This window comes from Rhinolophus hipposideros, assembly GCF_964194185.1.
Source record: "Rhinolophus hipposideros genome assembly, chromosome: 15".
Lineage (NCBI taxonomy): Eukaryota > Metazoa > Chordata > Mammalia > Chiroptera > Rhinolophidae > Rhinolophus > Rhinolophus hipposideros.
Window position 1 is genome coordinate 9,711,932 of NC_138061.1, and position 71,197 is coordinate 9,783,128.

General features: G+C 44.4%; 2 protein-coding genes across 12 annotated transcripts in view; one reads left to right on the top strand and one right to left on the bottom strand.

Moving 5' to 3' along the window:
• Positions 1–1,482: 1,482 nt before the first annotated feature.
• BAG3 (BAG cochaperone 3) lies at positions 1,483–23,821 on the bottom strand. Of its 2 annotated transcripts, none has more exons than XM_081073886.1 (4): positions 23,307–23,645; positions 7,924–8,250; positions 5,624–6,022; positions 1,483–2,867 (listed from the first exon to the last, which is right to left on the bottom strand). In XM_081073886.1, the coding sequence occupies exons 1-4, from the start codon at positions 23,490–23,492 to the stop codon at positions 2,034–2,036; spliced, it is 1,746 nt and encodes a 581-aa protein (XP_080930012.1). In that variant the 5' UTR covers positions 23,493–23,645; the 3' UTR covers positions 1,483–2,033. The 2 variants fall into 2 exon arrangements, with proteins under 2 accessions (XP_080930012.1, XP_080930011.1); XM_081073885.1 differs by having other exon boundaries at positions 1,485–2,870; positions 23,307–23,821.
• Positions 23,822–55,208: 31,387 nt separating this feature from the next.
• TIAL1 (TIA1 cytotoxic granule associated RNA binding protein like 1) overlaps positions 55,209–71,197 on the top strand; it is an 18,378-nt gene continuing 2,389 nt past the window's right edge. Inside the window, exons 1-9 of one of the 10 annotated variants that reach the window (XM_081075157.1) lie at positions 55,686–55,862; positions 58,010–58,075; positions 58,580–58,641; positions 62,279–62,375; positions 67,009–67,107; positions 67,348–67,402; positions 67,558–67,645; positions 69,550–69,625; positions 70,820–70,928. In XM_081075157.1, coding sequence (XP_080931283.1) covers positions 62,364–62,375; positions 67,009–67,107; positions 67,348–67,402; positions 67,558–67,645; positions 69,550–69,625; positions 70,820–70,928 — 439 coding nt within the window. In that variant the 5' untranslated portion in view covers positions 55,686–55,862; positions 58,010–58,075; positions 58,580–58,641; positions 62,279–62,363. Of the gene's footprint in view, positions 55,863–57,016; positions 57,153–58,009; positions 58,076–58,579; positions 58,642–62,278; positions 62,376–65,878; positions 66,008–66,957; positions 67,108–67,347; positions 67,403–67,557; positions 67,646–68,710; positions 69,087–69,549; positions 69,626–70,819; positions 70,929–71,197 lie in introns of those variants that run through there. The other 9 variants (XM_081075156.1, XM_081075159.1, XM_081075155.1 and 6 more) reach the window with 9 other exon arrangements.

The following is a 71,197-nucleotide window of genomic DNA, read 5'->3' on the forward strand; positions in this document are numbered from 1 at the left end:
AATTCTTTTTATCATTTCTCCCCAATGTTACAACTAAGAAAACCAGGAAAAGACTATGTTAACTTGTCCATTGTCCCACAGCTGTTACAGGAAGCTGTGACTTCAACGTGGGAGTTGTGATTCAGGCCTGTGTTCTCAACTAGGACGGTCTTGTAAAGGGCATTGGGTTAAGATGAAACCCCCCGAGGCCAGGCAGATACTCCATGGCTATCAGTCCCAACTCCAACAGGGGGCAGAACAGTTATGTCAATAAGAGCCTTGCAGCCAGCTCTACACTCAGCCTGTTGCCCCCACGCAAGACCCAGGGACCAACACAGGTGAGCTAACTCCTGCCCCAATACCCATGTACCATCTCATCTGGATGACTGAAACTACTGCATTAAAGGGCTACCTACTGATGACGTATAGTGATAAAAATAACATCAACCTAATTCAGTAACCACTCAAGAAGCCTTAATGTTGTGGTCCATTGAGAATGATGCCCAAGTCACAAAAAGAATGGTCACATTCTTTGTCTTTGGTTCATTTTAGAAATAGCCCCGTACGGTTTTTTTTCTTCCTATTTACATGTTTCAGTTTCTACAATCAGCGGCATCTTTAGCAGCCGGCTTCTACGACCCAAATGAGTTCACCCAGGAATGATGTTGGCAGGTTCCCACCGGAATAACTTCAGCGTTCCTCAGCAAGCTAAGAGAGGCAAGTACACCAGCGTGTATTTTTGTGTGGCGTCGTCAGGCACCGATATTAAATTCAATAGTCATGAGGAATTCAGCTCAGGGCTCTAAGTCAGCGTGCTCCCTGGAGGTTCTCAGGCCCATCTTCCTTCTCATTTTCAGGTTTACTTGGCAAGCAGCTAAGAAAAAAATCTAGCACATCTCCACATTCTGGGGCTGTGGTCCTTCCCAAGCTCTTAAGAGACATTGGCACAGAAAGGAGCTTCTTCTCCACCCAGTGGCTTCAAAGTGCATCTGATCCCTAAGCCCCGTGGCTTCTAGGAACCCAATCTGGGAAGATCAACCTGGTTCCGCACTGGTTTGGTGACTCAAAGAAGTGTCAGATAAAGATGACTCTCAGAGAACACTGTCCCCAACCCTCAGTGACCTCGACTCCAAGGAACACTTTGGCCAGCCTCGGCCACACTGTGGTTTCCCTGTGCACCTTTGAGCCATCTCAGCACCGTGGCGAGGACTGCAGCTGGTCAGAGGCCAGGTGCGCAGGGACTGCTGCCCAAGCGGCACCTTGGCTGCAGGTGAGGCAGGTATATTCCCATGACCTGAGTTCGCAGCCCTGAGTCTGCCGAGGGGGCAGTGCCATCTGAGCCTGAAAAATGACCAAGACTCATCTTCTCACGAGCTAGGCCAGTAGAGAGGGTACAGATCCCAGATCAGGCTCGTACATGCCACTGCCGTTGATTTTACTGAAGCCAGCCAGCGAGAGGCAGTCTTGATGCTGCCACTCTTCAAAGTTTCACAAACCACAAAAATACACTGAGTCACATCACTTCTTTATTTTCATCTTTAAAATGAAGCATTAAAGTCATCCAACATACAGATATTCCTATAGCGCCTTACACATTTTATTCTGTCTCAAGTTAGGTATTTTAGCTATGAGACGAAAATAATCCCATTAAAATGGCAACTTTTCTGAAAAAGGGGTTTCATATTTATGTGATGGGAAATCGATTCTCCACCTACCCCTCAAAAAACTTTTTCAGTCCAGAACCACAGGAAGACAGCTCACAACCATGGCTAACATGGTGCCCATGCAGAGAGGGCCCCGAAACAACAAGCAATGGGGTTAAACTTTTGAAACAAGCAACTTTTTTATTTGTACAGAATAAGAATACTGAAGAAAAGCATCATTTTCCTTTCAGCCCTTTTACTGTTTTGCCTCCACCCAGGTTACTGCGTACCAAGCGGCTACGAATAGTAAAAACCAACTGACTGAAAGTCCCTGAAATGCATGCAACTTAGAATTCCCTACAGCACACAATCAGTTCCCAGTCTCCAGGTCTGCTTTTTATTTCACGGAGACTATGGCGCTCCTGGATCGCCAGCTGTGTCTGTCGTGCTGCTGGGGTTTGGGGTGGCTGCTGCTTTGGCTTCTGGCTGCTGGCTTTCAGTTTGGGGGTCTTCCCCATTTCCGGCACTTTTCTTACTCTTGTCTGTTGCCGTGGCTCCCATCTGTATGATTTCCTGCAGTGGCTGACCACTTTCAAGGGAGCTGGGCTGCAGTTCATAGACCTGGACCTGACCGGGGACATCGACTGCTTTCTGTTCAAGTTTTTCCAAGATGGTCTGAACCTTCCTGACGCCATCTCTCCTGGCCTGGCGGACATCAGCTCGTCCCTCAGGGTCGACCGAATCCAAGGCCAGGAGCTCTTTGGTCAAATACTCTTCTATCATCAGGTACTTTTTGTCCGTCTTCTTGCCCTCAAAGTTGTCCACAGCCTGCTCCAGCCCTTGCACCTTCTCCAGGATAGCTTCCACTTTCAGCACACCTGGATGTTTTGGGGGTGCCTCAGCTTCTCCTGGCTTTGGGGGTGTGGCTTCTGCAAGGGTAGGGCTGGGGGCTGCCCTTTCTTCCGCAGCCACATTCTTGGGGGGTGAGGGGACAGTGGGGGGTGAGGGGACAGCAGAAGGGGCAGGGCTTGGAGAGGGACAAGGACCGGGAGCAGAGGGAACCTTGACCTCCACCTTCTCAGAGGGAGGTGGAGGCTTCTGGGAAACAGGTTGAGAATCTACCTCCTTGCGGACCACTTGAATGGGGATGTGTCCAGGAAGGAGATCTGGTCCAACTGCGCTTGGTTTGCTTTCTGGTTTGTTTTCAGGTTGGGGAACAGGTGAAGATTCTCGATGGGTCATGGGCTGCTGAGAAGAGGAAAGGACACAAAGATATTTTTAATAACTGGTTGAGAGTCATAGGACGTTGTTTGTAGCTAGTACAATATTAATTAGAAAGAAAACTGGGAAATGCTTTTTTTCTTTTTAACAGTATAAAAGAGATTTTAAAAGTCAACCAACAGTTGTTACAAAATGAAAATATATGAATCACGTTATGTGACCAAACCATTTGTCATGCTTCCACTCATCATCTTGGTCTACTGGTTTGTTACTTCACTGGATTTTTCTGTAGAAGGCATTCTTAATGCAATAAAAACTAATATAATTTTCAAAAATGAAAATATCAAAAACTCTTGCTGACTGCTGAGCTAGTTTAGCTCAAAGCAAAGTCTTGGGTGACTCGGACTCTCAGGTGGTACAGCTATGGAGGAATAATTGCCACTTGTCCCCATCCTAACGCTGTGTGGACAGTCTCTATTCAGGGTATGATCTTCCCAGCTCCTGTTTCAGAAAAGTTGTAATCTTTTTTTTAAAAAAAAACAAACAACAACAAAAAAAACAAACCTATGACAGCCTAGTGGTTTCTGCCCAGACTGATGTATTTTTTGAGAATAAGCAAGAAGCCCCAGTTAACCCTGTAAGAATTCTGCTGGGCACACCTGTGCCAGAGCTGACACTCAGTTGTGTGTCTCTGCACTGACTTCTGGGTGCACAGGATGGGTTGCTGAATAAATGGGATTAGAAGATAGAGCCGTATTTTTTTAAATGAGCTATGCTTAAAACCAAAATGTCACAGCTCTTCTACATTTAGATGAATGTCTAAAACCCCTTAAAAATCTCATACACTCTAATTTCATCAACTGGGAAATAAGAATTGGACTACATTATTTTTATGTATTCCCAATACAAAATACTAAATTTCACTAAATGTTCAGTTAGGTCACATTCTTGCCAAGGGATCTTTGAACAAGCTGTAAAAGGGAGAGCATCACAAACAAACACGGTTAAGGGAAACAGAAACAGGATTAAATATTGTTTCACAGATTATGGGCAACATTTGGGAAAAATATGAGAGAAAACATCTCTAGCTCTGCTAATGGGCACCACGTTCCCAGGATAACTGAGCCCGGGAAGGACCTGGTAGACACTTAGCTGTAACCTCTTTTACCACCGAATCTCTTTTGCCAACCCAAACAGCCTCAACTTTGACCCTTGCCACTCATGAACCCAGCCACAACAATGGCAGGTAAAAAGGGACTTCAGAAATACTTAAGAGCCGGTGCTCTGTGGCTGTATTTTTTTTAAATGTCAAGGTCATGAAAGCAAAAAGAGGCTGCCAAAGGACTATTCCAGATTATAGGAGACTGAAGAGAAACAACATCTAAATGATTAGATCCTGGAATGGGGAAATTGCTGTAAAGGAGATGTGAAAATGGACTGTGTATTAAATAATGTTGTAAGAATAGTAAATTTCCTGAATCTGATTGTTCTATTGTGGTTATGAAGGAGAAGGTCTTTCTCTTAGGAAAATATGTACTGAAGTAGTTAGGGTATGGTAAAGGGGCATGATAGCTACAACTAAATGTCAAACAAAACAGGTAACATGTAGAGAGAAGAAATGCCAAAGCAAATGTAGCAAAATGTTAACAGTGAATACCGGTGAAGGGTATACTGGACTTCATTGTGTGATTCTTTTTACTCTCCTGTAAGGTTGTAATTAATTTACAAACAAAAAAGTTTAAAAAATAACAATAAAAGGAGGGTGCTCTGTTACAGGGCTCTGGACTGTGTCACCATCCATAGTGAAAAGATACCCTGCATTTGTTCACAGGGGGACTTCCTTCTAAAAGCTGTGGCAGAGAATTAATTTGGATGCTCAAGTTGCAGACAGAGGGGGCCCGGGGCTGCTGAATGCTCCGCTGCTGCGCTACCAGCTGCTGAAGCCAGACGCTCTCCTCCTCCAGGAACCAGAGCCCCACAGTCTACACGGAAGGACGAGCAGACCCTGCCTGGAACTCGCACCAGGCTGGAAGGCTTCCACCCACCCAGCTGGCCAGCTCACCAGCCAGGCACTATGGTCCTCCACAGAGGAGGAAAGTGAAAGGCACGGCACCTATCGTTGAGCTCAGAGCCGAGCTGAAGATGTAAGATGAACACTTTGAAATGCACAGAATGATCACAAGCTGAACCCTAAGGGACTCACTTTCTAAGGTGCCTGAGAAAGATGGGTGGGCTTCACACAAGAGGCAAGACTGCCTTGTTGGAGGATGGGGAGAATTTAGGTTGTGAAGGCATTTCAGGTTCAGGTTCAGCACGAGCAAAGGCATGGGGTGGGCAGGGGGGGGTGACAGAATGGGCTTGCGAGTGGAGAAGGAGTATCGGGAGCAGGGAGATAAGCTGCCTGGAAGACTGGAGACAAGGCTGTGCAGGGGCTTTGAAGGGCCCTGAAAGGTGGGCACTGAGACACCTAGGCCTTCGGCGTGTGAATAATGCTCCATTCTGCGCAGCTGTCTGCCTTCGTGGTGGCTGGAGGCTGCCCCTCCGGCGGCTGCCTCTACAGCAGCTGAAAAATGAGCCCGAGCTACAGAGAGGGCTGAGGGTTTACAGCCAGCCCTGGTCCTGCACTTCTGCCACTGACCAGGCATGTCCAAAAGTTCCCTTTCCCCCAGTTACACGTGTGTATTCTAGGGAGGGCTGAGGAACCCACAGCACTTGCACAGAGCTCCTCGGGCCCCGAAGAGGTGGTGTTATAACCAGTCTGCCGACACCAACCCTCCTACCTGAGGCCTGTCGACCACGGTGTGCACACGCAGAGGCGAGGGGGAGTGCACCGGTGTGCTGCTTCTGGCTGGAGAGCCCTCCCGGCTGGACGCACCCAGGACAGGCGAACGGAACGGTGATGCTGCCCGCTGGGGCTCCCGGGCATCCCCTTGGATCTTGTGGTACACAGGCTGGTGGGTCTGGTATTCACCCTGCTGAGCTGGGTAGTGGGTCTTCTGGGCTTGATGGAAGGAGGGCTGGGCTGCTGGCCGGGTGACATTCTGCTCATGTATCACAGGGATGGGGATGTAGCCCCGGGGGAGCTGGTGACTGCCCAGGCTGCTCCTGCCGGAGGAGGAAGGTAGGCTGGCCGAGGATGATGAGGACGAGCAGTCCGAGGCAGCTGGAGACTGGGCTCGCTGCAAGACACAAAGGGTAGAGGCGGGGCCCATGAGCGACCCTCGGCCTGGCCCCCGCCCTGGCCTGTGACGTGCCTGCTCAGGATAACAGGTTTAATAGGACCTCCCATCTGTAAGCCTTTCTGTTTTCAAACTGCACTGTTAGGACTGGGAGCTGTGGAGTCCAGAGGCCTGGGTTCAAATTCTCAACAGCTTTCGGAGGCTCATCAAAACATGGAAAAGAGTACCTTCCCCCTCACGGGGCTCAATTGAAGATTAAGTAAAATAATCGTGTACCTGCTTTAGCACAGTGCCACAAACAGCAAGTGCTCAATACACTGCATTTGTTGTCATTATATGTCACTTCATTTCCTTTTTCCTTAACTCTTTCCCTGCTAATATACAGAGAATTCAAGTCAGCTTGGCACTAGGAGCTGCGTCCCCGTGTGGCCCAAGGCAGGCCAGGCCCTTCCCTTCTGCACGACCTTCTATTCACCTAGAAAATCAGGACTGGTGTGAGCTGGATTTGAGTGAGCTGGCCCTGCTCACTCAAATTTGGTAAAATTTCTCCAATATGTTACATCTGATTTTTACAACAAAAAAATATTCCAAGCATAGGTCCTGCTTCTCCAAGAAGGGCCAAGACCCTCCTGGTGTCCACATTAACTAGGACTTTTTTGCCCCTGAGCAAACAGCGAAGCCAAACATCCACCACAGAGCCAGGGGAGACAATCCTAAGCCTGGCTGCACAGGGAGTGACAATGTGTGCTCACGAACTGGCCAGTGGATACCACAGGATAGTGTGCAGACAGGAAATCCAAGGGGGCTCACTGCTCAGGAATCCTACTGGCCCTCGAATGTCAGCTAAGGACCAGATTAAGGACTATTCTTTAGACACTGGCACATTGAAGTCTTGGTTTCAGGCTCAAAACGCTCAAAACCCGTCATAAAGCAGCTGCCTCCTTGACTCCCTGTTTTGGATTTCCGTGTAGACTGTGGGACACTGTGAGGGCAGGTATGCTGCCTTCTTTTCACATCAATATAGCTCCAAGCAGTTAATACTTATCCATAAACATTGAACTTACGGAAATAACATACAGTGCCTCTGTTTCTGAAATAGAAAGCTTGGGGCCGGCCTGGTGGCTCAGGTGGTTGGAGTGCCATGCTTCTGACTCCAAGGTCGCTGGTTCAATTCCCACATGGGCCGGTGAGCTGCGCCCTCTACAGCTAAGACTGTGAACAACAGCTCTCCCTGGAGCTCGGCTGCCGGGAGCAGCCAGAGGTTGGCGTGAGCTGCCGTGGGCTGCTGTGTGCTGCCGTGGGCTACCATGTGTTGTCACAATCGGCTGGTGGCCAGTGTGTGAGTGGCCGACAACCATCATGGGCTGCTGTGCGCTGCTGTGAGCGGCCAGCAGCCAGCGTGAATGGCCGGCAAACAACGTGAGCTGTCGTGGGCTGCTGTGTGCTGCCGTGAGCAGCTGGGAGGAGCACAAGGCTCATAATACCAGCATGGGCCAGGGAGCTGTGTCCTCCACAACTAGACTGAGAAACAACAGTTTGAACCAGAGTGGGGAGGAGGCAGAAAAAAGGGGTAAAAAGAAGAAAGCTTGGTGGGAGTAAGAAGCATCAGAGTAGGAGCCAGAGGCCGGGCTGCTCATCCCAGGGATGACACCCCCCTTTATGCATTTGGACCTCTGAGCCACGATCTATGCCCACCTGTGAAATGCTGGGGGACCATGTGGGGCTGTCACGTTGTCTTTGCTGGGTGACCCCTGGTGCTGCGGGCCAGGCCCAGATGCCTTGCATTTTATCGGGTGCCTGGCCCAGGGCACCAGCCTCAGGGTCTCGGGCCAGCCTGAGAGGCACAACAGCTTGCGCTCTCAGGTCGCACCCACTGACCCAAGAGCCAGGCCTCTCCTTACCTCAGGTCTGTGGGAGGCCAGGGGCTGGGCTGCCGCAGCTGCTACCGCCTGTCCACACTGTTTATCTGGCTGGCTGGCTTCTGCCACACCACGAAGAGGTGACTGGGACCGCTGAGGAGCTGTGGCAGCTGCCTCGGTTCGGAATCGCTGCGTCCCAGGCTGGGGGGTGGCAAAGACAGGGTGCGGCGGCCGGCTTTCGGTGCCTTCATGGAGAACAGGGATGGGAATGTAGCCTGGTCGGAGCTGGGGGTACACAGCATGGCCTTCCCTAGGGGGCAGTGGCCTGGAGCCCTCCCGGGAAGGGCCATTTGCAGAGGATGGAGTTTCCTAAAACAAAAGAGAAACACAGACCGGTTAGACTGGAAGGTAACACCTCTGAAGAAGAAAAGCACGGTGCTGAGTGAGCACTCCCCTTTTCCAGAGGGATTCTGGGCCTAGCGTCAGCAAGCACGGCTGGGCAGGAGCTCTGCTGCTACCCTGCTTCTGCCAGACACCCCCTCCCCGCACCCAGGCTGCTGTGTGGCCAGCAGTTTAAGAATGAAGGGCACCAAGAGAAAGCAGGTGAGCCAAGGTATCTGTGGAGCACAAGAGAGGTCTCACTCTCCCACACTGGTAAGACAGGTTTTTTCCTGGGTGACAGGCGGGCAGCAGTATTTGTAGGAGAGCCACAACTGTCTCCCAAATCCTCAAAGACCCAGATCAGGAGGTGCAAGGAGGATGCAATTCCAACTCGCTAAATTACAGCCAGCTTCTCTGCTTCCTCAAAGGTCCACCTGCTTCCTAACAATCCAGAGTTTTACTGGCCCCAAACTCAGGCCACAGCTAGAAAATCTTTGCAGTGAAGGGGCGCCGGGAACATTTTCAGAACAAGCTGCAAGAAAGGGAGACACACAGGGAGCACAGAATGAGAACAAAACCTGGGGATTAATTGTGCTGGCTTTCTTTTGCCCACAAAGCCTGCCTGGTGAGGGGCGTCTGGGGTCCCTCCGTGTCCTCTCACAAAGTTCTCCCTTCAGTGGCCTGGCTATTTTGGGATCCTTGAGAAGGCCAAGTTCCAGATGTACCACAGAGAGAGATCTTGTTTCAGACGACAAGGCTGGCCAGTCACTCACCGGGCAATGTCATTGCTCACCAAGCAGAGGCTGGGCAACCGAAGCCAGTCCCCCACCCCTAATCCCTGCCCAGGCTTTCAGTCCTGACCATCTCCTGAGGGTCCTTTTACAGAGGAGGGGGCTGTGGATTTATGCCCCTAAAAAACCTCAGAGTCAACTATTAGGAGAGCGATAAAGGTCAACTACTAAGGAGAGCGATCCCTCCATATGGAGGCATCTGTCGGAACTGTGAACAAATGCCAAGTCTAAGGAGCTTGCAGGGGGTAATTCCCACTGCAGCAAACTCAGCTGCCAGTAAGGGACGCCGAGGGCTGACTTGCACGGTGAGTGATGGACCACTGTAATTTTGCCTTGCTTCTAGATGCCTGTGCACCAGGTGGCTGACCCCGCCATTTAGCCCTTTCAGACCCATCAGCTGCTGCCTTCCTGCTGAGCCCCTGCAGAGCCCCTGGTCAGAGGGCCTTCAGCACACAGGAGGCAAGGGTGTTGCCGTGTCCTTGGGGACACCAACAAACAGGCCCTCTCAGATTAGAATACCCACGTGCTCAGGGTGGCTGCATTATTTTAGCCTGCTCAACCCTCAGGTCACCCAAGAGCAGGGAGTGGATCCAAGCCTCACATTCAGAACGAATTCCTGCCGTGTGACAGGCACCAAAAGGGAGGCAGCAAGAAGCCCTGCGAAGCCCTGTGCTACTCGGTGCTGGCTCCTAAACACAGCACCAGGGACTTTTATCCACTTACTGGCACCCTCCTTCAGGCTCAAGCAGGGACTGGGCTTGTGCTGGGGCCTCGTCTCTGCTGGCTGCCCAGGGGCGCTGCTTCCTCCCAGCCACACAAAAGCCTCACGCCAGCTGCACACTCCACAGAGCTGGGCAGTTAGCAAGGCCTCACCTACTGACTAGCTGCTGGGGAACATCTGCTACTGAGGTGCTGGGTAGTACGGGGTGACCAAACCCGCAAGCATGTTCCCTGCCAACTAGGGGCTCATACAAGACAGGTTGAGGCTGCACGAAACAAACAGGAAGCAGAACTGCCGAGAAAGCATGGGGGCCCTGCAGATGGGGGAAATGCATGGGTTTTTCCAGCGAGGACGGGGCTACCCTAGGTAGGATCAAGTTCATTCTGACCTCCATCAGTAACAGTTTTGGAACAATTCTCTTAACCTCTGTGAGCCTTACTCCCCTTATCCAGGAAATGGAGCAGCCTCACAAGACTGCTGTGAGCTTTTATGAGAACACATCAAGAAAGATGCCCAGAAGGCCAAACCACCTGTGCGCTGCCTCCCTAAATAAGCACGTGATTATACTACTCAGACCCCAAAGTGTCAAAGGAATCGAAACTGAAGGAACAAAGTTAACCCGTGGTGACTGGAGTCGGAATGGTGGCTACCCCCGAAGGAAATGGAAGGGTCTTGAAAGAACCTTCTGAGGGGATGGAAATATTCTCCATCTTTTTCTGGGTAGTGGTAACTGAATGTACAGCTATGTAGAAACCCATCAAAGTCTGAACTTCTCTGGAACCCCCACACTGCCCACTCCCTGCCACAGTCCACCCATACTATCTGCTTTTCACAAGTGAGGGTTGCCAACCCCGCCAGCCCCGCACAGCCGGCTGTGAGCTGTGCCTCCAACTCAGACCCTTCCAGGGCCTGGCAACCTTAGATAGGCCTGGCTGCGGCTTGGCTCTCCTTGGGGAAGCCCCTGGGTCCAGAAGGCACTGCAGCTGGCCTGCCAAGAGTTGTGCATTTTATGAATCTCACTAAATATATTTGGTACCTCAATTGAAAGAGGGAAGGAAGAGGAAGGAGGGAGGAAGGAAGATTAAGTATGCCTGCCCGAGGGACTTGTGACAGCAGAGGCTGCTTCCTGGAGCCAATATTCAGCCTGGGTCTTGGAAGAAGTGCCATGGTGGGTCAGTGGAGGAAAGCATGTGGTCACTACAGGTCATTTTACCTGAGATGCCTGTCATTAAAAACTTTTTAAAAAAAGTTTAAAAAAGGGCAGGGGTATGTTGTCAGAATAGCAGTGGGGGAGGGGGGAAGGTTGAAGGTTAAGTGCTGAGCTGAAGAAGATAAGTAAGTCTGGACGCCCAGAGGGCAGAGCTGCAGTTGAGGCTCCACGTCCACTGTCCTGGGCTTGCTGACAAGACACCTCACCAGGACTGGAAGAATCGAAAGGAGAAAGGACGTGTCAGGAAATAAGAGAAGTCAGGGAGGAGAGCGCAGACATGAGGGCAAAGCAGGAGACAGGGCAGGGAAAGGAAGGATGACCCCGGGCGAGGAGGAACGGACAGGCCGCTGTGGCTGACAGGACAGGAGGCCAAGACTCAAGTTCTGAGTTTGGCGTTGACTGAAAAATGGAGCTGTCAGCTGGCACAAAGTGGAAGGCAGGGAGGGAGAAAGGCGGCCTGGAGGCGCCTTTCCCTACGGCCCTGAGAGCTGCACTCCTGCTTCCGTGTGCGTTAATGCCCCATTTATACCATTTAACACAAAACCACACATCTCGTCATGAGCCTCACATCTAAAAGGCAGCAGGCTCCCCTTCCACTCTGGTGGGGTTTTGTTTAGAAAAACACTGCTGTAGATAAAAGACCCCATCAGTTTTACAAAAAAGACAACACTTCTACAAGAACGAATAATTTAAACCAAAACTGAAACTCGCACCCATAATAAAGTCTGTACCAGGAATTCTGACACCACCTTCTAACGTTTCTGCTCTGCTATGTCGTCAGAGACCTGTCAATAGAAAATGCTTCAGCTTTGACTAACTAAAAAGCACAACCCAAAAGAGTTCAATTAAATTGCCCTTTCTATCTTCTATGGTGTTTTCATCACACACCGTAGTAAAAAAAAGATGTAATTTTTTTTAAATGCAAAGTTTAAAAATCTGTAATATTTATGATCCTCCTAGAATATAACCGAAACGTGTCTGTCTCTTCAGTCCCGTAAGAATTGTTCTCAAGTTCAAGCACAAGTCCAGAAAAAGCCTATCGGTTACACCAGCATGTTGCATAGAAGACTCACGATCCGCTGCCCCGACTCTGACTTCAATGGGGACCCCACCTTCGGGAGGCTATTCCATGTGATTCTGAGACAGGGACCGGTCACGATCAGAGACCAAGGAGACAACTTGAGTCCTTGCCTCCTCATCATGTCCTGCCCGTCGCTTCGTAAGGAACACTTCTCCAGTGCACCTCAGCTCACTATCCTTACCTTGGGCAAAAGACATCAGAAATACATACATACAAAATCTAAGTGGGAAATAGCCAGCATCCTGACTTCAATGCTTATCTTACCCCATAAATGTATAAAGTGAATTAGTTAATTCTTCTCCCTTGTCTGTGCACTGCATTAAAATCCCGAGACATGTCTCAGAGGGCATTAAACAACTCCATGAGATAGCCAGGATAAGAAGCGGGGAAATTACCCCAGATGAGCCAAAATGTGCCCTCTGGGGTACATACGAGTACAAGGTATTATTATTAGACAAGCCTGGGGTCACGTTCTGAGCTTGGGTGAGCCCTTGGGTTGACACAAGTCCTGTTTGCTTAAGAGTACATCTAAACTTCACTACTGGTTTTTAACAATAATGTGGGTGCTAAGCAGATAGCTAGGAGACATGGAAAGAGATTGCACTTGGTTCTAATCCTGACTCTGCCCTAAACAGAGGTCCTCTCTGGACCTTAGTTTCCTCAGCTGTACAATGACGAGGAGGCCCAGACGTTCTGTTAAGCAGTGGTTCACAAACTCTAGGGGCCATCAGGAGCACCCAGGAAATGAAAAAGTCTGATTCAATAGGTGTATGGGAAGGCCAGCCAGGACCGCACTGAGAAACACTGATCTCAGTGAAGTTCCTTTCAGCTCTGCCAGTCTCCATGGCCTCAGATTTCCAAGGTCCCGTCTGGTTCTACATGAACCTCAAAAACAAGGAAAAGTTGATGTAGAAATCTAAAACGAGAGTTGGCTTAGTGGCACAGGTGGTGGGAGCGCCGTAACGCTGAGGTCGCCAATTCGATTCCCACATGGGCCAGTGAGTTGCGCCCTTACACATAAGATTGTGAACAACAGCTCTCCCTGGAGCTGGGCTGCCGTGAGCAGCCGGAGGTTGGCGTGAGCTGCCGTGGGCTGCTGTGTGCTGCCAGGAGCGGCCGGTGGCCAGCGTGAGTGGCCGGCAGCTGGCAAGAGCTGCCGTGAGCCGCTGTGAGTGGCCGACCGACAACTGGCGACCGACTGCCTCAGCGGGGGGAGCGCAAGGCTCATCATACCAGCCTGGGCCAGGTATTATGAGCTGTGTCCTACACAACTAGACTGAGAAACAACGGCTTGAACCGGATTGCGGGGAGCACGGAAGAAGGAGGGGAAAAGAAATTAAAAATCTGAAAAGGACCACTCTCAACTGCACTCAGTGAAACCGAATCAGAAGTCTCTGCAACTCGAGGTGCCCCGAATGTTCACGTACCAACTGACGAGGAGGAAGTGCTGACCCCCAGCCTTCACCGTGGACTCCTGTGCCTTAGGACACAGGGTGGGAACAACACTTCCTGGGCACCTGCAAGGTGTGCTGGAGTGTTGCACATGCATGGCCTCAGCTGCTTTGGGGACAGCCAGGGAGCAGGGTGTGCTCGAGCCATCCACAAGCAATTCCCTCCCTCTACAGAGTGGCCTCTGAACCTTAAAAACAACCCCGCTGCAGGCTCTAATCTCAGCTCCATGGTACAGTGCTCTTAAAAAAAAAAGCGGGCTCCACACACCACAGATCCCACCTGAATGAAGGATGGCAGCGTCAAAGGGAGCTCTGAGGGCTGCCCCAGAGTCACCTCGACAGCCCTGGAGTCTGAAGTAGGACACAGGTTCTAGAAACTGGGTTTTTAGGCCGGAAGAGCCTTCACACCAGTCAGGTGTTGACTTTTACTAATGATACTTCAAAACTTCTAAAACAAAGGAAAAAAGATGGAGGGAAACAGGAATCCTGGAGCTCCCCATGTACCCAGGATCTGGATCAGGATTAAGCGGTGTGGCTCACTGCTACCCAGCAGGAAGCAGCACAGACGACAAGCTGAGTTCTAACGCACCAGTAGAGCAATGAGCTTCAACATCCTACCAACATTTTCCGTATGTATTAGAGGCCAAAGATATGAATTAAGTGTCACTGCCAATTTGACATATAAAAGCTATTTGCAAATTCTGAATCAGCAAAAGCCATATCCACCGAAGTCTGTTTACAGCACTCCCGGTAAGACAGAGTCTGTGCTGACTACAAGTTCTAAAAGCAATCCGGTCACAGGTGACTCCAGGCTTTACCTGATATGTCTGTTATTAAAATATACTACGTATTTTATCCCGGGATTAATGAGATGGGTGTCCCTATGTGTTACTACTGGGGAAAAAGGTTTTTTAGAACCTGAAACCCATCAGTGCTCCTCTTTACAGCTACATCCAACAAGCAGGACAAACCAGCACGAGCCCTGGTCTTCAACGTGTCACCCTGGGCCCCAATTCTACCCTGCTGCTCACCAGCCGTGTGTCCTCAGACAAGACTCCTTGCTACTGAGACTCACTTTTTCCAGCTGTAAAAATACCCACACCTCCCAGGAATTTGTGCAAAATTTAAGTGAAATAAGACACAAGGAAGTCTCTGTAAACTTTAAACTCATGACCTACACAATCACGTTTCTTCATTCTACATATAGTTACCGATAGACCTATTGTTTACAAAACTAATTCCTCGGTGGTCTCACCAAATTGGTAACGAGTCTGTTAAGAGTTAGAAGCCCCTTTATCTGAGAGTCTTAAGAGCACTGATGGGCAAGGATGCCATTTTTTCACCTGAGAACTGTATCTAAAGTTTCACAACCTGGAAGCAAACAGCCAGAAACAACTCTAGGGGCCAGAGCCCCATAACTCCCCTCTCCCTCCAACAGGCCCCAGCCAGCCCCTCTGAAGGGGCCTGTATTTGGACAAACTCACCGCTGAGAAGCCAAACCCAACTTGCGATGACTGTAGCTCTTCCCACACATGGCCCTGAGACCTAGTGAGAAAAGCCAAGCCAGGCTGGGGCAGGAGAACCTGCCTAGGTGCAAGGCATCTGCTGGCCCCCCACCACCCTCAGTGTACCCCACGCCGGGGCATGTAAGGGACCTCCTGGCTAGCACCACCCACAGCTGGGTTTTCCCTGGAGGGAGTGCTCAAGTCAGCACCCGGCCTCCCCAGTCTCCCACCAGGTCCCGGGGCCCTCAAAGATTCCATGTAGAAAATGTAGCCCAAGGTCACACAGGAAGTTACTGCAGAACCAGGCTGAAAACCCCAGTCACCAGACTCCCAGCTCCTGAACTCATGGCTATAGGAATATTAAAAACTACCTACTTCCTCTTCAGGGGAAAAGAAAAAAAAAAAGGAACATCTGCTTTAATCAATCTAAAGCCACAAATCACAGATGGAAAAGTACCTGAAGTTTCTGTATCAGGAAGCAAACTGTTTTAAGTTAAAGAGACCTCCTCGTGGCACTTTCCCATGAGTTTGTCAAGGATTTGTCTCCCACTACAGCGGAACACTGGTCAATCACTCAGCTCTTCCATCTGGGAGAAGCCAACCATGTAAGGTTTGTTGGTATCAGGGTACAGAGCTTCACTAGACATTCATTGTGTACAAAACACAATTTCTCCAAAGAAAAACATCTCCAACTAATCAACTGAGGCTCAGTCGACGGGAGAACCGCTCTGACTGATGGTGGCAGCCCTGGCGGAATTCCAGGGGGGACTCTCCTCCCCACCCCAAGCGTCTGCTCAAAGCACTCCTCCCCCGAGAGGGTGGTGGCAACTAGAAAATTCCCCCCTCTCCTTCTACCTGCAGTGACATGTCTGCCCCTTAGAGCTGGGTCCAGAATAGCTGTGCAGATGGCCGGCCCCTGGGTAACGTGGCTCAGGTTAGCTGCAGCTCTCACTGGGCACCCACCTGACTCCTGCCTGGCACTGGCCTCGGACCTGCACAGAGACACGGAAGGAGAGCCTCCTCTCAAGGAGCTGGAGTCGAGGGTAAACACAGCACTCCAAGCAGCAGATTGCAGGAACACCCCCCCCACCCTGGCCTGTGTTGGGTGGGGGATCAGGGATGAACCCACAGACTGATGGGCTGTGAATGCAGGCTTGGATGAGGCTCCAGAAGGCCCAACAACCTTTATATAACCCCTTATTGCGTCCCTGAGTTACAGCTACATCCTACCCTCACGAGGGGCACAGGAACCCCCCAGGAAGGGCTCTCAGGGCACCCCAACACTGGTAGGAGTCAACTAAAGTTGTCCAAGGAGGTTAAGAGGAGGCCTTGCTTCTAAGAAACAAGACTCCAGGCCTAGCTGGGAGCCGAAAGACCCATGTCCAGACAGAACTGACTACCATGTGCGGAAGCCTAATGCCTACCTGTGAATCCCCTCCTACTTCTCAGTGGAAGCTGTGTGTCTCCATGGACTGCACACACGTGGCAGGTCAGGCCCGGACTCACTGCCTTCTGGCACCATCCCCCATGACCCTCACAGCCTGCGGGAGGGGTACTATTCTGTGCCCATTTTACAGAAGAGGAGACTGAGGCTCCAAGAAGGTGAGTGCTTTATCTGAGGGCACTAGAACCTGACACCAGGCAAGGACGTGTTCACTTCACTGTTGCTGACACATCACCTGTCCTCACTGTTTGTGGCAAATGTCCTCAAATCCTTCATCTTCCTGGGGTAAAACGCAGCAGGGAAAAAGCATTTCACTTCGCCGGCCGAGCTGGGCTGAGGCACAAGCCTGGAACATTCAGTTCGAGTGCGCTCTGGGTCAGGGCGCCAGTGCTGGTGCTGAGTCACTGCCTGGCTGAGAGTGAGGGCACTCGGCTCAGTTCTGAATCACCAGGGCCCTGACTCCACACGCACCCGGCATGGGCCCCCTGGAGAGAGAAAACCCAGGGCTACCGGAGCAGGAGAGCTGGTCCTGCTCCGATGCTCAGGGTCCATAGGGCGAATCTGGAAGATTCCAAACCAGAAGTGGCTGCCTTCTCTCGTGCACACGCACCTGCATCCCTGTCCTCTGCTGTTTCTGAACCATCCATGCATTCATTCGGTGTCCAAGAAGGACTTAAAACAACTGGAAAAAATGACCTTCCTACTACAATGAACACCAAGGAAGTTACTTCGAAATAGGAAGTGTCTGCTCTTTAACAGGATGCTGGGAATTTTCAGCAGCAAGTCTCACCTTGCTCACTACGGCCACAGCTCTGTGCTGGGAGCTCGCAGGCAACGTGCTGTTCACAGGCTCTGATGTAGTGCAGTGGGGACTCTGGGCTTTTCTAAATTGACAGTCAGTAAGAAGCTTCCCTCTGTGGGCGGCGGATCTTACTGTCATCGGTGGGGGTGGGGCACAACTCCTTTCACAGCATGGGGTGGCTCTGTGCAGCTGTGGATTAGCTCCAAGATGTTGTGTCACGCGTGGGGACAAAAAGAGCTTCTCGAGACCCAAAAGGATGAACTTAGGGCATCAATACTAAAGTCCCCTGTGGAAAAAGGCCATTCAGAAATGCGATGAAAGGAGTCCGCTCCTGGGGGACATTTGGGAGCCCAGGACAACACTACAGCGCTTGGGAACCAACAGAAGGGCCTCTTTTCGTTAGAGCCTGTCCACCCGGGAGCCCAGGCACGTGTTTTACTCTTCTCCACACAGAATCATTCGATTTTCTACTGAGCCTGTAGACCCTGCCAGGCACTGAGAAGCCGAAAGATGAAACAGACGCAACTCGGCCTCTGGAACTCTCAGTCCATAGGGATGTGACCCCAAGGCGAGCAAAAAGTGCCGCCTTTTGGAGCGAAGATTCAAATTAATGCGGAGTCCAGATCAGGGATAGCCTGTTTCCAACCCGGATAGCCTGCTTCTAACCTGAGAAATATAGGAAATGCTTTGTGGAGATCGGCATGAAGGAGGCAGAACTGTCCTCTATGTGGCATTTAACATCGTAACATCAGTAAATCTCGGATGGGCTGAATGCGGGAGTGAACACTTGGGCCCATCTCCTACGGTCAGACCCAGGCTCAGGAAATGAGCCAACTTTCTGATCAGCTGTACTCAGGCTGTTTATTACCGGGACCATGTCTGGCGAGCTCTGAGTATGAAGGACGTTTGAGAAGGCCCAATAGGGGCAAGTCTGTCTGCCACCCCTTCAGGCTCCCAGGTGGGGGTAAACCTCTGTCTACACAGTCTTTCTCTTTTGTCACAGCTGACAGGCCTTGGGCCAGGCACATCTCTCCCCAAGTCTATTTTCTCACGGAGAAGATGCACCGGAATGTCTGTACCTAAGAGAGCTGCTTTGAGAATTTAAAAAGATAAGGTTTGTAAAAGCACCTATCAGTGTCTGGCAGGTATGTATAAATATGTTGACAGACAAAAAAAATATTAGGTTCATTCCTTCCTAAAGAAACCCTCTGATTAAGCTTTTGTAAGCTGCCTGGCTTCCTGAAAAGCTGCCAAGCCCTTGGCCCCCCTCCCCAGGAATCTTCATAGAAATATGTGAAGACTTAATAACACCTGATATCTCACACAGTTTCACAATGAGCTTCAGAAGTCCAGCCCAGCTGTGAGTCTGAGAGCTGAGGCAGAGGAGGGCCCTAGGGTGCAGCCTTGATTCACCAGCAGTGAGGAGCTGGGAGGGGTTTGAAATCCCAGGCAGGTAGGACAGAGGTTTCATTGGTGTTTATTAGCACTAGGCGGTCCTCAGAGGTCCCTAACAAGCAAGGCTTAGCCTTCTGCTCCCAGTTTTTCTACATAGATGTCTTCAAATTTAAGAGCAACAGTAAACCAACAAAAATGTGAAGGAGAAAGCATAGTAGGTTTAGATTATGCATGGTTTCCTATTTTTATGATAAACATCAGATTACTTCAAAACATCAATAGGAAATAATAAACATAGAGTGGTTTATATAAGGTGATCGTGTCATTCCAGAAGTGAGGACAGCGCTAATCAGGCCTCATGGGTGGCATGAAACTTTGTGACTCACCACCAGCCCAACAGCATCACGCAGCTAAGCCTTCCCGGCCCTGGCTAACGTCAACTGCCGCGACAGTTCCTGTGTGTGTACTCTACCCTCAGAAGGGGCAAATCTACTCTACGAAACGGGCCAAATTATGTTCAGTTCTTGCATTAGCCAAACACAGACTGTCCTTTCGGGGGGAAAAGGAAGGCCTTGGATGAGCTGTACTCCTAAGGCATCTGGCCATGCTCTTTACCCACCCCCCAACAAATCACTGTTCATCAGTCACAAAGGAATTTGCTCCACAGTAACTGCAACTTGCTGGAAATAAAAGGAGAGAGTGGACATTCATTTCCTGACTACTCTGATTCTGCTAAGAGGCGGGAGCTCTTTGCAACTGATCTGCAAAGAGCATAATGACCTCATCTTCAAGAAAAATCAGGAGGCTCTGCTGAACCTGAAGCAGAATAAATGGGTTTCTCTACTTCAATCACAACTCAGAACATTTCCAGTTTCCTCTGAAAGGATGTTTCTACCTCTCCTTCACAAGGCCTGAGGATAATATGTCAAATGATTATGATGAGCTTCTGCTGGGAGGGCAAGACAGGCGGGAACGTGCTTGCTCAATTCTTCCAGGGGTGCAGGAGGGCCTCGGGACCTCCCCGAGTCTGGCCCTCCCCCACACCTGGTACCACCACCACCCTGCACGGCTCTATCCCTCCCCATGCCACCCCCATATTCACACTCCCAGAAGCCAGGCACCAGGGAGTTTCACCAAGAAGGAAAAAGGAGGCTCAGATAGTCTCTGGCAGGTAGATATTAAGCAGGTGCCCTGTGAGGGATTCCGAGGCCTACATGCAGGTTTACTGTATTGTAAGTCCCAGTCTGCCACCCCTCTTCCCCCGAAAATGGGATCCCCATTACTCAGTGGCTCCCAAATGCCAGTCTGGTAGATTCAAGAATCATCGGGGAAGCTCTTTTGATGTAAAGATTTCTGCGCCCTACCCTGAGTGATTTGGATTCAACATGGGGGGGGAGGGGGCGCAGCTGGCAATCTGTGTTCTTAAAAGGCTTCCCTGGAGACTGCCAAGCTTGGGAATCTAGGCTGGTGATCTCCAAGATCTGGAGACCTAGAATAGCCCTGGTTCCTAGAAGGAGGAGGGTCTCCCTCAGGTCCCAGAGGGCTTTGCGAGGGAGCAGCACAGGGACACACTCCCAAGTAGCTGGTCTCTGTGTATTCTGTGAGGAGAGCCCAGAGGGGTGGCTGCACGGGAACTGTGTGCATTTACTGACTCCAAAGCGAATGCCAACCTTTCTGACAGGGAAGGGGCCTGGACTGGCATGAACTTGCCAGAAGGTTAATGGGAAGCCCACGTGTGCAGAAAATCGATACCCAGGAAGACTGCAGGTGGGGAGGTTCACTTGGAGAGGAGCTGGAGAAAGCCCAATGTCTTTGCTTCCAGCAGTCCCTGCACCTCTGCACTGAAGGGCAAGACACTTGCTTTCACTTTCCCCCTCTGTGAAAATGTGGGGAGTCACTCTAACCACTTCAGGGGAATGTGAGAGGATCAACTGTGAGAGGACAGAGTATAAGACTAAACAAAACACAAAGTTCTGGTCTTTTCTTCTTCTTTCCATGAAAGCCATTCCTTTACCAACAAGGTTGTACTGTAAATACCAGGAAGCTATCTTCCCCAAAAGAGGGCTTTCTTTTATTATTCACGCTCAATGAATAGTTCTTTACTGATTGACAGCATCTCCTCTTGAAGGTAAGGATGCTTGGAGGGTCTTCTTAGCTCCTCCAAACAGCCCTTTGTTTTGTGCCAGGGCCCTTTTTTCATTACGCATTACGAAACCAATTTCTAATATAAAGTAATACTGAAGGATTTTCTATTGTATTTAGTCTGGAGTAAGGTGTAATTCATATAAGAGAAACTGAATTAGTCACCGAGATGTTCTGTGTATATCAAAGCATAGGTTTGAAAGCAATGAACCCTTTAGCTCTTGTAATACCGAAGAGCTAATGAAGTGAATGTTCGTTTTCTCCTTATGTGTTGGTACCAGGCTGACAAATCTCAAGTAATTAATGTGGTACAGAGAACTTTTTTTCTTGAGTTGATCACATCCAGCCATCACCATCCAAGCAATCATAGCACAGAAATCAGCCATCTAATATTTGGGGGTATTGGGAGGACACACACAAAAAAAATCAAAGTATTCAGCCTGTACGCTTCACGGTTTCATAAAAATTCAAGACATTTCTACCTTCTTCTGAATAGATACCCTGCCTCTTCTTAGGACTTACTGCTGTGGTTATGTCTTTGCTATTAGTCTTAGTTGAGTGATCTTTGGAAACACACTTGAACTCTCTGGGTTTCTTTCTCAGTAAAATAAAAGAGGCTGAGCTAAAAGATCTTTAAGGACCTTTCAACTTTAAAATTCTGACTTGAATTTTCAAATCCACTTTCCCAACACCAGAATTCTGATTTCAGTAGCTCTTCTTTTCTATTTGTTGAGAATAGTAACTCAACCTGGTTTTTTTCTACCCTTAAAAAGCTTCATGAAACCATAGCCTAATCCATCCACCAGACGGGTACACAAAGGACTCAACTTGCTGGGTCAGTTTCCTGATGAAAACAAAGTGCTGGCAATCTGGATCTCACACTGCACTCCCAGTGGATACGTTCAAACTTGACCTTCACTCACAACAAAGGGTGCCAGAAGATTCTGACGGTCCTGTCTTTATAGGAAGGAAGCCTCAAAATAATTGGGTTTTTTTAGCCACACGAAAGATCATATTCACACAGACTGGGGCAACAGGGCTGGTTTGAAACGAGCATTAGTTTCACCCACTAATGGGCTGAACAAACACACAAAAAGTATATATAATTATGCCTCTTGTACTAATTACAGCCTCTTGTACTAATTTTCAGAAATAAATATACCATTAATTTCTTATAAATGTTAAGTTGCTGAATGTACAATGTCTGGTTGGGAACCAGAGTTTTATCAATATTTTAAAGAAAAAGATGCATAAAAATGAAGGTGGATCACATGAACCTTTCGTCAAAAATAATGACTTATAAAGCATTCTTGATTTTATGAATTTTTACATCTTCAAAATACCTTACCAGCTCTTTACAGCTTTTATTTTCATTTTGCCCGGACAGCATTAACAGTTACCCTTTACCTATTTCTTTTTCCACGCTTTTTATTTTGGAAAAGATCAAACTTATAGATAATTGCAAGAATAGCAAAATTACATTTTTACATATTAACAGACTCATTTCAAATTTTTATTTTCAAATTTTCATGTTCCTAAGCGTTAAATATAATCCTTACATAAGTGCAAACGAAGCATACTTCTGCTATACTCACAAAAGTATTATCGCCCGGTTATTTGTTTATTAAAAACAAGTCCTAGACGTTTTAATACCATAACAAGAAAGGGAATGTATGCCATTTAAAAAAATTTCTCTTTCTCGCCAGTGTGAGGCAATGTCCCAAGGCGATGGCCAACTATGAGACAGTCTAACATCTTTAGTTTAGAAACTGCCTGGGAGAAGAGCATCTTGTTTTTAACAAGTCATACTAGAATAGATTCTCATAAAAAACTGTTTCAAACAATACAATTTAAATTCCAAATATAAAATGGGGGGAAAAAATAGGAATGTATTTACATCAGTCTCCTGAGTCATCCTGTGCCTGAGGCAGGCGAGTCAAGTCAAGATAAAGATACCCCTCCACCACGTTGAGGACCTAGAGGTAGAATTCCTAAGAGACCAGCCACCACCCAAGCTGCGAGTGGCCCCTGGCGACCGCCCAAGTGACAGCAGCTGAGAGAAGCCAGGATCTCTGCCCCGGAAGCCCCGCGGCGTCGGGGCCTGGCCCGGCCTGCGGAGCTGACCAGAACGGCCGCCCCTCGTGGATCCCGGGCCAGCTCCTGCCACCGGGCCCTCGGCCCCTGGGTCCCTCGGACTGAGCCGGTGAACGGGACCTGGTGCCCCCGCTCGGGTCGCACTTCCCGGGCCGACCCCCGCAACCCCATGCGGCCGAAGGAGCACGGTCCCCTCCGAGACCTTCCCCCACGCCCACGCCGGTCAAGGGCGGGACCGAAGACGCGGCTCGTGGGCGCGGCAGGCCGACCCCGGGGAGCCGGCGCGGCCCAGAGGTCCGCGTGCCCCAGGCGGCCTTCCCCGGCCGGAGCGGCGGCGCTGGGGGCTGCGGCCGGCGGGCACTCGCGTCCTGCAGCCCGGCCCAGCTCGGCCGCCGGGGTCTGGCTCACCTTGGGGCCCTCGGGGGGCACGCGCGGGTCGTTCCACGTCGTGGTGCGGCTGTTGTGGTCCACGAAGAAAGGCCAGCCCGTCTGCGGGTCGACCTTGATTTCCCAGCCGGGGGGCAGGGGATCTCGGTCGCCGGCGCCGTTGCCGGACGCCATCTGCACGATGGGCGAGTGGGTGGCAGCGCTCATGCTGGGTCGGGGTGGGCCCGGAGGGGAGGCGGCCGGGGTGCCGGGTCGCGGGGTGCCGGGTCGCGGGGTGCGGGGCCTCCAGGCGCCGAGTCGCTCGCGGGCCGCGGCCGGAGCTCCAACTGTGCGCGCCGCCGACGTGTCCGGGAAGCCGGCGCCGGGCACCTTTATGAATTAAAGGAGGGGGTGACGTGGCCCGAGAGGGGTGGAAGTGTCTGGAAATAGCCTCCTCGCTGCCAAAGGGGAAGGAGGAGATAAAGGGAGGCAGCAACTGGCCGGCTAGAAACTTCTGGTCCCATCCAGAGAAGTTGGCGGCGGCGCGGGGTGCCAGCGGAGCTCCGCCCTGAGTCATCCGCTATAATCGTGGCGGGAGGGGCGGGGCGGGGCGGGGCGGGGGCGGGGCCTCGGCCCGGCCGCCCCTCCTCCACCCCTTCCAGCTCCTCCCTCGCCCAGCTGCCCTGAGATGGGCAGTGGTTCCCCCGCGGGATCAGCCTGCGGCCGGTTTCGGTTTTCAGACTCGCTCCCTCTTCTTGGAGCTGCGTGGGTATTTCCGGGACTGGTAGTCCGGGCGCGGAGTGCCTGCTGCGGCTCCTTGGTAGAAAAACAAAGTCGTCCTTAGCCTTTGAAGCCGCTGGTTCTAAACTAGTTTCGCCCACCCGCTACCTCCTATATACTGATACTCGGGACACTGGCGTCACTCAGTTACGTTTTAATCACCTTTCTTCATGGCCTTAAGAGCTCTGGAATGTTGATCTGAGACTATCACCCAGCCATGGAGAAAATGGACGTGCGAATGGAAATTCACCTGCCTGCATTTTGAAACCTAAAGAAGAATGAAAGGTTGCATCAGCCCATGGTTTTATGCTGCTGAACCTCTTCTATTAAATATAGAAACTATCATTGCAGTAAACAACTGTAAAGAAAAATTACATTCTTTTGGGTTTTGGTCTTTCTTATGGTAGAGGTTGGTTCTTGCTATATTAAATCTTGACCTTTATTTGGAAAGTAAGGACCAAATCAAAATCATGAAAAATTCAATGGATTCAATGGTGGCTGCACTTGTAACCTCAACCAAGCACCCCAGTTCCTCTAAAGGAGAATGTGCCCCCAAAGGAAGAATGTTTGGGAGGTTCCATATTAGATTGTTAGGTATGCAGACGCCTCATCCCCAAACACATTTTGAGAAGTTGCCTTGTACTATTGGGCCCAACTTTTTAACTCAAATTCTGAGAATACCCTGGAACCCTCAGAGACAACTGTACCTCTTGTCTCTTTCTACCCTCACATTACTCCTTTTGGAGCAAATGCTAGAGATGCCTTCAGATCATTTCCAATTGAATGATTCCCACTTATGTAGGTCTACTCATCAGCTCTGAAGTCCAAAAGCTCAGTTTTGGGAAAACATAGAGGAGATTAAAACCCAGAGACTGACTCAGGGTCACCAAACACACACAAGGCTGCTATATAAACCCAAACACCAGTGCATTAATTTATCATAAGAAATATGACTATGGAAGGAGGTAGACCCTCAAGTTCAAGTTGGTCAATGTATCTTATTCTTCCTTATATCTCAGGCCCTGAGCACAAGGCTGGGCCCAGAGTCCATATTCAGTAAACACTGGGGGTGCCAAAAGATTGTATACAAGTGGACACTTTGGTCAATGTTGCTCAAGCAAGCGTAGTTCGCCATAATCAGAAGTGTCTGGATACTGATGGTAACCACTTTGAGCACCTCTTGTAATTGCAGAAGTCAAACGTGACTTGTATTCATCTTTTGTTATTGGTATATATTGAGTATTACAATTTTAATAGTTTTCTCCTTTCTTAAAATGTGTATACATTATTTTGGCACCCTCTGTCTTGATGTTTATTGAAGATTGAATCCAAAGTGAATTTTTATTTATATCTTCTTCCTTTGCTTAATTTGCTTTCCACTTTCCACTACAACTACAGTGTAAACACTGAGAGCATTCTTTGCTGGATTTTTCCTCCCCTAGATAAAAGCAGGGAGGAAGCAGGTTCCTCTGAGATTAGCATAGCTCCTTCTGAGAGTCATGCTCCCTCAAGGCTCCACATGTTTGTCTAAAATATAGCCATAAGCCATGGAGAGCTGCCTGGAAGAAGCTCCTTTGAACCATGCTGAATAATGAGGAGTACGTCTGTCCTTGGTGGGTTTTTTTCTCTCTAGGTCTTAGGACACTTGTTTCCCAGGTGGTATAGAATGAATGTTTGTGCCCTTCCCCACAAAAATTCATGTGTTGAAACCTGTTCCCCAAAGTGATGCTATTTGGAGCTGGGGCCTTTGGGAGGTAATTAGGTCTTGAGGGAAGAGCCCTCAAGAATGGGAGTAGTGCTCTTATTTTAAAAAGACCCCAGAGAGCTCGCTAGCCCATTCCACCATGTGAGGACACAGCGAGAAAACAGCCATCTGTGAACTGGGATACGGGGCCTCCAGCAGACACCAAATTCGCTGATTCCTTGGTCTTGGACTTTCCAGCCCCCAGAACCGTGAAAAATACATATCTGTTGTTTATAAGCCACCCAGTCTATGGCATTCTATTACAGCAACCCAATTGGACTAAGACACCAGGCCTTTGGGAGTTCATTTTCCCACATCAGAAGCTTAAACATGACCTTGGATTCCCCTTTCTCTCTTATCATCCAGTCATCCCCAAGCCTGGAAATTCTGTATCTTCAATATTCCTCGACTCTGTGCACTCTTCTCTTCAGTGCCACCAGCCTGGTCCAAATCACCCTAATCTCTCATCTGGACCCTGGCAACAGCTCCTAATCTTGTCCATGGCCAATCCATTGCCGACATGGCAGCTGGGTGACGTTTTTAAGCACAAGTGGGCTACGTCCTTTCTCTGGTTAGAATGCTTTAATGGCTCCCCACTGCCGTCTCTATTTCCAAATCCACACTCCTCAGCCTGGTATACACGAGGCCCTTCCTCCCCTCTCCCTGGTGCACACTCCACACTGGCCCTGCTGAACTATATTATGCTCACACTGTGCTTTCTCTTGTCTTCACACACTGCTTCCTCCACCATCACCCCCACCCCCAATGCTTCCCATTGCCTGGCTGACTCCTCTTCATCTCCAAGATCACTTTTTGCATCACTCTCCTTCACCTTCCTAGCCTAGGTCATGTATCCCTTCTAGATGCTCCCATGCCAACCCTGGGCCACCCTATCAAGGGCACGGCATTGCAATGGCTTGTTTGGTGGTCTCATTTGCTTATATATTGAGTTTCTTGAGAACAGGAGAAGAATCTTGATGCCTCTGTGTCCCTAGTCTCTGTCACAGTGCCTGGTAACTAACAGTTATAAAAACAACAACAATCATAATGGTTACCACTTATTAAGCATTTACTGCATGCTAGGTACTGCCTTGTGGGCTTTATTTGGATCATCTCATTTAATCTTTGTGGTGGTGGCTGTGATCCCCTTTCAGGATTGAAGGATTTATCCTCCCAGATGCTGGCAACACTGCAGGAAGACCAATCTCAGCTGTCCTTTGGGGATTGGCTTAGCTGAAAAAAAACTGTTTTGACCAAGGTCACACCTCCTAGTTCTAGGGAAACCTGCATCCAGTGACTGACCAACCAAGGGGCATAACGGCCCAGTGCTTTTGGTCCAACTCAGGACAGGAGTCCCTTGCTCTTCCAGCTCTAGAGCGCCCTCTGGGGTTGGCTGCTGCTTTCTTTGGGACTGCATGGCAGCTCAACTCTCCCACCACACAAACACACACACCCATTGCTGCTTCCTGCTCTCCCTTTTACTGGTGTTGCTGTTAAGAGCCCTGCTTGCTGACTTCTGTCTCACAATCTTCTTCCCGAGGACCCAAATCTGGAACAATCCCCTGAGCAAGCAGCCTTATGGGTAGATATTATTATGATTCTCCATTTACAGATGAAGCAATAAAGGTTTAGAGACACTAAGTAACTTGCTCAGTGTCACAAAACTCATGATTTGTAGAGGTGGGATTTGAATTTAGGCAACTGGTTCTAGAGCCCATGCTATTAACCAGGCACTCAATATATATATTAAGTGAATTGATGGGCTATGTCCCACTAATCACCAAGTAAAACATTTAAAAAGCTACAGTTCAGAAACAAAGTTTCGTGCACATAATTTTCCTCAGTGCCAAGGAAATAAGGGTGTCGGCAGGTGCGGTGAATGGATGGGTCTGGCTGATTCCAGCACAGGTCATAGACAGGACACTCAAGCCCTGCTACGATGAGGAGTTCTCAATGAAAATGTCACCCAAAAGATTTCAGTCCCTGCGTGATTTTATCTATTTCTAATGGAACATATGAGCTGGTATAGGAGAACAGACAGTTCTCCCCGATCTGTGCAAAATGCTGATCAGCCCAAGTCATTTTGGTTTGTCTCAGAGATTAACACACACAGCTATGCAGTTTCACCAGCAAACCCCTCCCAAGGGGACCCTTCCACTATGGGCAGCCTAGACAAGGGGAGGTCAGAGCCACTTGGATGAATGCTGTGGCCTCTTTCTAACGTCCTGATGGTCAAGTGCGTCGGGAGATAGAGGTGAGTGTTAGAACAGAGAGGGGAATAGGCAATGTCTGTTCAGATTATGCCATGAAGACCTCGATGATAAACTCTAGAAACACACCCTGGTGGAGGGGGAGGGAAAAAATCAATATGGCTTAGCTGCAGAGTTTCAAATTTCAGCATTATCTTTGCGTCTGTTTATTATTAAAAGTTAAACTCCACCCACCCCGTGCTCTGACCTCTTGTGACAGGTACATCCTGTACCAGGCCTCTGGGCCTTTAATCATAAACTATCCTGTTTTGCTGTTTAACTGTCCACATTCTTCCCTGAAAGGACAGCAGGAGCCATGAAAATCGGGACTCTAGCTTTAAAGACTAATTTTTAAAAAATATCAGGCCCTGTGCTAAGCATGTCAGGACCTGATCTTAGTTTTATTTCACCCAGCAACCACAGGAGACATTAAGCCCATTGCACAGATGTGAAAACTGGCTTTGAGATGTTGAGCAACTTGTACAAGTTCACAGGGCTGACCAGCAGGTAGAACCAGGATTGGAAACCAAGTCTGTCTGATTCCACTGCCTGTGCTTAATTGTCAAGTTTAACACTCCTTTGCCTTTTGCTGCTTCCTTCTCTGTCCTCAGTGAGTCTTAGCTCAGCAGCTGTACTGGGTTGAATACTATTCCCCTCAAATTTGTGTCTACCTGGAACTGCAGAAGGTGACCTTACTTTGCAGATGTAATCAAGTTAAGATGATATTGGATTAGGGCGGACCCTAATCCCATGACTGGTGTCTTTATATGAAAAGGAAAATTTGGACACAGAGTCCCACACACGGAGAACGTCATGTGATGGTGGAGGCAGAGCTTGGAGGGATGTGTCTGTAAGACAAGAATTGCCAGCAAACACCAGAAGATGGAAGAAGCAAGGGAGAATTCTCACCTTGAGTCTCCCAGGGGGCATGGCCCTGCTGACACCTTGATTTCCAATTCCTGGCCTCCAGAGCTGTGAGACAATAAGTTTCTGTTGTTTTACGCACCCAGTTTGTGGTACTTTGTTAAGGAAACAGAGATGCAGCCAGACCATCCATCTTTATCTCCCATTGCAAATGTCACTCTAATCCATTGCAAGAACCATCCTTTGGAACATGATTGACAGATTCTTTAATTTGTCCCTCATCAAGCACAGCAGCACACAGGGGGCCGTTCTTGATTCCTCATCTCCCCACCAAGCAAAAATCAACCCTCTTTCTGTTTGAAAAACTATTTCCCCTGAAAAGTACTATGGCCGGCCCAGTGGCTCAGGTGGCTGGAGTGCCATGCTCCTCAAACGGAGGTCGCGGGTTCGATTCCCACATGGGCCAGTGAGCTGCGCCCTCTACAGCTAACATTGTGAACAACAGTTCTCCCTGGAGCTGGGCTGCCATGAGCAGCTGGTGGCCAGCGTGAGCCCCATGAAGAGTTAAATTACGTTACAACCTGGAAAACACTGTTGCAAAGATAAAATATTTTCAGAGTCCAAAAGATAGTGCAATCAACCCAGTCTGGTGAATCTGGGAAGGCTTTGGTGATGAATGGGCATTTGCATTGAAAAAAATGTTAATTAGTAATAGAGGTACATGATACAGAACTCAAAAGGCCCCAAAGGACACTGTATTAGTTGGGTGGTTTAGAACAATAGAAATTTATTGTCTTACAGTTCTGGAAACTAGAAGTCCAAGATCGAGGTGTCTACAGGGTTGGTACCTAGTAAGGAATGCAAGGGAAAAATGTGTTCCGAAACTATCTCCTGGCTTCTAATGGTTTCCAGAGAATCAGTTCAATCTCCTCCTTCATCTTCACACAGTGTTCTTCCTGTGTCCAAATTTCCCCTTTGTATAAGGAGACATATATGGGATTAAGGGCCCACACTACTCCTCTACGACTTCCTCTTAACTAATTCCATCTGCAATAACTCTATTTCCAAATAAGGTCACATTTTGAGATATTGAGGGTTAGGTCTTCAGTATATGAATTTTGTGGGTCACAATTCAATCCATAACAGGTACTCAGTGAAAAATAAATCTCCTTTCCTCTGATGTCCCTAAGCCTCCCAGGTCCCTGCTCTAGAGGTACCCAGCATCCCCAGAGTACTAGGTATTCTTCCAGGGTCCTCTATGCATTTACCAACATATATGTGCACATTCTTCCCACACACAAATGTTAGCACACCATGTGCTCTGGCATTCTCCTTACTCTTTTCTCTTAACAATACCCCTGCAAAATTTTCCACATCAGTCCTTACTGACCTTCCTTATTCCTTTAAGTGGCTGGGTAGGAAAGAGTCCATTATTTATTTAACTGGCCCCCTATTAATAGACATCTAGATAGTACCCAATCTTCAGCTATTACAGACAATGCCACAATGTATATTCTTGGGCATGTGTCATTTTGCATGAATGTACAAGTAGGTCTATTAATACCTGGAAGTGGAAGTGCTTGATCAACAGACTAGGGCATTTTAAAATTTGAGATGTTTTGCCAAATTGCTCTCCAAGAAGGTCAGAGAAGGATGGCCTTGTACCAGCAGTGTTCACAGCACACATTTCCCCAAAATCTTACCAGCTGTGTTAACTAACGTTCCAATCTTCCCTAATCTTGAATATTCCCTTTGTACTTTTAATTTGCATTTCTATTATTATGAGCATAATTCAGCATGTTTTCATCTGTTTCATGTTTAAGAGACATTTGGAATTCCTTGTCTTTGAACAGGCTGTAACTTTTCTTTGCCCCATTTTCTACTGGGACTAAGGAAGAAATAAAAAGATTTTTACAGTTGTAGAAAAGGGAATCAAAAAGGGCACCCAATAATTGTGGGGCACTCAAAGATAGAGACTGGCATTGAAAACGGCTTCAGGACCTACCATCTCTCCAGATGTTTGAGATTTCTGGCCCAGGCCTTCTTCCTCCTCTGCCTAAGCAACAGCCTGCTCCAGAACCAGGGGAAACCTGGAAATTAGATTCTAGATTTAGAATTACAAATTTGAGCTGGGACTGAAAATTTGGCTGAGAAAGCACTAGCCCCCCTCCCCCAGTCTGATTTATCTCTAGGGGGCTGATTTAAGCTTGACTAGGGGTTGCCGGGGGAGAAGAGGTGAGAGCTTGTTGCACGAATTAATAATAGGCTTCAGAGAAAGATAAAGCTTGAGATAGATATATATATATACATATACATGTATATATATATATATCTTATGTGTGTATATATATGTATGTATGTACATATGTATATATGTATGTGTATATATATATATATACATATATATGTCATAAAAATATGGTCAGAGACCAGGGTAAGAAATTTCTCCCAAGGCCACAACATGCTGTTGTGTTGTTGTTTTGTTTTTACTGGCTAGGGTTGTGCAGAGTTCAAATGCAAATAAACAGACATTTCTGTCTAAACCTATTCTTATCTTGAAAGACATGACTGAGTATGGTTGAAGAGTTGTTTGCCGAACAGAGAAAGGGTAAGAGTTATATTGTTGGTTTCTCGGCCACCATGTGGTTTGCACTCTGGGGATTAGGCAGATATTGGTCACACGTTCTGTGTTATTTCCAGTAGGTACACGAGGTTGCTTGCAGAGGGTCTGTGCAGTCTCACTGGTGTGTTCATCCACTCTTTGGGGATTTCTTGAATACCTCCGGACAATACTCCCTACATTTGGTGCTGGGGGAGGATTCAGACGTGAAAGCACTGACCTGTGCCTTTCAAGATGGTAGACTCTAGTTAGGGAAATAAGATTCCCGTGGGGTTTCATTTTATATGTCAACTTGGCCATTATCCATATATTTGGTCAAATATTATTCCGGATGTTTCTATAGAGATTTTTTTGGATATGATTAAGGTTTAAATTGGTGAGCTTTGAGTAAAGCAGCTTACTCTCCTTAGTGTGGGTGAGCCTCATTCAAGTAGACTGCTTTTGAACTTGGATTGGACCTCTTCCTTGGGTCCCCAGCCTGTTGGCCTACCCTGCAGATTTTGGACTTGCCTCTCTACAATCCCATGAGCCAATTCCTTAATCTCTCTCTCTCTCTCTCTCTCTCTCTCTCTCTCTCTCTCTCATTATCTCTCTCTCTATTATATATATCAATAACACATTACATATATTTTATGTGTTACAGTTTTTGAAGAGCTTTTCATGTCTCGTGATTCTCTTAGCAGTTGACATGGATGTGTCATTCTACACCTCAGGTGTACTTACAGCTACAGATGAGAACTTCTGCATTAATACACGGATAAAGCCCTTTTGCTTTTCCTCCACGTATATACAGGATCAACAGGTTTGCTTATTCAACAAATATTGACTGACTTCCTGCTATGTGTAAGGAGTTTGAAGACCCAGAAAGGAAGGATAAATTAATCTTGCCTTCAGGAAGTTTATAATCTAGTAGGAGCATTGAAATGTGTACATAAATAACTAAAATATCATGCAGAAACTTCTAAAGTCTTAAGACCCAGAAATGAGTCCTGGCCTTGTCCTAAGTGTCACACTGAAAGCTTTAAGTGGATCATCTTCCTGGCTAGAATGTGACATCTATGAGGATAGGGATTGGTCCATAACTCTGACACCTGGAACAGTACTTGGCATACAGGCAGTATCTGTTTAGTGAATCTCACTGAATACTCACAGCCTTCTGAAAAAAGCAGAGTAGTTAAGTGGTTGGCAAGTAGGTTCTAGAATTAGTCTTCTGGATTTGGATCCTGTCCTCGTTACATGCAGGCAAGTGATCTTGTAAAGGTCACTAACCACTCTGTAACTTGGTTTCCCAACATGAAAAGTGAGGGTGATAATAGTACCTGGTTACAGTACCTAACAGTGGTATGTCACAGAATTATTCTGAGGATCATATAAAATGATTCATGCAGAATACTTGGAACACTGCCTAACATGTAAGCACTGAAATGTCAACTCTCATTACTGTCACTATGCTAATCCCATTTTACAGACAAAGAAATGGAGGCTTGGAGATGTTTAAGTGAGCCGTATCCATGCTTTTAACTGTATCACTTGTATATTTCCCAAAAAGGTGGTAAAGGAAGGCAGACCAAGATTCGTGTCAGTATATGTTCTTGTAGAGATAAGGAAGAGTTGGTTCACGTCTGAAAATGAAGAGCAAATCAGTGGAGAACCTCCTCTGAAAACAGTCTGTTCTAACCCAAAGTCAACTGGAGTCTGGCCATGAGTTGCTCTCACTACTTCCCCTCTCAGGGTTGGTTGTTTCTGGCAGGAAGCCCCAGAAACAGAGGGGCTCCTTGTTGGAGCAGCCATTTTTGCCCAACTCACGACTCACCAGGCATTTATAGCACCACTTAGCTACACCCAGGATAGCAGGAGTAGTAATCACGCTGTCTGCTGCTGTAAACTCTATTTGGATACAATAATGTTTTTAAATAACCTCAAATACAATTACCACCCTGAGAATGGGGATGACTAGAGGAATATCATTCAGATACTTCATTGAGTAATTACAGACCTCCACAAACAGCACATGCCTGGCAGGGCTGTGGGGATGAGTCACAGAGCTGAGCTCAGGGGCCAGAGGGGTTCAGCGCTCTCTTGTGGCGCCAGCATCAGGAGGTGGCATTCTCAATCGACAAAGAAGGACTCTGCCGCTCCTTGCTGCCTCCCTAGCATCCGAGGGAAGGTGCTACGGAAGGCTCAGAAATACTTCCATGCTAGGGCCACCCACAGGGCTTCAGAAAGCTCCACCCCTCTCCCTGGTTGCTCAGTGCACTTATAGCCAAAGAGGAAGCTCAGAGAGCTGGGAGTGGGCAGGCAGGTGGCCAGCAGGTGGTTAATTAATCTGTTGTCTTCAGCACTGTGTGAAAGAATGTTTACTAGCAGCAAAAGGGCACCTCTGCCCGACAGCCTGGGGAGCCCCTGTGGATCTCCCAGCCAGAGGACCTTGAATTCCCACTACATAGGACAGGGGTTTTGTTTAAAATTGTGAAAGTGTTTGCAAAGCAGTAGGAGGCCTGCCACCTTGAGCAAGTCACCTTTTGAACCTTGGTCTCCTCAGCTGTAAGTGGAAATAATATTGGTGTCCACCTCAAAGGGTTATTGGATCAAATGACGTAAAGGGCATAAAGTTTTTAGCATAATGTTTGGCAAGAAGCCAAGACTCCGTAAATGTGAGCTATTCTTCTTCTTGCTGTCATCTGACCACAGGCACAGGCTTACTTATATCCTCAGAGGAGAACAGATTCAGATCTCTGTTGCCTCCCCCTGGCGTGCTCCTTCTGGCAGCTTTCAGGCCCTCTCGACATTTGGCCCGCCTTGTGATGGCTAAAGACTGACTCCCCGAAATTCTTTCTCTGAAATTTTAAAATCAATGACAATTGCACACTTGTCTCCTGAACAGCAAAGGTCCCCCAACAACTCCAGGTTAAAATTGGCAGGCACCCCCACCCCCCCAACACACCACCACCTTTGTTTTGAAAAGACATTCTTTAAGAGAAGTATAATTGAGCCTAGCTGGCTATACTACCCTATTTTTCTAGTTTCCTCCGAAGTGAATGCCAGACATTTCTGGGGCCAAAGACTGGATTCACATTTCTCCGCCTAGGAAACACACCCATCTGGATTCGGCACAGGGAGCATTCGTGCTCCAAGCATTTCCTGTAATCCAGGCCGCGAGCTTGGAAATTAAATTCTAAAAGTGATTTTCCATCCTGGAAGCTGTTTCAATTACAGCTTCTTGCAGATGAACCTCGGATAGGCAGCAATCTTACAAGCTCTGGCACTTATGTAACGCAATGAAGAGGCCACCTGGAGGCTGAGAACGTACCTGCTGGACAGAGCGACATACCTACTCCAAGCACCTGCGACGTGCCAGACATCAGGTGAGACTCTGAGTAACTGTAAGGGACCCAAACCCGAGCCCCGTCCTTAAAGACTTACAGTCCAAAGGGGGAGGCACGTTTCAACGTAATAGGGGCCTTGTAATCGCGGTAAACCCTTGTGCTATGAAAGTATTAGCCCAGCTTGGGGTTGAGGATGTGATTGACATCTGAGCTGAATTTCCAGACTTTAACAGTCAGTCGTGTGAAGAAAGATGGGAAGGGCATTTCAGGCAGAAGGAAGAGCAAGCTAAGACCCAAAGGTCTGAAGCCGTGTGTGTGTGTGTGTGTGTGTGTGTGTGTGTGTGTGTGTGTGTGTGTGTAAAGCCAGGAGTGTATTCAAGTGCAAGGAAGGGAGTGGCAGGAGACCAGCTGAGTATATCTTTGTCCATCACCATCGTTTTTCGCATCAGCAAGCCCTCTAGGAACTGCCCTAAGATATCTTCAAGACACCAGATTTCTAGGGCGTGAGATTCAGTGCAATGAGCCCTCCCAAGATGCTCCCAGGCCAACCATTCACATTTCTAGGCTGTATCTTTAGAGGGCAATGGACCTAAGTATTACAATTAGAGTTCAATGGGTGGCAGGTTCAGCCAGGCAATGGAGGCTGAGGCACCAGAGCCTGGAGGGAAACTCCAGGGCACCGCAGGCTGTCGATCACAGGAACAAGATTCAGGGCAGTGTCAGAGGTCATTAGGCAGGTGGCCACTCTGCTCAGCGTTCCGCCAGTACAGAAGCAGACAGATCCTGGCTCAAGAGGCAGGAGCCTTGCACCTATTCATTTTTTTTGTATCCTATTCGATTTGGGTGAAGGGTGCTGAGTTAGGGAGGGCTGAACATATACCCTGCGACATCTGGCTGCCATCAGCTCACCCATGGCAACCCCAGTGCGGGAGTTAACAGGGAGCCAGAGAGACCCGAGTTCAAGTCCTAACCTTGCAGTTGGCTGTGGGACTTAAATGACTGAATTTCACAAAGTGCCAGATTCTTTGCTGTTAAAATGGGGATAATGCAGCTCGTGGGCTGTTGTGGGTGTCGAAGAAGTGTTAGCATGAGGTCCAGTGTCACAATGAGTGTTGAACAATAGTGGATTTTATCCAGATGCCACTGCATAAAAGGTTGCAGCCAGGGGCTAATCTTGAATTGTTCAGGCTACTTGGGGACAGCGTTACCTGATATCACCGTGGTAGGCAGCGAGGTCAGCTTGTGGGTAATCACACACTTGGGAAACCAGAGTTGATTGTTCCGAAGGACCTCCAATGGGCTTTTCCTCCTTCCTGCTCTCCTGCTTCTACTGAGCTCTGCTTTTGACTCCAGCAGCTTCTGACCACCCTCTCCAAACAAGGCTGCAGGAAAAAGGGCGCCCAGCTGGAAGTGATGCAACCTGGGATTTTATTCACTGTTATCATAGAACCTGTTGAGACTAAACACTGCCACTGCCCTCTCGGTTTCAAAATCCCAGACGGAATGATTTTAAGCTATTAACAAGTTTGTTTTTTCATGATAGAAGAAATGCAGATTCAGGGTTTAAAAAAACAAACAAAAAACACCTCAAATAACACAGGACACTGAAGTTGAATTATGTTCTCCTGGCCTCACCTTCCTCATCCGTAAATGAGAGAAGATAGTAATAACTTCCTCAGAGGGGCATTGTGGAGATTAAACGAAGGCATTTGAGAAATACTTGGAGCAATGCCTGGTAGACAGCAAGCACGTAATACATATAGGGTCTTTTTCCAGAAATAGTCCATGCTTACAAAAACATATATTTACATACACATGCACACAGAGGGCTGTTATAATTCATGCTCTGTAACTTACTGTTCTCACTTAATAATCTTGCACGTTTCCATACTAATGCATATTGCTTGTCCATATTCTTTTAGAATAATGGTGCAGTATTTCATTGGATGGGTATATCATAATTTATATGACCAAAGGAGAGCATTTGAAATATATAATTACATATTTGTCTGGAGGTCTTATATTCGAAAATATATGCAACCATTTGATAACTCAGATATCCTTTTTCAACATTTACAAGTCTTATAAACTTGACCCAGACTGTGTACCAATAGTGCTGCTGAGAGGCAAACTGGAATCTCAAATCAAGAGCTCTGTGGACCAGACTGGACATGCCTAATAGACCGGTTAAAAACAGTGTATGTTACTGTACATATTCCAGATTAATTTGGAATAGAATAGAATGTTAAAGGAGGTGTAAAAGTTGTTTGTTCAGGTTTTTAACTACACCGTAAAAGGACCAGTGGTTTTACGATTGATTTTTCCACTTGGCTTCCTGGCACCTCGAATTCAATCAGTGTCCTGCTGTTCAGAGGATTTTGAAGTGTGCAGAGTCTTAATTGAAATGGAAGTCCCTGAAACCAGAGTTAATACCATGAGCAGCAGGGAGTCAAATTTATGGAGGTAAACTGTTGCTAGCTCTGCATTTCAACAACTTTTGGCTCCTGGGGTCCATTTAAATTCTGATGGTAGGCTGGGTGGTTGGGAGCTGGATTGGGCCAGAGTAGAAGCTCCCCTGATTCTGCTGAGCTTTGGGTTGCCTTGAAGTGTAAGAAAGCAGTTCTGCTGTAGGATCCAGTGGCCCTGGTTGGGTAGCACCTGGCATGTGACGCTTACTGAATGCACCCTGCACTGTGCTGGGAGCTGGAGATACAGTGGACCACAGGATGAGTCAGGGTCCCTGTCCTCTAAGATTCTAGTTGGGGAGACTGACAGAAACAAGCAGGCAAACTAAATAGAGCTTGTGGTTATACCAATAAGGAAATGGACAGTACTGAAATAGAGAGTAACTGGGGGAATCCACTTTCCATGTTTGGTTAGGAAGGGGACACGTGAGCTGAGTCTTGACAGATGAGAAGGGCCCAACTCCAGGAAGAGCTGAGAAAGACCTTTCTAGGTAAAAGGAAGAACGAGGGTGAGGCCCTGGGGTGGGGAAGAGCTCAGTTTGTTTGGTGAACTGAAAAAAAAAAGCCCAGGTGGCTGGATCATAGTGAAGAAGAGGAGGGGAGAAACTATACCAAAGGGGCCCATATCTTGCAGGATCATACAGACCTAATCAAGGAACTTGGATTTTGTTCTCAATGCCATGGGAAGCCACAGAAGATTTTAATAAGCAAAACAGTGATGTAATCTGATTACCATCTTTTCAAAAAGATCACTTGACTGCTACGGTGTTTCCTCAAAAATAAGACCTAGCCAGACAATCAGCTTTAATCCTCTTTTGGAGCAAAAATTAATATAAGACCCTGTCTTACTTAATATAATACCGGGCCTTTATAATATAATATAATACAATATAATACCACGTCTTACATTAATTTTTGCTCCAAAAGATGCATTAGAGCTGATTGCCAAGCTAGGTCTTATTTTCAAGCAAACACGGTATGTGGTGAATGCATTGAAAGGAAGGAGGCCAGTGGAGAAGGTGGCAGTTGTTTTCCATGCAAGAGGTGATAGTGATGGAGGCAGTGGCTATAGCAGCAGGTGTCCAGCTTAGTTATAAATCCCTTCCAGCTGGTCAGAGCCCACGGTAGGTTCCAGGATACAAAGATTCTCCAGGGATTCCCAATCAACTTGCTCACCTATTGAGCGTTTGCCTAGCACAGAGAAATATGGTTGGTGCGATAGAGGTCATAGGACGCTTTTGGACAGACCCCTGTCTCTCTGGGTAGCCCAAACACCCCCACATGATAAATTATATTGTAAGTTGTCATGCCTCAGGCACTGGGGACCATGGGCACAAAAGCCAGGGCAGCAGGAATGATTTATTCAGCACCACAGGACCCTTGGCAAACCTGTCAACTATATACTCTCTGTGACACCTTTTGTTTTCCCAGACAGGAATACATGTTGACTCCATCCCACACTAATGCTCTACTCAGTCCCTATCTGCCAGCTTTGGCTACCCCAACACACTCTGCTTTTTATAGCAGTGCTGTAACCCAAGTGGATTTTTCATTTTTGGTCTGTGTCAGGGAGAGATTTAAGGTCTGCCTCTACCTGCTGACTTTGCCAGCACCCCTTTTCTGTGGGTGAACAGAAAGGCCACATCACAGGCTTGGGATTAAACGAACGTTACATTTTAGAGAAGCCAAACCTCAATGCAAGACCTCTTGGAGAGTCAGGCCAGGGCTGAGCTTTGACAGCTTTCAGAAGCTGGATTTGAGGATGCCCGGTAGGGAACCATTCTACTGTCAGGCAGGCTGTGGCATTTCTCTCTGGTGGCTTTTAAGACCTTCTCTTTGACTTCAGTGTTTAGCAATTTCATTAAGTGATGTTGGGCTGCGGCTTTTTAATTTATCATACCTGATGTATAATATCGTGATTCCCATTGTTAGGGCTGAATCGTTCTCCTCTCCAGGAAGTGTGTTGAAGTCCTAAGTCCCAGTGCCTTAAAATGTGTCTGTGTTTGGAGAGAGGGTCTTGAAAGAGGTGATTAAGTGAAATAAGTTCTTTAGAGTGGGCCCTGATGTCCTTATACGAGAGTTTAGGACACAGATACGCACAGAGGAAAGACCACATGGAAACAGGGAGAAGATGGCCGTCTGCAAGCCATGGAGAAAAGTTCAAAAGAAACCAACCCTGCCTACATTTTGACCTCAGACCTCCAGCCTCCAGAATTGTGAGAGGATAAATGTCTGTTGTCTAAGCCACCCAGTCTGCAGTACTTTGTGAGGGCAGCCCTAGGAAACGAATACACCTATCACTAAGGGTTCGTGTCTTCAAATTCTAGAAAATTCTCAGCTACTTCTCTTCAGCTGTATTGCCTCTCGTTCTTTCTCTTTGTCCTCTTCTGGACTTCAATTTAATGTATGTTAGACTTTCTATTCTTTCTTTCATACTTCATGACCTCTTTCATATTTTCCATCTCCTCTTTCTGTGTGTGTTGGGTAATCACTCCATATTATGTCCCAGTTCATTCATTTTTCTTAATATCTGTGTCAAATTTGGTGCTTCATCTGTCCATTAAGTTTGTTTAAACAATTATGTTTTTTTTCATTTCTAAAAGATTCATTTCTTTTTCACATCTGGGCTTTCATTTCTTGATAAAAATCGGATCACTTACAAAAGAATGACAATAAGACTGCTAGGAGACTTCTCTCTACCAATAATAGAAGCCAGAAAAGAGTGGACAATATCTTTAAAATTCTGCGAGAAAGTAAACTGAAGAATGAAAGTGAAATAAGAGAACAAGCTTTTTGGTTGCCTTATGGTTATTAACTGGGAATAAAAGGATATTACTTCAAATCAAATAAGGGGAGCAAAAGGGTTGGTTACTAGAACATTTTGGAACCACTATAGTAACAACTGATTCAGGAAAGAATTGTCAATAGATGCCAAAACCATCGGTAAAACAATGTTGGGGAAAAGGATATTTACATGGACTCAAATTATTATAGCACAGGTTACTTATTAATTAAAGTCATCTTTTCAAAAGAGAAATCTGGAGGATATCATCTTCACCAAGTGATCAAACTTCACATGACCACTCAGGGGACAAACCAACACCAAGTAGCTTCTTATGGGATGTATTGAGGACACAGCATTACCTATACAGGATTCCTACCAAAAATATTTAGCCTGAATCTAATTGTGAGGAGACTATAAGACTAATCTAAATCGAGGCCTAAACTTCTAGAAAGTGTCACTGTAATTAAAGAACAAATATAACTGTGATACATTAGTATTAGAAATAAGAAGGGAATGGAGGGGAGACAGGATGAAGGTAATGTACCAGTTCTTAGGATGGATGGTGGGTTCTTAAGAATTCATTTTCTTATCCTTAACAACATCATACGTTAGGTGTGTTCTTTAGTATGTGTTACATATTACATCATGTTTTAAAATGGCATTTTGGCTAGGGGAAGCCAGAAATGCCCAGATTCTACCTTTGGCCTATCACTTCTCCCTAGATCTAGTTCCAAAGCAGGTATTTGTATAAAGGAGGCAATGACAGGTAACTGGGAGGTTAGGGGATCATTGATGGTTCACGCCAAACCCCAGCGCAGGGAGAAGAGGTAAGCTGGGCTGGACAAGCACTGCTCCTCTTTCCCAAGTTGGTTGAACTGTGAGACCTGCTTACAGGTTCTGAGGTCTAGTATTTATACCCCAGAGCTCAGACTTGAGTCTCAGATTTTGCTGCTGTTTGGGAGGAAAAGTCAGTTTCACACAGATTCAGTATCATAGGAAGAATGTACCCAGAGGGCAAGATCAAGGGAACCCCTCAGAGCCTAGTGCAGGGTTGCTGCAGATTGGAGAGCAGGAGAGGAGGGAGGAGAGGCAGGATGGTCAAGCATTGTCTGGGGAGGGAGCAGGCCTGCCCTTTTTGACTCCTATTACTATTTTACAGGAAGGGACTTAAGGAAAGAGAACCACACTGTACCCTGTGTTGCCTTTTACTCAGTGACTGTCCACTGAGTGAGCAAATGTGGCCCATTCCAGAGAAACTTCTGTTAACACTGGGGTGGAATCAGGTGGGAGGTAGGAGGATGGCAGGAAGGTACTCTGGATTCCTTCTCCTGGAGGACAATCTGCTTCAAACAGGGCAGCTCCAGTTTAAAAACATTTAAATTGACACAGTTCTTGAGTCTTAACAAATATTACCTTGCTTCCTTTCCTTTCCCTTCAAGGAGCCTACAGTCTCCTCCGATGAAGTGCTTGCACAGACTTTTAGGTGGGACAGGTATTGTCAGCCTTATTGGCTCCTGAGTGGGTGCTGCTGACTGGGCCCTTAGGGACAAAGCTCCCTCTGCTGGCTCAGAGCTGGAGCCTTCAGGATGTTGAACACAACCCCTCCTATGGGTGACATCAACTTCAAATAATTGTCATCATCATAATCTACAAGAGGCTGTTTATTATACAGTACAATTATCTATTATTGTAGATTAATAATGTTAATCTCGGTGAGCCTCAGTCTTCTCATCTGTAAAATGGATATAATAATTCTGTATCAGTCAGGGTCCAGTTAGGAAAACAGAAATTACACTAGTTAAACATGTGTTGGAGGACGGAACAAACAAAATGGGGAGCTACCATCCCTCTGGTGGAGGGAAGAGGCTGGGATGATCAGAACTGTTTCAGTCGTCCATTGCTGCATTACAAATAGCTCCAAAGCTTAGAGGCTTAACATTCTCTGGGTTGGCCAGGCAGTCTTCTGGTTTCACCTGGGCTCATTCATGCTGCAGTCTTCAGCTGGAAGGTTGACTGGGCCTTCTGGATGCTTTGGCCTCCCTCTCTAGGCCTCTTTCATCCTCAAGCAAGCTAACTTGGGCTCCCTCATGTGATGGTGGCAGCAACCGTCCAAGAGAACAAGTCCCAATGCTCAAGTGCTCATCCAGCCTCTGCTTGCCTGTATGCTGATGTCCCATTAGCCAAAGAAGGTCACCTGGCTTAGCCTGAGTCACAGCGGAGGGCAACAACAGGAGGGCATGGATTTCAGGAAGCCTGATTCATCAAGGGTCGTTGGTGTAACCATCACCAGAACCTGCAAATTTGGAGGAGGGGAGCTTAGAGGAAGGGGGTCTCCTGGGGCTCAGACATCTGAGGAGTGGCCACTACCCGTTCTTTTGAAAATGTGAAAAGAAGTTGGAACCTGGAACTGTTTGCTGTTCTGGGGGAATCAGCAAGCAAATAGGAAGAAATGAAGCCCTTCTCTTCTCCTGTCTTCCAAACTCCCCCTAGTGGCCCTTTATTGGCCAACTGACGAAGAAGAAATGTTGCTTGCAGACTCCCAGCTCTTGGCAGATGGTGGGAGCTGAAACGAACCCTCACTGCTTTGCAGGCTTGTTGAAGACCGGTACTGTTTTCACAGTGCTCAATTCAGAGGAAATGTTCGGTGAGGAATACATAGTTTTATCATTATTAATTCTTTCTTAATTGTTTTCAAGCATAATCGCACTGAACTCTCATTATACTAGGTGCCATGTGCTGGGATACAATTTGGAGACACCTGAGGTTTTATTCTATCCCAGTATTTTCTTACCTCCCTTCAGTCCTCATCCATTGAGACAGTAACATTTATCATGTCAGGGGGAGAATGTGTCAGGGGCTAGGCCTGTCCTAGAAGCCCACAGAGCTTTTGAGTGGATTTTTCAAACATTACTTAAGATAGTGGTCTTGACAACCACACCTTTCAATTGCAACCGCTGGGCTTACTGAGCAAGGAAAGATTTCCTGAGGTCTCAGAGACCAAGGGCCTGGAGTACAGAGCTGATACCCAAGGTGCAGAGCGGAAAGGAAGCGATGAGGTCCTGGAGACAGTTTTTTTCTTACCCCGAAGGAGATAATAGTGACCAACAAGTAGGAGAGAAAGAAATGGGGGTGGGGTGGGAGTGTCTTAGCTGGATCTGATATACTGGGCATGAGAGAGAAGCCCCACACTCTGACCCTTTTCTGGAGTTATAAGTACACACATTGCCGAGGGAGTGCCAGGAAAGGAAAGGTCTGTACTCTGTCTCCAGGAGACAGGAACAGCCTCATCTCTGTCCAGCAGAACACAGACAACACACTCCAATCCAAAAGAATTGAATCAAGGAGCTATTTACAAAAGTGTGGTCAGGGTTTAGTAACAGGAGTTGATACGTACCCTGGTACTAATAATAGCTGGGAGCTATGTACCACTTTTAGGCCCGATGCAGCAAGAAGGACCAATTACTAGAACCTGGTGAGCTATATGCTGAGGGCTGCCGGACAAGAGTTATGATTTGGGGGACACAGCCAGCCCATTGGCGACTTAGCAGGCAGGGAGTTGGGGGAATAAATACTGTCCTCTTTCTCTTTCTTCCTTCCTGCTGGTACAAGGGTTGCCAGATTACATGGGAAATACTTATGCTAAAACACTGTTGTTATGTGAAATTCAAATTTGACTGGGTGTCCTGTATATTTTCTGGCAAGCTTGGCCATTATTCCCCGTTAGCTAAATCCAGACAGAAGCATTTACTGGAAAATTTACTGAGGCCGCCATGAGGGTCCTGTTGGGTTTCATCCTTTCAGCAATAGAAGATAAAATGCACATTAGTAGAAGAATGAATAAATTGCAATGGTAACACAATGGAATAGTATACAGCAGTGAAATCAACTTCAGCCACATCCAACAATATGGACTTTTTTTGTTTGTTTTTATCGGTCTCAGTTATTGGTGGGGTTTTTTAAAATTTATTGGGTGGACAATTGTTAGTAAAATCACATGGATTTCAGGTGTACAATTCTGTATTACATCATCTATAAATCCCATTGTGTGTTCACCACCCAGAGTCAGATCTCCTTCCATCACCATATATTTGATCCCCCTTACCCTCATCTCCCACCCCCCTTCCCCCTTACCCTCTGGTAACCACTAAACTATTGTCTGTGTCTATGAGTTTTTGTTTTTCATTTGTTTGTCTTGTTCTTTTGTTGTTTTTGGTTTATATACCACATATCAGTGAAATCATATGGTTCTCTGCTTTTTCTGTCTGACTTATTTTGCTTAGCATTATACTCTCAAGATCCATCCATGTTGTCACAAATGTTCCTATATCATCTTTTCTTACCGCTGAATAGTATTCCATTGTGTATCTATACCACAACTTCTTTATCCATTCATCTATCGAAGGACATTTTTGTTGTTTCCATGTCTTGGCAACTGTAAACAAAGCTGCAATGAACGTTGGAGCACACGTGTCTTTATATATAAATGTTTTCAGATTTGTTTGGTAGATACCCAGGAGAGGGATTGCTGGGTCATATGGTAATTCTATTCGTAATTTTTTGAGGAACCTCCACATTGCCTGCCATAACGGCTGCACCAGTCTGCAATCCCAACAACAGTGTATGAGGGTTCCTTTTTCTCCACAGCCTGTCCAATACTTATTACTATTTGTCTTGTTGATGATAGCCATTCTGACTGGGGTGAAGTGATATCTCATTGTGGTTTTTATTTGCATTTCTCTGATGATTAGTGATGTTGAGCATTTTTTCATATGTCTATTTGCCAATTGTATGTCCTCTTTGGAGAAATGTCTCTTCAGGTCCTCTGCCCATTTTTCAATTGGATTGTTTGTTTTTTTGTTGTTGAGTTGCATGAGTTCCTTGTATATTTTGGATATTAAATTAGCCCCTTATCAGAGAAACTGTTTGCAAAAATCTTCTCCCATTCAGTTGGTTGCCTCTTTATTTTGTCGATGGTTTCTTTTGCTGTGCAGAAGCTTTTAAGTTTCATATAGAAGTTTTAGAAGCTTTTAAGTCCCATTCATTTATTTTAGCTTTTACTTCCCTTGCCTTTGGAGTCAAATTCAAAAATGCTCTTTGAACCCAAGGTCCATAAGTTTAGTACCTATGTTTTCTTCTACGCAGTTTATTGTTTCAGGTCTTATGCTTAAGTCTTTGATCCATTTTGAATTAATTTTGGTACATGGTGACAGATAGCAGTCCAGTTTCATTCTTTTGCACATGGCTATCCAATTCTGCCAGCACCGTTTATTGAAGAGGCTGTCTTTTCTCCATTGTATGTTTTTTGCTTCTTTGTCAAAAATTATCTGTCCATATTTATGTGGTTTTATTTCTGGGTTCTCAATTCTATTCCATTAGTCTATGTGTCTGTTTTTCTGCCAATACCATGCTGTTTTTATTATTGTAGCCCTGTAGTACATATTGGTGGGTTTTGATATAAATTCCTAAATGACAATATTTAAATTAAAAAAATCAAAGCATATTTAATTTCTGCAGGGTACATGTCTTAATTAAATGTAATGGACATGACATTTTTAAGATAACTTATTGCAGAATTAATCTCAATCTCTATGTATCATTAATATATTTAAGTAGGCAATTTTGTGTTACCACAGTTTCTTTTCAATAGAATGACTTTCTTTACATGTTTGCCTCCTATTCGTTTTAGCATATTTTTATGAAAGTATAATTTGCATATAGTTATGTAACTATCACAGAATCAAGCTATAAAACAGTTCTAGCACACCCCAAAATCTCCCCATCCCATAGTCACTCCTCCTCCAGCCTTCAGCCCCTGCAACCAATGATCTGTTTTCCATCCCCACAGTTTTGCCTTTTTCGGAATTTCATCTGAATGGAGTGATACAGTACATAGTCTTTTGAATCTGGCTTCTTGCATTTAGCATCATGCACTTGAGATTCATTCTTATTGCATGCCTGTTTCATTCCTTTTCATTGCTAAGTGTATTGCATTGTATGGATGATGCACCAGTTTGTTTATCCAATCAGAAGTTTGAGGACATTTGGGATATGTATCAGTCATGATTCTCCAGAGAAACAAATCCAATAGGACGTACATATAAACACACATACTTGTACATGCATACATACATCTATATCTCTATATGTCTATATCTTCTGTATCACTATCTGTATTTATCTATGAAGAAATAATTTTTTTTAATGAATTGGTTTATGTGACTGTGGGGCTGTTAAGTCCAAAATTATGGGGTAGGTCAGCAGGCTGGAGACCCAGGTAGGACTTTGGTTACCTTTTTAAAGCAGAATTCGTTCATTTTCAGGAAGACTCAGTTTTTGCTCTTAAGACCATCAGCTGATTTGATGAGGCACACTCACATTATTGAGTGTAATCTCCATCACTTAAAGTCAACTGATTGTAAACTTTAATCACATCTACAAAATCCTCCCACAGCAGTATCTGGACTAATGTTTGACCAAACAACTGGACCATAGTCTAGCCAAGTTGACACACAAAATTAACCATGACAAGATATTTCCAGATTTTGGTGACTATGAATAAAATAACTATAAACATTCCTGTATGGGTTTTGTGTGGACGTGAGTTTTCATTTCACTTGGGTAGACAACGTGGAGTAGGATAGCAGGATCATATGGTAAGTATATGTTTAATTTTACAGGTAACTGCTAAACTGTTTTCCAAAGTGGATAAGGGGGTGAGGAATTAAGGTCGAGCCTCTTTACTGATGAGTGTCCAGGTTTGGGTCCTAGTCTAACAGACTGTGAGACCAGGGAGTTGGAGGAGACAGAAAAGAGAATGTTAACACCTCTGGAGGACATAACAGCTTCCTGCTACCCAACTGTAACAGACCACAGATTTGAGGACCCTTTACTTTTCATGTAGATCAAAGGTTTGTGATGTTTCTAAATGACTTTATACACCGAAGCTTCTGATAGCAGAAGAAGCTGAGATTGCTATGGGCTGTGCTTTCAACATGTTTGTTTCTCATTTGTCTAATTTCACATTTAGATTGGCCTTTTGCCATTTATGTTTTAGTTGCCTGATTTTATGAAAAGTAGGGCCTTTCATGATCTACAGGGCTGAAACCTAGCAACGGGGAGAGGAGGGTTCGTTTTTCACCTGGTGCAGCCATATCGATGCTTTTCTTTTTAGATTAATTCTAATTTTTATCAGATCTGTGTACATAAAGAATCAAATTGATTTATAGGGCTTGTTAGGAAAGCAGACCTAATCTTTCCAATGTCCTGTTCCCTAGAATCATCAATTTTCGACTCTTAACTGAATTTTTAGTTTACTTCCCTGTCTTTAAATAGCTTGACTATATTGCCACTTCCTGCTTTCTCAGTTTTAGGTATTATCTGTTGACTTCACACTATAAAAGATAAGAATTTGATGATGTAATACAGAATTGTACACCTGAAATCTATGTAAATTTACTAACAATTGTCACCCCAATAAATTTAATTAAAAAAAGATAAGAATTTATCTTTCCTTCACCCCTCATCTACCACGCACTCTCACATTTTGTGACCTCCCATCCACCAATATGTGCTATACTATAATGTGGCATAATTATACTATAATAAACATCAGTACTGAATGTTTTTGTTAGTATGACCATGCAAATGCTATGCACAGCTGAGCCAAATCATACAATATAATTACTTTTCCTTTCCTGTACAACTTTCTTTGAAAGGAATTGGTAAATGTCTTATTTTCTCTTCCCTCAGTTTTCCATGTTTTTATTAACATATACCCCAATGCTCCCTCAGTTGTTTGCTCTCCTTTCAATCAGATGAAACAACTTAGGTATTCATTACATTTCATCTTCTTGAAGAAATCGCTCTCAGATCCCTTTAAAAGACTGTGGTAGAATGCATATAAAATTTACCACCTTAACCATTTTTAAGAGCACAGTTCAGTGGCATTACGGGCGTTCACATTATTGTGAAACCATCACCACCATCTGTCTCCAGAATTTTTTCCTCATCCCAAACTGAAACTCTACCCATTAAACAAGAACTCCTCATTCTTTCCTCCCCCAGCTCCTAGCTCCCAGCATTCTACTTTCCTTTTCTCTGAATTTAACTATTCTTTATACTTCATATAAGGGGAATTATACAACATGTGTCCTTTGTGATGGGCTTATTCCACTTAGCATGATGTCTTCAAGGTTCATTCCTATTGTAACAGGTGTTACAACCTCCTTCCTTTTTAAGGCTGAATAACATTCCATTGTGTGTATGGACCACATTTTGTTTAATCCATTCATCCAATCGATGGACACTTGAGTTGCTGCCACATTTTGGCTATTGTGAATAGCGCTTCTATGAACATGGAAATACAGATATCTCTTTGAGATCCTGCTTTCAATTCTTTGGGGTGTATGTTCAAAAGTGCAATTGCTAGAGCAGGGGTGTCCAAACTGCAGCCTGGGGGCCAACTGCGGCCCGCAATCCATTTTTAATTGGCCCGCAGCAAATTCCAAAAATATATTGTTTACTTAAATAAACCACGTGAGGCAATACGTACTTCACCTTAAGTGAGTGGCCCGGCTGTTTGTGTATTTTACCGCATGTGGCCCTTGGTGAAAAACGTTGACAAAAGTTTGGACAGCCCTGTGCTAGATCATATGGTAATTCTGTTCTTAATTTTGAGGAACTGCTATACTGTTTCCACAGTAGCTGTACCATTTTACATTCCCATCAACAGTGCCCAAGGGTGCCAATTTTTCCACATCCTCTCCGTCACTTATTTTTCTGGTTTTGGATTGGGGTTTTTAGTTTTTCTGGATTTTTTTGATAGCTGCCATCCTAAAGGGTTTTGGATAGCAGCCTTTCCTTGTGGTTGTTTCTCATCAGTTTTTTTAAGGTAGTCCCTCTTCCTCTGATACCTCCTTCTCCATTAGTGCCCTCGCATGTTCTCAGCCCTCTGATCTACTATATCTTCACCTGTTCCACAGGGGATACATTCTCTCATGCTAAGACTTCAGTTACACCAACAAATTTATTACTCTCCAAGCAAGTCTGGGCCCCCATGTGAGCTTTAGACTCCTAAGTCCATTTGTACATTGTGCAGCTTTATTTTTTTTTATAGATTTTTTTTTTTTTTTTTTTAGATTTTATTAGGGAAGGGGAACAGGACTTTATTGGGAAACAGTGTGTACTTCCAGGACTCTTTTCCAAGTCAAGTTGTTGTCCTTTTAATGTTAGTTGTGGAGGGTGCTGTTCAGCTTCAAGTTGTTGTCCTTTTCCCAGTTGTGGAGGGTGCAGCTCAGCTCCAGGTCCAGTTACCATTTTCTAGTTGCAGGGGGCGCAGCCCACCATCCCTTGTGGGAGTTGAACTGGCAACCTTGTGGTTGAGAGCCCACTGGCCCATGTGGGAATCGAACTGGCAGCCTTTGGAGTTAGGGGCATGGAGCTCTAACTGCCTGAGCCACAGGGCCGGCCCGATTGTGCAGCTTTAAATACTTGCCCGATCAGCAAGTGCAAAGCCAAATCAAATTTCCCTGGAACCTGTTCTTTCCCGTGAACGGCCCCGCCATCTGGGTAGACAGCGAGCCATAAACTGGGAGTTATCTCAGTTTTCCCTCTCTCCCACCTTTGTGCCTCCCTGTTATCTTGTATCCATAACTCTCTCTCTTTTCTCATCGCTACTGGCTGAATCAACTCTACCTAGGCCCCTTGTCTCTTGCCTGGACTATTGAAATTATGTCCCAGAAGCTCTCTCGCCCGAAATCTCTCATTCCTACTTGAGTTATCCTGCTACAATACAGATCTGACATTTCTCCTCTGCTTAAAACCTCTGAATACATGTGGAAGAGTAAAGGACCGAGAATAGCCAGGACACTTCTGAAGAGCAGGAAGGAGACTAATCTACTAGGATTCAAACTTAATGGAGAGCCCAGAAACAAAGCTGTGCCTGTATGAAATTCTGGTATGGGACTCTGGTGGCCATGAAGTGCCCTGCTCAGACCTCCCTCCAAGATGAAGAACCTGCTGTAAGAAGTCTAGTCAGTGGACAGCGTCCAAGTCTGCTCCAGGTTAGCAAACAGCAAGTTTACGTCCACTGCAGCATTCACGCAGAGACCACGCTGTCTCCCAGGGCTGCTTTCAGCCAGTCACTGAGATGGCGTGGGTACTGAAGCTGGGCTGTTTCTGCCTGACATGGCACTCCTGTAAGGGGCAATCTCTGTTCTGGGGCTCCCCAGTGGCCTAGCCAAGGCTTTCTTAGAGCTGCATGAAGGCTGAGGCAATTCGTAGCCAATCTTCCTTTCTCCCTTCTCTCTTTTCACAAGTGTCCAACCGCCATTGTGGCCATTCTTGCCTATTCCACTTCCCTCCTTCATAAGAGTTGTCCTTAATACGTTTCTTACACATCTAATTCCACCGTCTTCTTAGCAGTCAAATTGCACAATGACAGGCATGTCAAGTCCATTGGGAAAGGTTGGGTGGATCTGTTCAATAAATGCAGTTTAAAAAAAATAATGGTTCTCCATATAGAAAAATATGAAATTGGATCCCTACTCCACATGTCTATAAAATTTAACTACAGGTAGATTAATGACTTAAATTTCAAATACACATTTTTAAAACTTAGTAGATTCTATGGGTGAATATTCTTAGAGTCTATAATTTAGACCTTGAGGTAGGAAAAGAGTTCTTAAACCACACATACACGACCACTTTAAAATGAAGAACTTTTGTTCATTAGAGGCATTTAAAAGGAAAGACAAATTATAAACTGGGTAAAGAAATTTGCAATATACATAACTGAGAAGACTAGCTTTAGGAATTCCTTAAAGTCAATGAGAATAGCACATATAACCTAACAGAAAAATAGGCAAAAGATATCAACAGGCATTTTCAGAAGAGGAAACATAAAATAAATAAAATATGAAGAGATGCTCAATCTTATGTATTAAGTAAATGCAAACAAGGCCACATTGAGCTAACACATGGGTTGATAAAAATGTAAAAAGTCTGACAAAACCAAGTGTTGAGGAGGAGGTGGACAATCCATAAGCGCTCCCACACAGTGCTAACAGGAGGGCAAGTCCGTGTGTCTACTCTGGAAAAAAATGCTTGACATTATCTTCTAAAATTGAATAGCACATACCCCGTGACTCAACAATTCTATTTTTAGGTACAGACCTGAGCAGACCAAAGAAAGCTCTTGCACATCTCTAACAGGAGACACATACAAGAATATTCCTACCATATTTCCCCGAAAATAAGACCTACCTAGCCAGACAATCAGCTCTAATGCGTCTTTTGGAGCAAAAATTAATGTAAGACCCAGTCTTATTTTACTCTAATATAAGACCAGGTATAATACAATATAATATAAATAATATAATAAATATAATATAATATAATAAATATAATACAAATAATATAATACCAGGTCTTATATTAATTTTTGCTCCAAAAGATGCATTAGAGCTGATTGTCTGGCTAGGTCTTATTTTCGGGGAAACAGGGTAGCAGGACTGCTCACAATACTAAAAACCTGGAAAAAACCCAAATGTCCATCAACGAGAAATCAGACAAAGTGTGGTATGTTCACACACTGTAATATCATACAATAGTGAAAATGAATGAACGAAATACGGAAAATATAGCTGAATCTTAACCATGTTACATTAGGTGGAAAAAAGTCTCAAAAGGATACAAAGGAATATTTGCCTTTGAAATGCTTTATTTTTCAGAGCAGTTTTAGGTTTACAGAAAACGTGTACGGAAAGTACAAAGTTTCAATATACACTCTCCCCACCATTTATGTGGTACATTTGTTGCAATTGATGAACCGATATTGAAGCATGATTATTAACTAAAGTCCACAGTTGACATTAGGGTTCACCCTTTGTGTTGTACAGCTCTGTGGGGTCCACTGTTACAGTATCACAGTTTTCCCACTGTAAAAAGATGCCCTGTGCTCCACCTAGTCATCTTCTCTTGGTAACCATTCATCTGTTTACTGTCTCTACAGGTTTTCCTTTTCCAGAATGTCACATAGTTGGAATCATACAGTGTGTAGCCGTTTCAGAGTGGCTTCATTCACTCAGCCATGTGCATTTACGAGTCCTCCATGTCTTTTTGTGGTTTGATAGCTCATTTCTTTCTGTCACTGAATAATATTCTGTTGTCTGGATGCATTACACTTTATCCATTCACTTACTGAAAGTCATCTTTCCAATTTTTGGAAATTATTAATAAAGCTGCGGTAAACATTCACGTGCAGGCTTTTGTGTGGACGTAAGTTTTCAACTCATTTAGGTAAATACCTAGAAGCTATGATTAGCTTTGTAAGAAACTGTCAAAATGTCTTCCAAAGTGGCGTACTATTTTGCATTCCCACCAACAACGAATTAGAGTGCCTGTTGCTCCACATCCTCACCAGCATTTGGTGATGTCAGTCGTTTTTTTTAGCCATCCATCCTAATAGGTGTGTAGTGGGAATATTCTTTTTATTACATCAAAAAACAATTCAAAAATATATGTGCATGCACACATACATTTTAGGAATACATATATGTGTATGTGTGTGTGTGTGTGTGTGTGTATATATATAGAGAGAGAGAGAGAGAGAAAAAAAAAGAGAGAGAGAGAGAGAAACTTTGTAAAAAAAAAAAATGGTGGGGCAGGCCCGGTCTCAGGCGGTTGGAGCTCCGTGCTCCTAACACCGAAGGCTGCCAGTTCGATTCCCACATGGGCCAGTGGGCTCTCAACCACAAGGTTGCGGGTTCGACTCCTCGACTCCCGCAAGGGACAGTGGGCTCTGCCCCCTGCAATTAAGATTGAAAACAGCACCTTGAGCTGAGCAGCCACTGAGCTCCAGGATGGCTCAGTTTGTTGGAGCGCGTCCTCTCAACCACAAGGTTGCCGGTTGGACTCCCTCCCACAAGGGATCGTGGGCTGTGCCCCCTGTAACTAAGATTGAAAGGACAACAACTTGACTTGGAAAAAATCCTGGAAGTACACACTGTTCCCCAATAAAGTCCTGTTCCCCTTCCCCAATAAAATCTTTAAAAAACAAAAAATGGTAATGACAGGATTCAGAATGATGGTTACCCCAGGTGAGGGGAGGCAGCAGGATCAGTTAGCGTGTGTGGGAAGCAAACCACAGAATTAGATGTAATTGCTGTCATAGAACTTTTCTTAGGGTGGATGGTTCACAACTATTATTACATTATTAAAAGTAACTACGTTAATAAAGGTGGGTGTGGTAGGCTGAATAATGGCCCAAGAAAGATGTTTATGCCCTAATCTCCAGAACCAGTGAATATGTTACGATATGGCAAAACGGTCTTTGCTGGTGTGATCAACTTAGTGGTCTTGAGATGGAGAGATTATCCTGGCTCACAGTGATCACAAAGCGTTCTTGTAAGTCAAAGAGGGAGGCAGGAGGATCAGTCAGAACGAGATGTAAGGCCAGAGGCAGAGGTCAGACAGGAAAGAGGGTGCTATACTGTTTTTGAAGACAGAGGAAGGGGCCAAACACTAAGGAATGCAGGCAGCCTGCAGAAGCCGGAAAAAGCAAGGAACAAGGAACCCATTCTTCCCTAGAATTCAGAAGGAACCAGCCCTGCCAATACCTCGATTTTAGCCCAGTGAAACCGATATCGACCTCCAGACCTGTAGGTTACTACATCCCTGTAGTTGTGAGCCACTAAGTTTGTTACAACAGCAACAGGAAACTAATGCAGTGGGCCGGGCATGGGTCAATGATGAATTGCCTTGTAAGTACACTGCTATATACCAATTAAAAAAAAAAAACACAATCTTTGAATAGCTCCTCACTACCTGGAAGACAAAGCCCAAACTCACCAGCTTGGTATAAATCCTTACAGTGGTTCTGCAAAGCCCCAGCCCTCTAACTTGACTCTCAAGACCTCCCACTCCATGCCTTCCCCCACTTCTCCCTCCTCCAACCATACATTGGCTATAGGTCTTGGCCTCTGTGCCCCATTGCTGTTCCCACTGACTCTTCATGGGGCTCAACTCCCTTGTCATGTTCTTTTCGAAGGTTGAGATCCCCCCGCCCCCATATTGACCCATACTGACATTACCACGCTTTTGCTGCACAGCTGCCTCTCCCTACAGGATTGGGATCCAGCTGTACCAGCCGCACAGCAGCTTGCACACTCGGCCCTCCGCAGGTTTGTAGCACCAGCACTTAAGGCATTAACCAGGACCCTTCAGGTTGGGCAGAAAAAAGAAATCTGTCTTCACCACCACCGTCCACTAAGCTACTGGAGTGGAATGAACTCGGTAACGTTCTCCTAAAGAGGCTCGGGGGTGGTGAATACCGGGAAGAAAGCATACTGTGAACTGTTGGGTGAAAAAACCAAATTCTAGAGGGCGACCGAGCCAGTTTGAACACGGCTTCACACGTGCTCCTGCAAGAATTCATTCCCTGTTTACATGTCGGACGTCTATCCACGCGACCTTAAGTTGGTGCGTGGCTCCGCCCAAAGAGTTTTTTCCGCTCTACGAAACAAGAGGGGAAGGAGGGCAGTACCACCGCACCTTGCGCGCACTCGATGAGTCATTTTCACCGAGGCTTGCTTTTCTTCCCCTCTTAGCCAATGGAATCATGGATGGGGAAAACGCTGTAACTTGTAAGGCAATGCACAAGCGGGATACCTAAGCCAGGAATATCTATTTGCAGGAAAACGCGCCCCAAGGACGCGGCCGGCTCTGGGGAAGCTCGAGGGGCGTTGGCGGGCGCAGCTCCCAGCTCAGCCCCGGCCCGTCGCGTGGGGCAGCGGTTGATAACCGCGGGCCGGCCGTTTTGCTTTATAGAGAAGGGAATGAAAGACCTGTTGGCTCAGACACCACGCGGAACCAGGGCACTGCTTCTGCCGCGGTTGAAGAAACCGCTCTCAGGCTGGACGGAGGCGGAGCAGCAGCTCAGGCTGAGCCAACTGAAGAGCCTTAAAATGCCTGGAGCAATTCACGGACAGCCCCCCAGCGAAAGGCACTCTGGGGTTTGTAGTTTACTTCCCGGACAGCGTGTTTGGGTTTTCTTCCTCCCACCTCCTTTCCCTGCCTTTCAACCTCGCCTTCATTCTCCCTCTCCCCACCCAGCACGCCGACTTCCTGGTCGCCTCACTGCCTCACGTACGACTACACTACCCAGAAGTCTCTTCTTCGTGTCCCAAGGCGGCGCGGGCACCGGCCGTCTCCTTTGGACTACAGTTCCCAGAAGTCCTCTGGAGAACTGCTTCCCTCTCTCCTTTCCAGGACCACAATTCCCGGAGACTTCAGCTTCACGACAGTTGTGTTTTCACTCGCTCTCTTCTTGAGCTGGCTGGGTTTCAGCCGGCCCGCGGGCGCACAGTGACGACGTGATCCCTCGTGACCGGGCACAGGGTTTCCTCAGCGGCCCGTTTTTCTCCCTACTCAGTTATTCCCTTTGCAGGCCGTCGCGGCCGGCCTGGACGGTGACCTGGCGGGCCGCGCCTGCGCTCTGCCCCGTTTCCTGCCTGGCTGGTGGCGGCGGCCATTTTGTTCATCCTCCTCCTCCTCCTGCTCCTGGTTGGAGCGCAGTGTCCGGAGCGGGCTGGGGGGAGAGACCCCGAGTGCAGGGTTCGGTGCCTTTTCCTCTGTCCCCAGCTGGTGCCCGGAGCCCCCTCCCCTTCCTCCCCACCCCCTCCCCTCCCCAGCCCTGCCCTCCCCCTTGTCCCGGGATCGCTCCGTCGCACCCACCATGATGGAAGACGACGGGCAGCCCCGGACTCTGTGAGTACCCGAGATGGGGGGTGCCAGGCGCCGAGCGGCCCGGGCACCGCGGGACGCTGTGGGCGGGAGCAGGAGAGCCGGGCCGAAGCTGGGACGCGCGGCGGCTGCCTGGCCGCGGGGGCGCGGACGCCCAGTGCGTTCCTCGTCTGTCCCCTTTTCCTTGGCAAGGAAGCCCTCCCTTCTCCCCCAGCCGCTTCCCGGGGCCTGGGTCTCGTTTCGACCTTTTCCTCTCGCGCCTTTCTTTGCACCCCTTTCTGAGGCCGGGTTTCTGCACAGCAGGGGCTGTCAGGCCCGGGAGAGCTCCTGCCCGCTGTCCCTGTGCTTTGGGGGCCCCAGGCTGGGCCGGGCGCTGTCCCCGTGGGGGCAGGGCCTGGTGGAGGTGGGACGGGGGTGGGCCGGCGGCAGCATCCCCCGCGGGCCCGGAGGAAGGGGCGCTCGCTGCGTCCCCGGTCCCGAGCTGAGCTCGCGGAGCCGCCGCGCGCGCCTGCCGCTGAAGCCCCGCTCCCGCTGCCCCACGTGCCCCCGCCGCCCCACGTGCCCCCGCCGCCCCACGTGCCCCCGCCCACGCTGTCAGAAACACTTGCCGCGCGCCTGCTACTTTTGAAGTGCGGAAGGGATGTCCCTTGGCCACCGGAGCATCTTCCCCTTCTGGGATAACGAAGTTTCCTTTGAGCGCGACCTACGCCAAAGTGACAACCAGTCGTTCCACTGCTTTTGTCCTTCTCGTGTTACTACCTCTTTGCTAATCTGTGCGTCGAGACCTTTAGAGGTGGATAAAATGAGGTCTGGATCCGCTGTCCGATGTGCGTCTCCTGAGCGCTCTTGCTCCTGTCTTGCTGTTGCTTTTCACCTGATGCCCAATCTAATGAATGAATTTCATCTTCCAACCGCTCATTCGAGTTTCCTTCCTAATGAAGACTGATGACTCAGCATTTGCATTCCTTTCCGGAGAGTGTAGCACTCCTGTCTTTTTCCTGCATTAAAAAAAAAAAAGAGAGAGAGAAAAGAAAAGTCAGAGGAGTTTCTAATTAAGTGTTGAAGGGGAGCCTTCGGTTTCCCTAAGCTCTCGAAGCTCAGCACCCCCCCCTCGAGCACGAGGAGTTAAATCACTGCTCTGTTTTGTCTCGCCTCTGCTTGGTATTGATACGATCGTCGTTCACTTGGCTCTGCTATCTGATGGGGAAATTACTTTCTGGGGAATAAACGAAGGTGGATGGGGACTCGGGAAGTGTGTCTATCTGCCCATCTCTTCAGACCTACCAAGGGAAGTCCGTTCAGTAAAGCAAATAGGTATTCTGTTCCATCCTGGTACAGGTTTGGCTTTTTGTTTTTGTTCAGTTTGTTTTGGGGGGAGGGGGTTGCACTTTTTTATTCCTGCTGCTTTGATGTCTCACTAAAGTGTTTACCATCCTGTTTTGAGAATTGGAGGCCACCTTATGTGCATCCAATGCTTGCAGGAAAAGCCTGCTTAGTGAAACTTTTGTTTGTTTTGTGCTGTCTTCCATTTTGGACTTTTCCCAGAAAAGAGAGTTGGGACAAACTTGAAATTTGTCCTTCAACATCTATTGAAGCCAAGGCTTAGTATTTAGTTAGCCATGTGTACTTTGATGGAATCATGTGGGAAAGGTGGATTTAGAGCCTGGCTAGCATGTAGTTAAAAGAAGATAAAAGTTACATTGTATCTAAAAATCTGAAATGTCGTCATTGCATCATAATAGCAGTTGAATAATTGATAAATTCCCATGGCGTATTTCTCATTAACTGTATTCATCTGTTGCTTATGAAGACAAATTCCTGTTTTTGCTGTACTAATAATTTGCTATTTCAGTAGCTTTAATTCATGTAACTATCTTTATATCAGCCAAGTTTTCATCTCCATGTCTTAGACTTTCTCCAATAGATTAATAAGCTAACTTCTTCGTCACTTATTTCTTACCTCTGTCTTCTCCAATCTCCTGTTCTTTTTCTGAAACACACTTAGTTGTCTATATTTACAGCTGTCTAAAAATGTGACGTGTATGCATGTGAGTAAGGAATCTTGAGCTTTGGTGTACCTGTATATCAGTACATGCTTACTATTCTGTCTTCCTTTTTCCTTCTCCCTCTCTTCTCATGGGAAGGGTTGTGTTTTTTTTTTTTTTTTTTAGACAAGGAGTGGTACATCTTCCTAGGTCTTACCCCTGCAGCACTTAGTTCTGCCTGGAACATAAGAGGTACTCAAACATTTTACAATGATTATACTTCTTTTCATTAAATTAGTATTAAGTCCGGTTTTTTTTAAAAGTCTTGATTTATTTAAAATTATAGGCAGACATGACTGCCAAACATGGTGCAGTCTGTGGATTTTAAATATTTTTTAAAACCTTCAATTGCAAAGTTTTGAGATAAAAGCAGATGTTTCACAATTGGGATTTTTGGTCAGATTTAATAAAAAATAATGCATAGTAGTTTTTTAAGTGTTCGTTTTACATATTTCTTCTTAAAGGGTTCTTTAGATACAAGTAACATGATGAAAACTTTGAATACGACTTTAAAGGTTAATAGCTAGTAGTGTTTTGTTAGTTTATTTATGGAGGTCCTTTTAATTTACATTGTGATCTATGGATTAGGTTTTCAAATGGCTAATATGTTTTAAAAGAATGTACTCTTAACAAAGCTTATCTTAAATTGTTTTCTTAAAATGCCTGTGTGTTACTAGTGAGGTTTTTTTCCTGCAGACACACACAAGCTAAGACATATGGTTCTATCATCAGAAAACAATATGGTGTTTATAGCCTAGGTAGGTCTTTAAATATTCATTACCTACAGTATTACTAATTTATTTGATGGTATTTAAAGTAGTATAGAATTGCCTTGATATTGAGCCTAAAGTTTATTTGTCATGTAGTTGCTTTAAAGGTCTGTTTTCTGATGCTCTCTGTTATCATTTGACATTTATTTGGGGGTAATATGTATTGGGTAACTGGTGATCTAACAAAAAAAAACAAAGGCGATCATGCTGTGTGATACTGATGTTGGACCAGGGCTTCCTGACACCTACCTTGTAGGACACACTTTACACTTGTGGTGTGGGTAGCTTTGAGTGCAGTGATTAGATCCACAGAATCTGTAATACGACGTTAAATTATTACGGGGTTCTATTGTAGTTTATTTTCTTCACCTATCCAATGCTCCAAAATGAGTAGGAATTGTGGATCTGGGATTATACCATGTGATGCAATGCCACCCTTTAAGGCTGTTCTTTCTGATACTCAGTCAAAAGGAGGAAATAAACCAGTGAGTTAAGAGTATAATCTGAACAGATAAGAGCAATAGCAGAAGAAAACACTATTAAATCCCATTATAAAATTGACAAGCTATACCGTGGATTTGGCTTTATTGTGGCTGTAGTTAAGCCTTTCGTTCAACTTAATCATATCTCTGTTCCTTTAAAATGTGTGTGTGTGTGTGTCGATATCCTCATGTAGTAGGTCAGTTCACTTGTACCTCCTGCACCTTTCTTCCACCTTGCCTCCTTCCTAATAGGAAATATTGACCAGTTGATTAATTCATGAGAGGCCCATTGAAGGGTCTTGTTGCAGAGTCTCCTCTTAATACAGGAACTTGTCAAGAACAAAAGCAAAAATGTTACTTTCACATAAATTTGGCTACAGTACCTTGTGTAAAAGTGCTGGTAATTTCAGCCTTGGTTGGGCTACTCTTTTTAGAGTGAGAGCACATTCAGATTTGGAAAAGTGTGATTAAGTCTTCTGAAAGGCATGATATTCTTAACTTAAAATTCTGCCCAGTTGGACATGGGAAGTAGTTTGGCAATGTGAACTTTTGCTTACTGTTTAACTGCCAAGTTTCTAGTCTCTCAAATTGGATTTTAACCCTGATGTTTAGGGGTAAAGGCATCATTTTCCATTTTTTAATGCTTTAGTTTCTACAGTTCCTGTTCTTAGAAGACAAAATAGACCTAAGGTATGCCTTTCTTTTTTTGTCCACTTGAGTTAAAAAATCTTTTTGGAATTTCCTAAATGTTTTTACTCTTTGACTTGATCTCTCAGTACAAGAATTTGAGCTGTTTGTCTTTTTCTGTTATTTTTATATATATTCTTCAAGTAGAAATTTTGTGTTTAAACACTTGGAAGTTCGGAATATGTTCATTGCTTCATAACCAGAGCAGAAAGAAAGTGAAGTGTAGAAACTATAATTAAAGAAGGAAAAAAAGATATAACTTCACTATAGTAAGAGGTGATATTCTTACCAGGTCAGCGTTGAACGTTTTATATATTTTATATAATCTTAAATGTTTTTTAGTATTTACTTGGGGACAGACAAGTTTTAAAATAAAGTTACTTAAGCTATACAGTACAGTATTTTAAAAGCTTTCTTTACATTTTAAAATGATTCTCTGTGCATTATAATGAAGGTATACGTAAATGAATGAATTATAGAACTCTTAGTAAAGAAAAGGCAATCTGTGATTTGAGTAAAATTTGGGTGGGATTATATAGTGAATTACACATCCTTTTTACTCTGGTAAATGAAGATGTTCTACATGTTGTGGAAAGCCTTTTTTATATTAGTTTTTGGAATTTAGTTTGCTGCTTTACCACTGAACTTTCAGTGGAGATATTTTTCAAAATGGGAAACCTTAAAATTAGGTTTTTTTGTAAGTATTGTAAATTGTAAATTTCGATGAACAGCTTACTCTTTGGTATCAGTGCTGGAAATGTAAGTTAATATATCTAAATTTTTAAAAATATATAAGGGATTGGAAATAAATTTGACTTGGAATAAAAATCCAATGCAATAGTAACAGCTTTCATTGGACTGTTCCGTGTGGAAGGTAATTAATGCCTATGTAGTTTTTCTTGAACAAATCAGTTTCAAACAGCAAAGCAAGTTTAAAACCATTTAAAATTTGTTATATTAAAATGTCATTCTGTTTTAATTTTGTTACTAGTTAGTTTCAATATGTGAAAATCAGTTTTATCCACTCATTCTCTTAACAATGAGCTCACTAGCTCTTTAGGTTATAGATGAGTGTAACACTTAGCAGACCAGGGTTACTTGCTTGTTTTATTTTCTCTATAGGTAGGTCTACCTTGTACAGAAATAAATTTGTGCATACTCACAAACCCCTATGAGTTAAAAAGGGACAGGCAGTTGTCTAGCTAGCTCATAATCCTATAACCTTTCACTTCTGCTGGAAAAAGTGTGTCACTGCGTGGCCTGCCGATGGGCCTGTTCTACTTTAATTATAAGGAAAAGATGGCATAGGTGGACCTAAACCAATTTGTCACTGTTTAGTCTTCTATTTAAGTAACATTGGGCTTGTCTTTCAGATTTAGAGCATGTAAGTGAAAGGTATTAGTGCCCATTGCAATGAAATTCTTAGCTGAACTGGGAAATTGCTATTCATTCTTAATCAGATAATTTTCTTTTTTACATGTAACCTTACCTTTCTCAGTCTGTTTTTCCCTTTCAGAGTGTTCCATCTCAAAGCAGTTATGTATTTAGTATGGTAATAGATGCCAGGCTTATTTTGGTCTTAGTACTTAGTTTCCAGATGTTCTGTATTAGGAAAATAAAACTTCTGTCCATTTACTTTCCTGAAGAAACTGAATTTTTATATTGTTTGCTTGATGAGTTTCGTAATAGGCAAATTTTAGGAATTCTACACTGAGTACCAGAAAGACATAAAAGTTTGACAATTATTAAGCTGAATTAAAATAAATCCATGGTACATGAGAAACCAAGGTGGTCATCTCCGGGTAGTGTGGTCTTTTTTTTTACTTTTTTGAATTTCTCTTTATTTAGGCTAGAAAGTTTTATTATTTTACCCTGCTCCTAAAACAAAACAATTGAAGACAGCATCAATAGCAATTTAACAAGACAAAACAAAACCCTCCAGTCTCTGTGTGTCTTGCTGTCGCTTTAATTCTGTTTTTCATTCATGTAATTGCTTTAGTTGGGGGTCTAAGATAAGCTCACTTTATATCTAATACCCTTTGTGATCAGGTGCTTTAATGAATCAATATTTGTGGTATTGTGTGTGTGTGTGTTTGTGTTATACATTATTTTGAATTGTGTTTCATATCTAGAAATTGTAATCTGGAGATTGGTTTAAATTTTTTATTATTTTAATTCTAAACATGAGGAAATGATATATAGAGTACGGAATAATACGCAAAGTCACTTCAATTTGTTCTTTATGAAGTGTTTTGAAGTAGTTCTTTAGTGGCCTAAGAACATTTGTTGCTTTCCTAGATAAGGATTACTCTTACTTTCATAGGATCAGGGTTATTGGAAAATGTTTATTGAAGACAGGAAGTTAAAATGAGGTAAAAGGTGATGAGTTAAATGATAACAGATTAGAGCCAAAGATGAAAGAAAATTGCTGATGTTTTTTTCTTCTTCTTGTACAGATACGTAGGTAACCTCTCCAGAGACGTGACAGAAGTCCTTATACTTCAATTATTCAGTCAGATTGGACCCTGTAAAAGCTGTAAAATGATAACAGAGGTAAGGTCTTCCCAGTTCCATGTGCTGGCAGCATGCTTAACATTTTTGAGATACACAAGTTAATTAGTATCATTTTAAAATAACATTTTAAGCCTCAAGTTATTCTGATGGATTCATGTTTGTTGTGTCGGGGTATTACTTTGATCTGGCTGACAAACTGGGTTTGGAATGGACTTTTATTTTTGAGGACAAAGTTCCTGTGCTGTTATTCTCAAATAGTCATTCTTCATGATGTAGTTATCTTCAGGTGATTTTGCTCGTAAAAAGTCGTTACACCTTATCTCGGCCTGTCGGAAAACTAGATGATACTTCCTACAATTCCAGTAAGGATGTTACCGATTTAGATCGTATATATTAATCCTTAAAGTTCCAGAATTGGTGTATGTAAAAGAACATTGGGTTATGAGCATAGTGCAGCCGCCCGCATCTCGTGTTTTTAGTAAATACTAATAACTCAGCAGCTTTTTTGCAGATAGGAATTTAAATTGTTAGGGTGATAATTCTGTTTCCCTTTTTTTTCCCCCCCCAAAGAAAACTACTTTTCATACTTTTCTGGTTAAGACTGTAGCAATGCCCCGTGACTTGTGTTTCAGTTTATTCTCTTTTTCCTTTTTGTTTATTCAACACATTTTTTGTTGGTAGTTGCTGTGTACCAGGTATTACGGTAAGTGCTAGGGGTACAGTGCTGAACAAGACAGTTCCTGGCCCCATAGAATTTTACAGTCTAATGAGAGGGACAGAGGAGTTAACAGGCACTAACGATCCAGGATGATAAATGCTATGGAAGCAGTTTCAGGCGCCGTGGGAGCCCGTGGATCCCAGTCCAGTCTTAGGCCTAGAGGGGATTCTTAGAGGGGTCAGTGTCTAGGCTGAAACTGAAAAGGATAGTAATGGAAACTGGCTAGAAAGGAATTTGAGGAAGAAGGGGTTCTAGGTAGAGAAAGGAATGTTGATCCAGTCTGGTAGACAGAGTGGGAGTGTTTGTGAGAGAAGGAGAGGGAAAGTTAGAAATAGCACGCTTCGAGTTTCGGCTGGGATTAGTCATAGAGATGGCAGGAAATGAGGCAGGAGTGTTTGGTAGCGGCCAGAAGCTGTGTTAAGGAGTTGGTGCTGTATCCTGGGACAGAGGGGGACTGTTAAAAATCCGTAAAGCAAATTGGCCTTTTGACTTTCTTTCCTAACTAATGATAATCATCAGTCTGTTCTGGTGTATTTTCTCTCCTTCCTGTCTCTGAATATTCATTCATTCATTCTTTCGTTAACCAGAATTTCCTTTGTGGTAGGCACTGTTTAAAGCACTGGAGCTACGAAGAGAGGAAAACAGTTCTCTGATGATGATTGGAGGGTTGGTGCTATTTGGGCTCGGTGGTGAGGGAAGATGTTGCCTCTTGGAGCTGAGACAGGAGGAACAAGATGCTGCCATCTCTGTGAAGAGCTGGAGGCAGAGGGCAGTGCAAGTGCAGAGGCCTGGAGTTGGTAATGAGCTCGGTGTGTTTGTGGAACCAAAGACCAGGATAGCTGGAGCCTGAGCAGTGGAGGGACCCGGTGGGAAATGAGTCTAACGAGGTAGGCGGGGCGCAGGTGGGGTCTGCAATCACGTCGGGGGCCATACAGGCCATGGCAGAGAGTTTGGATTTTGCTCTGGCGGCGGTGGGGTATTTAGTAGGTTAATGTACTCTAATTTGCATTTTTAACATTACTCTTATTTGGACAATGACAGTTGTGTGGAGAATGGATTGGCGGGGACAAGAGTGGAGGGAGGACAACCAGCTGGGTTTATTTCACTCGTCTAAGCAGGAGATGATGTGGACTTGTTCTCCAGAATGGTAGCCACAGAAATAGAGGTAGATAAACTGGGGGTATATTTTGGAGGTAGAATCAATAGGACTGGATTGGCTGTGGGACCCTGAGATTCTTGTTTGTCAATTGTGTGGATGGTAATGCTATTTATTTGCTAAAATGGGCGTGGCAGAGGGAGGCATAGGATGGATGGGGAGGAGTGGGGGGAATCAAGAGTTCTGTCTGTGCCTTAGACAGCTAAGGGGACATGATGTGCAGGCATTTGGATAAACTCGTTGGGAGCTCTGCAGAGTCCGGTGCTGATGATGCCAGCTTGCATAGCATTTGAAGCAGTGGCACTAGATGAGATGTAGTTCTGAGATCTAGCGAGTCTGATGGAGAAGAGCGGAGGGGCCTTGGAGCGTCTCAGCACTTAGTGACGCTTAGAGTTTGCGGTAAGGAGGAAGCACTGCCTCCTGGAAGATCCTCTAGTGAGGAAGCAGGAAAACCGAAAGAGCATGGCGGAATCTGCAGGAGACTCCTTAGAGGGGGAGGAGAGTTGTCAGCTGTTTTGAATTCTGTTTGAAAGTCAAGATGAGGACAGAAAAGGGATCACAAAGGTGGCAGAGAGGTCACTGGTAAGTTCAACCTGAAGTCAGTGGCCTGGTTGGCTTGGAAGCTGCCTGGAGTGGGCTTAGGAGAGAATGGGATATGAGAAAGTAGAAAGGGTCACTAGAAAATTTTTGTGAAACATTTGATAAAGATTTAGTGTTTTTTAAAAACCTGTGCATGTACAGCCATTTGAGGGAAGAGGGACTTGAAATGAATTTTCGTAATGATCCATATTCTATAACTCCCACACTTGGGCTTGTAAATAGTTGTAAGATCTCATATTTCTCTGTCTTGATCTTTCTGTCATCCAACAAAAATTGGTGCCAACAGTAATTTACGTAAGGACACAGTTGAATTTTAGTGTCCCTTGGTGGTAGTGTGAATGGAAGCATGGAAGTAGAGGGCATGGAGTCTGGTACAGACTGTCCAGGCATTTAATTTTCCTTTCCTGAATTTCATTTCAGTATATGGAAAATGCTTCCTTGCCCTTAGTTTTACGATTTTTTTACTTTAGGTATTGTTTAGTTTAGTTTCTAGCTTTTCCTGTTTACTATAATAAATGTATATTGTCGATTCTGGGGAAAATGTTAAAAGAGTTTTACTCCTCTGACAGCTGGGCTGTGACAGAAATCTGGTGTCTTAAATGAGATGAAGCGCAGTGTGGTGCGCGTGCGTGTAGATGCAGACGTTGAATTGGATCTGCGTACTGCGGTGCACTACTGCTTAGGTAAACCTGGAGTCAGCGTGCATGAGCAGACCAGGTTACTAGAGCCTGTTGTTAGACCTCTACCACTGGGCTACTGTGTGTTTGCCTGCAATTATCAGTGTTTTCCTTAAAGACCATCAGGGCAGAAGAGTAGGACTAAACGGAAAAATCAACTAGCACAGTTTTAGCTTATTATTTACCTTTAAAGTCCTTTCTTCATTACTTGTAAGTATTATCTTTTTTACAAGAGGGATTTAAGTGCATATTTTTATTTGGAGTCGTTTCCCCCATTTTCTTTCTCTACCTCATAAGAAAGAGCGTTCATGTGACTGGGACGATAGGATTTTGTATGGGAGACCATAGTTTTCTTGTCGGTATTAATGATCACACTTTTTTTCCCCTCAAGGAAATGCCTCTGGTTGCTTCGCCACTATTGTTTTAGACGTCTTATTTTGGATTTTTCTTCTAAAACTTTCCTGGAATGAAAAACTGGTTGTTGAAAAGATCTTTATTTTATCTGGTATTTTTATCCCTTGTAAGTGCAACTAGAATTCCACATTTTAAATATTTTTTAGGGCATTTTATACTGAAAAGTGATTAATGTTTTTAACCTTACGTAAAAAATACGTTTGTATAGTTGTGTAGCTCTCCAGTATTGGTTGCAGTTTTATAAATTTTATTTCCATTTTGGTTAGGTGGTAGAGTTGCTATAACTTAGGTAGAACTACTTTCTCACCGTCTCTATAAGTATCTATTTGCCAACTACTGTTCAGCATAATGTTGTAGAATATATTCAATAAAGATTTCTTAGCAGTATTTTTGTGATATAAAATTGTAGCTTCGTCCTGGAATATTTTATTTAGATACATTTTCAGAAATATTTTTATCACTAATGTATTTTTCTATCTTTGAATATCAAATTCAAAGTACATACAATTTCCTCCAATACAATAGACTATTTTGGAAGATCTGAACTTTTTCTATTTTTCTCATTTCTTACTTTTCTAGAAAAAAATACATGGTCTTGTTTCATCATATGTCGTGCTAATACTAGTTTTGATCAGGAGTAAAGTTTTTAAAGTTGGTTCGTTTCTGTGTTTTTTATAGTTGTGGGATACAGTTAATGAAGGAGTATGATGCATAAATAGAATTCATCCTTTTGAAAATAATGTTGGGAGAGAAGAGCAGTGGTAAGGAAGTGGTCCTCATCTATCAAAACTGAGCCTGAGGTTTTGTTTGGTCTAATATAACCTTCTGTTTTATATTTATCGCACTTCACCAGAGTTCTATATTTTGGTTTAATACTGAGAGTCATGCTTCTACACTGCTTTGATAGTTCTGTTGGAGTACGACACTATTCTGAGGTACAAAGTCAGGTGTAGCTGTAAATCTTATTTTTGAGGTATTAGGCTTTCATAAGCTTTTGCAATCTCACCTGTACTTTCCTAGCTATCAGTAATGTTTTCTCCTGGATTTTCTTCTCAGCAACCCGATAGCAGAAGGGTCAACTCTTCTGTTGGATTTTCTGTTTTGCAGCATACAAGCAATGACCCATATTGCTTTGTGGAATTTTATGAACACAGAGATGCAGCTGCTGCTTTAGCTGCTATGAATGGGAGAAAAATTTTGGGAAAGGTAAGATAACAGAATGATGGCACCTGATGAGTATATGTGTGTGCATGTCAAATTAGTTTGTATTCTTTCTTAGCAAGTTTTTAAACAAATATTCAGCTCTGCTCAGTGATCGTTTTGCTTTATTCAGCCTAGTGCTTTTACAAAACTTATCCTGCTTATTAAGTGATTTGATAAGTGGTAAGTGTTATGATTCATAATGACATATCTAATAATTGTATTAAATATAATCTTTATTTTTAGGAGGTCAAAGTAAACTGGGCAACAACACCAAGTAGCCAGAAAAAAGATACTTCCAGTAAGTACGCCTGCTGCATTTTACTGTGGAAGAGTTCTGAAATTATCCTCGCAGCATTACCAGCTTAACTAGGGTTTTTCTTCCCTTAGTGTTGCCTATAAAAGGTTTAGTAGCTGATTTCTTAAGTATTTGATTACCAAATGCTTTGATTTCAGATCACTTCCACGTGTTTGTTGGGGACTTGAGTCCAGAAATTACAACAGAAGATATTAAATCAGCATTTGCCCCCTTTGGTAAAATATCGTAAGTATCATAATCAATACTATACTCAGTGGTGATAGGCAAAATTGTATATGATTAATTTGTATCAGAATTAAGCTTTTCTTTCCCTAGTGTGATTTTTTGTTTGTTTGTTTGTTTTGTTGTTTTGATTAGTAGTTGTTGAAAATGTTAATGTCACTTTAATGTTTTGGGGTCTTGTTTTCATCTAATCCTGTGTATAATAATTTTTAAGTGATTGTTTGTTATCTTTGAAGCAGATGTTTGGGTAGTAAAACCTATTATAAAGTCCAACTTTTTGTCAAATGTTTTCAACATTTGGTGGTTAAAGATAATGGGTTAACCAAATATAAGTGATTTATACTGTGTATTAAACTTTCATAAGAGTTTATAAATGGAGCAAGTAGATCAATCTGTGGGGTATATTGTGGTTAAATTGGAAATGTGTATGTTTAATTATAATGATAAATGTGTTTTGATTTTTTTAGCTGAAAAGTAGTATATTATCGTATTAAAATGTTTCAGTGTCTGAGCTATAAATGTGGGATTAATTAGTAGTTTTTTGTTAGTAGTGCTATTTTAATTTGCTAGTTGGGGCCCAGATTGGTTTGATTTTTAACAAAGTTTATGATCAAATTTCACTGTATGTTGATCAAATATATTGGGAAATTACAAGTGGTTGCAAGTTCTATAAAATGTTTATCAAAATTTATCTTTCTGATTAAGATGTTTATTTCATGTATTTATTTCCTATAGAAATGTTTTACTATTACCAAAATTTAGAAGTTAAATGTTTTAGTATTAATTTACAGGAGTATGTTTCAACTAAGAACAACAATATTTTTCTGTATACAATTTGTTGTTCTATAGATTTAATTTATTTGAAAGAAAGGTTTAATTCTTAATTTTCTATTTTGATATTTGCTTTGCTTTTTAATCTCTAAATGTGGTAAGTAGTACTGTCTTAAAAATCAGTATAAAAAAATAATACAGGTTGCTGTTTTTCAATCTTTATTTATACCTGAGACCTACAATTTTTCTAAAGTCCAAGTCACAATTAAAAGTAATAGCATTCTGGTTATTTTGCAGAATTGCTCATAAGAATGGACAGGATCTTGAAGGCTAACTGCAAGGAACTGTGCACACTGGAACTCAGTTGTAGATTTTTTTCTCATTTCTATTTATTCTTATTATACATTATTTATATATACATATTTTAGTATTTACATTTTAACATTCTATATTCAGTGGAGTTCTATATTTCCAATCATTTTAACTTACTCACTAAAATTTCTGTGTAAATTTGTTGTTTTCGTACTGGTGTGCTTAGCATTGTTGTTAGTTTTTTATTCTCCTTTCTTAAATTTCTGAAAATGTCAATTTTTCAAAATTTACAGCTGCCCAAACTCCAAAATGATGGTAGAGAATTGACCAAGAAAAATAAAGAAATCTGTTAACAGGCCATGTATGCCTTTTTAATTCCTATTTTTTCCTCTTTTTCAATTTTTTAATATTTCATATATTTTGTATCACTAGGCAGAAGACATTTAACTATTTAGAGTTTGCATGGTAAAGTAGTTAGCATTGTGACAGTAATTTATAGAATCAGTAAACCTTAGCAGACACTAGCCAATAGAATATTAGAAAAGGAAACTATTGTTCCTATTAATCTTCAAATTTGAGCATTTATATTAGAAAGCACAGGCTATTTGATTAGGTTGCATGTTTATTACATGTTTTTGTCCTACTGCTTTTTTCTAACAGGTAAAGAAGCGTTAGGGAGAGTACAGGAATGGCTATAGTTAATTAGGGCTAACTGAAATTTTATTTAAAAAAAAATGCTCACAATACAGTGTGTGTGGTTCCTTTTAGTTTTTATTTTGAGGATGACTCTTACTTCCCTCATTTAGCTGTGCTTCTTTTCACAGGGATGCCCGAGTAGTTAAAGACATGGCAACTGGAAAATCCAAAGGCTATGGTTTTGTATCTTTTTATAACAAACTGGTACGTTCTTTCAACTCAGTTTAAAAGATTTTGTCAGAAATTAATTTAAAACTTGAATATTCAGATGTTAACTGCAAACACAGCTTTTATGTAATTTGTGTGTTAATAATAGAGGATAATTCATTCTTTTTTCATAATCTTGGAAATAAATAACTGGGGAAAGATAGGCCAATTTAAGGAATAGTATTAAAGGTGCATTTGTGCATTGGTGAGGGTAAGATGTGTTAGAAGTAAAGCTCAAGACTAGGACAAATGAACCAATCTCAGAATTTGGAGGGAAGTTGAATTATATTTAGTTTTAACCATGAAAATCTCTGTTTTAACTTTTTAGTTATTATTCATACTTTTGTAGCTGGGATATTAATCACGACAGCAAATTATGTAAATTAAAATTAAAGCTATTCATCTTGATTTCTACATGTATTCTTTAAGAAAGGCACCAAAATATCTAAGGATTTGCATTAACTATACTATCAAATAACAAAATGGGCTTTGGTATTAGCATTTTAGAATAGTTTCAGCTACTTAAATTACCTACATTTTATTGAAGCAGTAAAACAAAAGGCAGGAGTTGTATTCTTTTTTTGCTTAGATTCATTGCAAATTCACATTAATTGTAAGCATCTCAACTTATTTTTTATTGGTGGCAGCCATTTAAAAGCATTCGATAGCAATGCTGAAGTCTTCTTTCTTAAAATGAGTTTTTAATCTTGTATCATAGTTATAACCCATTTTACTAGAATATAGATTTCGGGGCGGGGAGTAGGTGAGTTAGACTATAACATTAGAGTTTTTATGTATTCTTCAGTAAAAGTTGTATTACAAATCATTGATAAAATTATTTGAGAACTTCGTCTTATAGGATTTCTGCTTTCTTGTTTTTTGTTGTTTTTAATCAATGGGATTGTGATTTTTCCTTGCATATTTGAATTACGATAAATTTTCCATAACGCTTAAGTGCTGTGCTGGTGTTTTGAAATCTATAAATAATAATAGCTTTTATGAACCACTCAATTCAGATCATTTTCTTATGATACTAGTTCAGTTTTGTTTGTTTAGGATACTTAGTGAGTTCATTTACTGATAAGATTTATTGAATCCAGCAGTGTCAGCATTTTGTTTCATCTTACTGGGTTTTATATACGACTGTTTCTGTGTTTGTAATTGCCCTTTCTTTCTCTTTTTTCTCCACAGGATGCAGAAAATGCAATTGTGCATATGGGAGGTCAGTGGTTGGGTGGTCGTCAAATCAGAACCAATTGGGCCACACGTAAACCACCTGCACCTAAAAGTACACAAGAAAGTAAGATGTGTCTATTGTATGTGTTAAAATTAAGTGTACTTCACAAAATCATGTGCTAGTGTTGTCTTAATTTCTTAAAATTTTATTAGCATCGTAAGACTCATTTCATCTTAAATTTAATTGTCTGAAAATAATTGGGCTTTGATATGTAAGTGCATTTGGAGCTGTGAACCAGCTGATTTTATAGAGCAAATCATAGTGTCAAGAAAAAAAATTCCATTTTCTCCCCTAAATGAAGCATATCTTAAATAATATATAGTAATCAGTTT

Bases quoted from the DNA above. Each gene is read 5' to 3' on its own strand.
- BAG3 (XM_081073885.1), bottom strand. From the start codon at position 23,492: ATGAGCGCTGCCACCCACTCGCCCATCGTGCAGATGGCGTCCGGCAAC. The intron at 8,251-23,306 runs GTGAGCCAGACC...CTTTTGTTTTAG, and splicing joins TGCCCCCCGAGGGCCCCAAG to GAAACTCCATCCTCTGCAAA. The intron at 2,871-5,623 runs GTAGGAGGGTTG...TCCTCTTCTCAG, and splicing joins CCGTGGTCGACAGGCCTCAG to CAGCCCATGACCCATCGAGA.